The following is a 72,089-nucleotide window of genomic DNA, read 5'->3' on the forward strand; positions in this document are numbered from 1 at the left end:
TACTCCCATAAGAGCGAACCAAGTAACGACGAAAGCAGAAGGCAGGAGCTCGACGAAGTCGAAGAACAACAAGACATGGCCTATATAAGGATGATCGCCCAAAAACAACAAGCAGAACGTTATTATAACTAGAAGGAAAAGGTCAGGCCGCTCAAAGTCGGGGACTACGTGCTTCAAGCCAAAACACAAGCAAGTAAAAACCCACGAGAAGGCAAACTGGAAACAAATTGGGATGGCCCGTACAAAATCACGGAAACAACGAACAAAGGATCATTCCAAATAGAAATAATGGAAAGAAAGCTACTACCAAACAACTGGAATATTACCCACCTCAAGTACTTCAACTTTTATGAGGTAAGGCATCCCCCAAGTCGTATTTGTTTCCCTCACTTGAGTTTTGTCCTAATTGAGTTTTCTCAAGGAGGTTTTTAACGAGGCGACGAAGGGGACACTTCAAGTCAAAGTACACAAAAATGGAGGCCCAGGATGGCTAGTTCATTGCCCGACCTCTCAAGCCTTCTCCAAGACGACCAATGAAGGGACTTGATAGACTGGGACTGGAATGCTAACCAACACCTGAAAATTTGTAAATTTATCCAAGTGTATGAACAAAACAACAATGCATGAAGTTTATTTCTAATTTCTCTAAATGTACAACCAATGCAACAATGCTTAAAGTTTACGATGTCGACAAACTCCGCACCCAGAAACATATCTTTCTAAACATAGGTTGTGTTCGACCTCGTTCGAACCAACATATAATGGCCCTCGGCCATGATCAAACATAGGTCATGTTCGACCTTGTTCGAACTAACACCTAATGGCCCTCGGCTATAATCAAACATAGGTCATGTTCGACCTTGTTCTAACTAACACCTAATGGTTCTCGGCCATAGTTAAACATATGTTGTGTTCGACCTCGTTCGAACCAACATATAACGGCCCTCGGTCATAGTCAAACATAGGTCATGTTCGACCTTGTTCGAACTAACACCTGATGGCCCTCGGCCATAGTCAAACATATGTCATGTTCGACCTTATTTGAACTAACACCTAATGGCCCTCGACCATAGTCAAACATATGACATGTTCGACCTTGTTCGAACTAACATCCAATGGCCCTCGGCCATAATCAAACATAGGTCATGTTCGACCTTATTCGAACTAACACCTGATGGCCCTCGGCCATAGTCAAACATATATCATGTTCGACCTTGATCGAACTAACACCTAATGGCCCTCAGCCATAGTCAAACATAGGTCATGTTCGACCTTGTTCGAACTAATACCTACTGGCCCTCGGTCATAGTCAAACATAAGTTATGTTCGACCTTGTTCGAACTAACACCTACTGGCCCTCGGCCATAAGTAAACATATGATATGTTCGACCTAGTTCGAATTAATACCTACTTATCCTCAATCTTAATTAAACTTAGGGTATGTTCGACCTTATTCAAACTAAGTGATTACGGGTAAGAAAATCAAGGCAACCAAGCGACAAAATCAAAAAAGAAAAACATACAAGTACGAACCACAGGAAGAGAATAAGGTACAAATAACAAAGTTGATATTTCATGCTTAGAATATTTCTACAAAGGCTCGTAAAGACGCCTACAAAATACGCACAAGTTCACAGCAAATATAAGAAGGAAAAAGAAAAAATACTGGTCACCGCCAGGCCCATCAGTACCATCGGCTTGACCATCTGGGCCATCTCCATCTGCGCCCTCACCATCACCACCGCCCTCAGGGTACGCGTCTTTGTACCAGGCATCCTCTTCGATCTGGTCCACACCCATGTCCCTCTCATCTTCATCGGCAAATTAAGGATCGTACCTTCAAGCGATTTGAGCTTCATGGGCCTTGACACGAGCATCTTCAAGGGCGGCCGCAGGAACAGATCTTGCTGCATGCAAATCTCGGAACACATCCAACTGATCCTCAGCATGAATCCATTCCTCATACAGGCCCCGGGGAACGTTTGGGAAATCTGAAGTGTGAGAAGATGATGGTTGCGCAAGCATTGAGACTTCTCATCTTCTAAGGCGGCCACCTGGTCCTGAATGAGGGAGTTGTCTTTCTCCAACTCCCCAATCCTCTCATCGATCCACTCCTCTTTAAGTCTCGTCGTCTCCAAATCATTCTCTCGCTCAGAACGGAGAGTTCGGATCACCACCTCGAGGGCCTCCGCTTTCCTCAAAGTCGTCGAACGAGGAAACTCCGCCCTCTCCAACTCGTTTTGCATCTCAGTAATCTTGCCGTGAAGAACCTCTATCTACAGGCGACACTCCTCCAACTGCTTGTGCAGCTCGACCACCTGTGCATGGAGATCGCCACATTAAGCCTCCACGACCCTGCTAACCTCAAGCTATTCCTGTTTATTTCTTAGCGCCCCCTCAATGACGGTGCACTTTTCGATGACCCTCACCAGCTCGTCATCCTTCTACCTTTAGTTCATCTCGAAGGGCCTGCAAATTGTTGCTCTCGCCAAACCGCGTACAAATTTCTCGGTGCTTGCCATGGTACTCGCGGTATTTTCACTACAACTTCATAAAAATAGCCTTACGCCTCTCGTCTCTTCGGGCTCTTTCAATTTCCAAGATCACGGTCTGAAAAAGAAAGAAAAAGAAAACAGACAGAGTAAGAACGAAGCCTAAACATTGAACATAACGAACAGAAACAAAAAGCGTCGAAAAAACTTACCCTGAGAGCGAGTCCGGCTATGCTCCCCGATAAGGTAACATCCTTCAGCTCGTGGAGAGTTCGACCCTCAACGTTCGACCCCTCAATTTTGGAACCAGACTTTGATTTGTTTAGGTTCAATATTGGAGAGAATAAGACATTCACGGATAAGTTGCTGACGGCGCATGGAAGTAGGTTTAGGGCAATCATGATAAAGCCTATCAACTTCTTCAACCTGCTCAGGTGTATACCCAACATATTTTTCGTTATCCAATACTAACGACGTCTTACCATCTTTGCAGGAAGCCATTGCTTGATTTACAAACATTGCTCGATAACCCTCACCATCTCGTCATCCTTCTCCTTCTGTTCATCTCGAAGGGCCTACAAATTGCTGCTCTCACCAAACCGCGTATAAATTTCTCGGTGCTTGCCACGGTACTCACGGTATTTTCACTGCAACTTCATAAAAATAGCCTTACACCTCTCCTCTCTTCTGGCACTTTCAATTTCCAAGATCACGGTCTGAAAAAGAAAGAAAAAGAAAACAGACAGAGTAAGAACAAAGCCTAAACGTTGAACATAACGAATAGAAACGAGAAGCGTCGAAACATATACCCTGAGAGCGAGGTCGGATATGCTTCTCGATAAGGTAACATCCTTCAGTTCGTGGAGGATTCGACCCTCCACATCGGAGCAAAGGGGACCGAGGGCAGGAACCACGTTATCTGTATCTTTTAATTAATCCCGATCCATGGAGATCGCAATAGTCCGCGTTGACCCCTCCAGTCTCACCTCCAGTTAGGTAAATCCCTTCTCTATCATCCTCATCTCATTAGCACCGAGATCAGAACCTTTCTCGTAGCCATCCTCAGCAACGCCTTTGCCTTTCCCATCCGCCGATGAAGAAGAATTGTTAGGCGGCTGCCAAGTCGACGCCCCCTCCCCTCCCCCCCCCCACAAATTATCATAAGCCACAGCAGCCGCCCTTTCTGCTTCTACCGACGCAAAGGGAAGAGGTACGCCCTCAACGGCCTCCACCGATATCGGAACATCAGATGACAGCTCGACGTCGTCTTCAAGTATTATGGTCTTCGTCTCACGGATGACAAAATCATCCATTACTGAATCTACCGCCGGGGCGACCCCATCACCAACGTCCACCGATCTTCTCTTACGGGGAACCAAATTCCTACCGCTCGGCGACTCCTCCTCCTTCTCATCTACAACACGGTTCAAGGGGGAAGCCGAAAGCTTCGTTGTCAAAATACCTGCAGGCGGAGAAGAAACCGATTCTAAGGTAGCAGTAGATAGGGCCGACGATCGAGCAAACCTAGCCACATTGAAGGAAGGAATAGAAGAAGATGATCAAAGAGGCCTAGCCGCAGTCACAGTGGGATTAGACGCCGAAGAGGAGGCAGCCTTCCTCTTATGAAATTCAGGAGCAGGGGTCCTCGGCCTCCTCGAAGATCCTTGGGCTGGAAAAGAAAAATCAAAGTAAGGTTATCACCACCACCAAGAGAAGACGATAATAATTAGACGACCATGAGGCCAAAACAACAAAAAATAATATATATAAACTCACCGGCCAAGGAAGGAGCAGGCCCGAACTTCTTTAAAAAGCCCGGCCACTCACGAATTCTCACGATGTGAGGCAGAACCCGGCCAGCCCAGTCAGAAATGTCTCCGTCCAGAGGAGGGGCGTAGTCTTGGCTACACGAAGAGGGGACAAAAGTTCAGAGCCTACGACTAAAGTAGACAGATCAAATGTTTTAACAAGAGAAGAATAGACGCTTACGAGTGTAATTCTAGGTCTCGGCGAAGCCGTCCGCATTGCCTACCACATCTTCGGTTCTGACAAAGAAGAAATTGTGCTAGAACTGACGATTTGCCTTGTCGTCCATCTTCACCACCAGGCATTTGCCTCCTCGATGGCGAAGGTTCAACATTGTCCTCCTATAGAAATTAGGGGCAAAGAGATGCATCAGATGCCGGAGTGTGATCTCAACCCCGGCCAACTCCGCAAATTTAGTAAGCATCCTGATGAGTTTGTAGATATATGGGGCGAGTTGAGCTGGGCACACGCCATAGTGGCGACAAAATTCCTCCGCCAATGGGAAAAGAGGAAGAACGTAACCAACCTGGAAGGGATATGCATAGAACGCGCAATATCCTGGGCAGTGGATTTGTACCACATCTCACCCTGCTGGGACTAAATCGATGCGGGCAAGAATGTTGAATTTTGCCCTAGGCTCTACTAGATCATCCTCTTTCATCACCGACTCAGAGACCTCGGGCTCGTCTTTAGGCTCCTTCAAGAAGTCAAACCTAACTTTCTCGCCACAAGGAATTATTTCCTCCACCGTAGAAAAGTTCTCATCTTCGATGGCGACATAGATGCCATCAGTGTGAGGAGGCATAAGCATCGCCAAATAGATAGGGTCAGTTCCCACACCGGAACCAGAGGATACATTAGCCATAATTTTGATGGGAGAAAGGATATTCAGGAAAAGAAGGATTAGAAGCAACATGAATCACTAAAACCGGGAAAGAAGAACACTACAATGGAGGAAGGAGAAGAAGGCACGAGGTTTTGATGAGAAAAATACGTAAAGAACAAATGAATGTCATCACATCTCTATTTATAAGAATTCGGGCATCAAAATCAAGAGATTATGCCATCATTACCCGGCACTGGAATCGAAACAGCAGCCCTAACTGACAGTCGCACGGGAAATAATGCAAAGCATCGGAAAAATATGCCATAATGACGCATGATGTCATAACATCCTTCAAGTGCAGAAACGACGTAACCCCAAAAATTGTGGCTCACGAAAGGCCACGTTGCCAGCTCGTCCCAAACTTAACTGCCGACCCACTCGTCCACTCTTCTCGACCATAACCAACAAAATCCTCTCATCAAGGTCATATGAGAATGGCCTCAATAAGCGGAGGGACTAACTATATAGGTCAAAATCCACCGCCGAGCATTTAGGGCGAAGTAGCATCGAGGGAATAGTCAATTGAAGTCGATCAGGAAACGACGAAGCTCGTGGTCGGGATGTCAACAATGACCGAGCTCGAGCACTATGGAAAGGGCTGTAATTGCTAGTTTTTAGAATAGTATAATAGAGAGAATATTCTAATATTCTGGGTACATGTGCTATGTACTATTAGGACTTTTTAGGGAGATATCCCATATAAAGAGGAAAAAAGATAAGGAAAAGGGAGGAGATTCACTCATAAGAACAAACTTCTGATAATGATTCTCTCTCTTGTAAAAGATACAAAGATTACTTTTTCATCAAGATTCTTGTTCATATTATTCCACACTTTTTCATCAGATCCGAGAATAGTTCGAACATTCTAATATTTATCTGCCATCATCTAGTTCATTCATTATTGGGTGAACTATTTTTTCTATTTACTTAAATGTCATTTATTGTTATTTATTGCTAGCTACTCCTCCATTATTGCTCATACCCTTTGGAATATTTAATGCATATTATTATTAGTCTCCCACCAGATCTGTTCCACATTATCCACATGTTCAGAATTCGCATTTAGAGATATTATCATTAACTAAGTTTAACCCATCATTACAAAAATACAATAGTTTTAACCGAAAGTTATACAGTCTGGCCCTTCCTCGAACCCCGCGCATAGCGAGAACTTAGTGCATCGGATTGTCTTTTTTTTTTTTTTTATATCGAAACATGACCTATATCTCAACACTTGTCTAAAATTGTCCAATCAATTGTTAAATGTAAAATGAATTAAATTTCGTATATGCTTATAATATGTATAAATAGTTTTCACATTACCTTGTAGTTAAATTAATTGTGACATACTACTATTTTTCTTTCAGATTACTAGCTCGATTTTATTTCAAATTGTGAAGTCTAAATTCTTTTAAAGTAATACTTTACTACACTGTTTAAATAAATAAATAAACTTAACCTAAAACCTTTTTAACGTGAAATCATCCGTACATTCGATCGATACAGATATACTATTAAAGCCTTGTTGCTGTTTAAGCAAACAGCCGCTCTATTCCTATATAGAGTATATATTCCGTATCATGTTTAAAATACTAGGACAAAAGGTAGTTCATCTGATTTTTTGAAACACAAAAAGAAGCCACAAATAAATGGAGTATAATATATGGTTAAACTTGTCTTTTCCCAGTGTCGTCTAGCTTCCAAAACCCTAAATTATTATAAGTGATCACAACTTTTAGCCGTTAGGAGAACGATTTCTTAGCAAGGGAGGTTTCCCCAAACACGTGGTCCTTTCCATCAAAGAAAGGAAAGAACTTCTGTGTTATTTACCTAACCCATGAAACACTTGCTTTTGAAGAATGCTCCACCTTGTGGGTGTACCAAAGAGAGGAAATAATGATGAATTCTTACTTCTTCAAAACTCATTCATCGACTAATTCGAATTTATCCGACATAATACCAATTTAAAAAAAGTGCTCCTTATTTAAAATTTTAATTTGCGACAATTGGGACATTAAAAAAAAGTGCTCCATACCCGGTACAGTCCCATACGTAAAAATTGAAAAGGATAATATATACGCAGATCTTACCCCTATCTTGTGAGGTAGAAAGACTATTTTTGATGCTCAAGAAAGGCATGTAAAAAAAAGAATCCATGTAAAAAAAAAAATAGTTACCACATCCAAAAAAAAAAAAAATACTTGCTAACTTATATATTACTTTAATCCTCGACCTATATTCCTTCTAAAGATCATATCCTCGGCAAACTGAAGAAAGAAGATTATATACATGTAGAGGCAAATATTTATTCGTACCGATATTTTGCAATCATATATAAATATTAAGTGCAGTTAAATTCTTAATTTATATGTGCTTGAATATATTTAGCTTGACGGAATTAAAGTGCATTTTGACTACTATTTTTCTTGGTTCTATAATGTACTTGAAAGCTTTTGAAATACGATCAAACTCGAGAACGTTTAAACAATCAACATTTTTATGACTTTGAATATCCCTACTTTTTCCCAGTTCAACCGGGGTTTCTTAATTCCTCTCTCTTAAACACAGCTGTTTACAACTAAATAAATATTAAAACAAAAAGGTAAAATAATAAAAAAGATCATTCCAGCTCCAAAAGCTGTGCATGCGTTTAATATTTGCTTATTTTTAACTTAAGGAGTTTCCCTTCTCATGCTTTTGTTTGCGCTTTTTGAAGCTCACAACGCATTTTGAAGCTTTTAAAAGTGATTAACTAAATATGGTAGCAATATTTAGGCCGTATTAGTGAAAAAGCAAAAAATTTGCAATTTGCTGTTGTCTCCGATCGATTAAGTTACCTAATTCAATGTACATACTTTGCAATTGGACTGTACTTGTTATCTAACTATGTACCAAATTAAAGGACTCCCTTTTCTGCTACAGAAAGGAAAAGAAACCCACTACTTAAGATAGTTCTTGCAAAATTTCACGTGTTCTCTGCTTGAATAGCTGTTTAGCACAAATCTTATTCTTACTCCATTTTTAATATATTTATTAAAGAATGAAAAAAGGTAAAAGCGAGGAAGACATATATATTTGACAAGTTGTAGCACCATAATTTACATTGTCAGATTTTTTATACTAAACTAGATTATCCCCTTTTCAGATTCTTGTACATGATCGAGTTGTACTATTCAGCAAATAAAAAAGTTATCTTAATACAATTTATATTTTCTCTTTTTTTGCTCCGCAATGGAATGGATCAATATCTACTAATATGGGCATTAAGATAAAGGCCCAAATCCGTGTTCATATAGCTATGTTAATGGGCTACTGAACATCTTTTATACCTTTGGGCCTCCTCTATCTCTCGTTCAGGAAAGATAGGCGAAATATCTGATTTGATTGCCTCATTTTCCAGAACCAGAAAATCCCAATAGTCCTTAAGAAAAGCATGTCAATAACTAGACTGAGCTACATTCTCTCGACTGCTTGTAAGTGAAAGTTTCCACTTTTCACTCCCCTCTACTAAGAGATGCACCATATTATAGGAATTGGCAAAAACCTTCTTGTACACGTCATCGGAGGAAGTATTTGGTCTTGTTTAATAGATGTTGAGTGCCGCTTCACAATATGATATCCAACTTAACCTCATAAATGTTTGACTTTGTAAAATGCCAAATTAATTTCTGTCATATATGCTGGTAACACACATGTACAAACCAATGTCAATTTTCCTTCATATCATTCTGTGAAAAGCCATTTTCCTTCCAATAAAAATAAACCCTGTTTAAGTACTTTCGAAGAATACTAATATTTCGTTAACTTCGTGTCGAATAACCGACATGCTCAATTACAGTCGATAATAATGCCTACAAAGAGGGTTTAATTAGATGCTATCAATAGATAATCATGTCTAAAATCCAAGCTATTTTCTTTTATTCACCTCCACATGAAGAGAAGGGAAACGATCGATCATATAAAAGTCAGATATTTCTCAACTTCCGACATCAGCCAAGAGAAACTTTAAGTGTATACTTAGTTTCAGCCGCACAAAGAAAGTAGAGCTATGTTATATACAAGCTTCATTTTCACATGTATTCATTGCAACTAATGGTTCTGATCATTTACGATGCAGCAATAATTTTATTTTTTATATACATATCAAGAAACCTGTGATTTGATGGAGACGTTGTTACATCCTTTTAGTTACTTCCATAAACAACACGAATGATAAGTTATATGTATGTTATAACCAATGTCGGAGCCATGATTTAAAGTTTATGAATTCAAGATTGTAGTTCGTTTATGTTATTGAGTTCTAAATTAATCATAATTACATTATTTAATTAATTTCATAAGACAAATACATGATTTGGACCAAAACTACGTGATTCGGTCGAACCCGTTTCCCGCTAGCTCCGCCGGGTTATAACATGATAACTACAGTTTCACGGGAATAGGGGGAGACTGATGGTCTAATATTTGCATACGTATACTTTCTAATGTATGACTTTGGTCTTTTTTGGTAAGAAAAAAAAAGTAACAAAAGTTGGTTAAAACTTATAACTAAGTTGAATGGTCGATTGAGGCCAACTTGTGAAGTAAAGCAAGTTGATCTCTTTTTTGTAGTGGCTACTGATCATAGACGTACCTCAACCAAGGAAGTAGTTATACATACTTGCATTTTTTAAAACGAAAAGAAAAAGGAAATGAAGGTAGTAAACATGCATATTTAGTTTTAGAATCTACATAAAATCAGGGCATATTAGATCTATTTCCTAATGCTATATTCAATTAAAAGAAAATTCCTACACCGAACGTTGCAAAATAGTATTTTCATTTCATATTTAATAACAAGAAATATAATACGATGAACTATCCAATTTTCAACTAATTTTAGATAGAGTTTAAGTTTTAAGCACTAGCCGGTGTAAATACATTTTATACCCCAAGGTATCACTTATAAAATAATTAAAGATAACTTTATTTAATAAACCTAAATGGATAACCTATACAACTTGATATTATAGGTTAGAATTGCACTGATGGTGTATTACATTGTTGGTTATATATAATTTGAACTCTTTTAAATAAATCTTTGTTTATTTTCTGAATATAAAATTTACTAAAACTTACAAGTTACAAAGCACATAAAAAGTATTTCAGCTTCATAAGGTTTTAGTTAGTGTAGTCGCCGAAATGGTTTTACCTACGTCGCACTAAACAAGATACATAATAATCAATTTAGTAAACTTGGTAATATTTATGCATTGATAACTTTTAATGCGCATCTGAAGGAGGATAAGTATTTGTTATTCGTCATTTCTTTCTTAAAAATCTGTAATATACATTTGAGCTTAGTAAAATAGGTACTTCTACTTGATTCAAGAAAACGTACGAAACAACATACTACGGAAGTTAATGTATTGTTTGATTTCCCGAAGCAAAAGCCAATAGAGCAAAGAGTGGCATAAGATCATGCACGTACCTTTCTTATGTTGATGTCCCGATGTGCAACAATATTGATTGATTTCTTAAAATTTTATTAAACTATCCGTGTAATTTAATTAACATCATATATTAGGTTGTTTGACTTATTTTTCATGTTACGAATTTACTTATTTACCCTTCTAATGTATACTATAGAGAAGTTATACAATGAAAAATCTAGTAAATTCAAGACAATTCATGCAAAGTAGAAATGAAAAGTGACATGTAAGTTCCCATGGTCCACAACTTAGTAACTTTCCAGCTTCCAACTTGAAAAAACAAACAGCAGCCAACAACTATAAATAGCAACCTACAATCTTCATATTTTCCCATCCTTAGTTACATGATCTCAACTCCATACACCCATTTATATAATTAGCAATATTCTTTCCAAATTAAAGTACATTTTACTTCTCAAATGGCACCACATGGAGAGACTATTCCCAGTTCCAACAATATTCGAACAAAAAACCTAAGCAAACCCCCACGCCTCTCAAACGATAGCCTAAAAAGGACAATGTCCGATATCTCCTTCGATTGGATGAACAAAGAAGATACTATTGATGAGTCAAATCTACCTCCAATCTCAGAAGTAGAAAATGCAAAATGCGAGTGCTGTGGAATGAGTGAAGAATACACTTCCGAATACATTAATCGAGTTCGAAAAATGTATTCGGGTAAGTGGATATGTGGACTTTGTGCTGATGCAGTGAAAGAAGAAGCAGAAAAAAATGGAGGAAAGAATGAAGAAGCATTAAGTGTTCATATGAATGCTTGTAGTAAGTTTAATAAATTTGGTAGGGCTTATCCAGTTCTTTATCAAGCTGAGGCAATGAGAGAGATGTATAAGAAGAGCACTAAGGGAATAATGAGGGCCAAATCTATTAGTCCAAGGGATAGAATTATTCCAAAGAAGGGTGGAATTACAAGAACAAATAGTTGCATTCCTGCAATTACTAAAGAGATGAATGATCTTAATATTGCAACCTAGCTAATTAATATTATGGATAAGCTTCGGAGTAAACACTTAATTATTACCCAAGTGAGGTTTTTTTAGGTTTGTTTCCCAAGTTTTTAACCTTTTCCTGATCATGTTATTAGCTTTTTAACGTCATGTTTAAGGTCCAAGTTACTGATCTGACGTTTATTCACCCTCAACGGAGTTGTGCTATAATAAAGTTAAACTTGTACTGCTATTGATCTCAAGCCTTAATTATTTTGTAGTATGTCTTATCTGATTGTTTGTTTTTGAAGTGCTTTCATTTAGCCAAGGGAAAAAAGGACTCACAGTAATACGTGTATGTATCGCCTTTCCGCTGACTTTAGTAAATCCATTCCGCAGTTTGCCTACTTTTTGTGCATGTGCAGTTCGAGAAAGTTTTGTGCAATTTCAAAACTAATCGTAAAAAGGCAATCGTCATAAATTTTTGTTGCATTACGAATATATTCAAGTATGACACTAGCAAAAGACCATACGCAAGATCGCAATGGTTAGAGTAACTAACAAATGGTTCCTGTTATGGTGAAGTGAAAGATAGTTCACACGAATCAAACACATGGTTCATACCTAAAAATTACAATCATAGTTCAACATAAAGCAGTCGGATGAGCAACGACGCCTCACAATTAAGAAGATGCGTAAAGCTCTGGTTTTGTCAGTTTTAACCGATAAACAGTACTTATCTTATAACGCAAAATCAGCTATCATGTACAACAGTACAAACTTTTACCCCTCAAAACCAGCCTTTAAATTGTTACCCCTAGTGATACTAGACTATTAGCCAGTTGTGATTATCTTCCTCTGCCCTTCTATGCAAAGAGTATTAAGTTCACATTCATAATAATCCCATATCCACTATCCCAATTAGATATATGTGACGATTTCAAGTAGCATAAGGCATCAAAGACATAGCATAAACTTCCTGAGTAGCAAGGAAAGCATAATAAACAAGTCTCACAAACCAAACTAGTCCAAAATGGTTCTTAGGGAGATATTTGAGGGTTCTTAGGTTGAGTTTACTGATCCCTCAAAAGCAGATCTAGGCAAAAGTATCTTAGACAAACGACCAGTTCACAAACATGAAACAGATGCAGTGAGGACTATCTTCTTCATTCATAACTTTCCACGCCACTGCTCTCTCATAAGAAATAGGTCTACTCATGCTTGACAAGCAAATGCCCCCTTGAAGACATGCAAAACCCTGTCAATGAATTATGGCAATATAGTTAGAACTGCTGCGATCGTGATATTCAATATCAAGAAAAGTTCAACATGACTAAGAAGCTACTGCTCACTTTTTCGTCTTAGAAAGATACGACTAATCAAGAGTCTTGATAAGAAGTCGTGACCTCACACGGCAGCAACTCTTACTGTTGCGCCAATGTTCCCCTTCACTAATTAATTTATTAGAGTGAGCATATTATATCTTGTGAATTTTTGCCGACCTTTTAAGAATTGGGTTTATTTCAGGTGTTACTGGATCAGTTTGACATGGTTACAATAAGCACACTGTAATCACATCTACAAGATCACCCAATCACTTCCTAGTTGCATGCATTTTTTTTTGAAGAATTAACCCAAATAGCCACCCACCCAACCGCTTAAACTAAAAAGAGCCGATGGAGGTATAATATATGCATAATTTATGTATTATATATGTATAATTGTGTATAATTAATGTATAAACTATATATACGGCTAAAAAAAGTAAATAACGAATATGGCCGGCTATTTGTGTAAAGATCCTCATAAAAGGAATAATTACCTGTTGCATTATCTGTGGGAACTCAGTGCAGAGGTTCTTCTTTCCGTGATCATCGAAAATTTTCTCCAAGGTAATATCTTGAAGTGCAACCAAGGTTGTCTCAAGCATGTCAAGACCAGCCTGATTTGCAAACGTGAAAACTGGCAAAGCCTGCATAATTATTGAACTTAAGAATTCAGTACTCAGAAGAACTAAACTTGCAACCAAAACGAATAATAAAAAGCTGTCAAAATCCCTAATTATGACAAATTGGAAAAAGTTTCTTCTAATTTGGCGGCAGAGGTCTGCACAGAGAGTCCCCAATAAGCAAAAGATTGATATGAGATTGACGTGAGAAAGTGCTGAAACCTTAGCAGAGCAGCAGATAATAGCATCCGAGTGATGCCATAGGCTTTTGAGGATTGAGTCACTTCCTTCAGCAATCGATTTCAGAAGCTCCACGCCCAAAAAGCACCTTATGAAGCAAAAAATATAATTAAAAAATAATCAAGGGACATCTATGTCAAACTCCATAACTCAATCAGAGGCAGACAAATCAAAGAAAGAAATCAAGCTAAAGAAGAGGATCACACCCTTTTGTTAGAGGCAGGTAACCAATTTTTTTATATGACATAAACCAACTAAGGTTGCCATAAAGTCATGTATATTATTTAGAATTTGATATAGGAAATCACATGCACAATAGCTGATATGTGACAATCATGACTTGAAGAGTGTTCCTGTTTTAGGCACACATGCAAGTATATACAACAAACCTGTAACTTTGGCAGATCCAACGAGCTAATGTATGTGCTTCAGGAGTACCCAATGGCAGACGAAGACCTCCATGGGAACCCAAGTGAGACGGTGAAAGTGCTAATGCAACCCTCTGAACAGATGAGATAATGCTTCGGACATACTGTCGAGCCATTGAAGCAACATTTTCTTGCATGTGGCTTTCAAATGCAAATTGAAAAGCAATTGTCATGACAGATCTTGATGTGCCACCATTAGTGTGAAGGTCATTGCCCACTTTGTTTTCGGCTGGGCCAGTCTCGAGAGCAGAAGTAAGATCAAGGGTGCGGTTCGGACTGGAGGATTCCTGCACAAAGTTCCATATTAGCAACATGGAGGGGATAAGAAACCTCTAAAAGAAAAAGTGCTAATGAGAGAATACAAATGCTAACCTTTCCAGATTCGAGAGAAATAATGCGAAACCCAGACGGGAGCAATGGTGCATCATCAGCAAACGAGGCATCAATAGGAGCAAATATGAGTTCGGCGGAGGTTCCAACAGCATTTTCATCCATTCCACTGCATAGCTGTCAAAAAGCATGTAAAGTGACTATTACCACAAGTATCAGAGACGCAAGAAAAAAGCAATACGAGAGCAGAAAAGATTGCAGCCTGCTCAGAAACAGTGAAACACCCAAGTCTCATTGGAAACAAATTCCACAGTATCTGTTTCCAGATTCCTATTTTAGCAGGTGAGCAGGGAAATCAAAAGAGTGGTTATAAACCATGTTAAGAGTCAACAGATGCCCACAATACTCAGTTTTCTATCTCAGAATTGACCAATATGAGTCCAGTTAAATAGTCATGGTATGCTAATATAAGTGCTAGGGAGTCATCGGACACAATGCAAGAAAGTGAAACATTAGATGACCATGCATAATGACTTTTGTCAAATAAGATGGGAGATCTATTATCCAAAACGGATTAATCATGGTTCTAGATAACTTTTCAAAGCCTGCGAAATAACTAAGACGCTCCAAAACAAATATGCTAAGCAGCACGCGCATTGATTAAAGTTGTGCTCTTTCCATACTACATAATATACTTAAAAATTCTATCTTTTCCATGCTAAAAGTTTCTTTTTTGCCTTTGCTTGTTGATGTAATGCCATGTTCCACACATCAGAAAAATCTTTCAATTCAAGGAATGACATTCTCATATTCTGCAATTAAAGTAGACACAAGATATAGAAACATTGTCTTCAAATAAATAATTTTTGATAAAATTAGATTTCATTTTATATGGCACCAGAAAGGTTGAAAATATGGACAGCACAAGGACTAGATTTACATGGGCAGAAATAAAACGTACTTGCAACAGAAACATATCTCTCGGCATTATAGTATCCTCAGGAGAATGGCCAACTCCTTCCAACTTAATGACCTCCAGCAACTACTAAGCAAAAAAGGAGCACATCATCAGAAACTAAGACAAGAAATCACAAGAAAATCTCCAAGTAAGAAAGATTGGAACAGTTTTAGGCATGCAAAACAATGTAAGATTAAATAAATCTACTAAGCTTGCCTCTTCATGCTCAACAGTATGCGCCAGTGGAAGTATCACTTGACCCCCAAAGTTACCAACTTGAGCCCCAGGAAGGCAGCAGGGACCAACTTTGATGGCTGCAGCAGAGTAAGCATCAATATTGTTGTCTGCCCATTCAGATCGATGCTCCCGCAGAAACCTCAGAAGTATAGCAGGAGGCACATTCTGGACAATAAAAACAAGAAACCTTTATTTATCCACTTACACAAACAGGAAACCTGCAATCAAATTTTACAGGCTTCAAAGTATTGAGTGAAGTGAACAGACCTGTAGAAGCATCGACGCTTTTGCACACATAACTGCATTGCTCAAAGATGAAAATCCATTCGCAAAAGAAAGGTTTAAGCCCATCAATTTGTCAGGAGAAGAGTTCACAAGGATGGTAATATCATCCATTCCATCACTACCGAGCATTGACCAACCCTCATCAGTCAAACCATTCAGAGCCTCATTGAAGCCTCTGCCAAAATAATTGATTTTAATTACTTAAAAAACTATAGAACACTGAAAGAGCATCCATCAAAAAGAGGATTTCCAAACCTGCTCAACCTCTGGCTTAATGCGCGTAGAGCTGCTGGTCGTCTTCCCCAGTTACTGACATTAGTCTGTGAAACCTCTTGTGCAATCTGTCTGAGGTATCGTAGAGCCTGCGAAGAGGATGCGATTGAGTGTCCAGAATGCAAATATTACTCTCCAATCCATCATGTGGTATTAACCAATTTGAAAAAAAATTCTTACTGCCACTGTCGTCTTCTGAGCTAGCACTGCTGATGACTCATAAAGTGGGCGCAACACTTCTGGCACACTCCATGCCTAACAGTAATAATATCGTCAACCATAACAGCGAAAGAGTAGGCAGAGTGAAACAGAGCAGGAAATAATGGACTACAACTTTACCTCTAAATTCATATGATCGACAATGTGGATAATTGAACCACCGCCCTCACAAGGTCTAATCAGGTATCCACTAGGTAGGATTTCTGCTCTCACAAAATTCTGAACTGGTGGCATACTAGGACCATTTTGAGTATTTCCAAGTGACCTTTCACACACCTAGGCATTTTATCAAATGAGACATGTTAGTTCACGCTGCATGTGAATAAATGTAAAGAAAGTGAAGGTGCAACTGGAGAAAATTCTCAAGCATTCTATGATATTCATCAGCCGCTAATTTATACCAACATGGATTGCTACTTCCTCCGACACATTTCAGTGACATTGGAGAAATTTACACATTGTCCAGAGACTTCGCAAGTTATAATTTTTGATATTAGAAGAGTACTAACTAGACAAAATAAATCCTTACCACGAGACTGCCATCATCCATAACAGTTGTATACCGCAACAGCCAGAAGTCACGGGCAGGTGCCAGCGTCGTTGGTGCATAAAGCTAAAAATAAAATATTTTATAAGTTCAAGAAGGTATAGAGAGAATGAATACACAAACACGAGAAGTAACATTACAGTAACCTACCTGCATATAAAGAAGTTCAATGGTTCCACCATTGGCAGTAGGCAGCACATTGAGAGCATCAACGGCCCGGCAGTCTCGAAACCAAGAGGGGCGATCCTTAAGGATTTCAGCAACCTGGGGAGATCTCACAGAATTAATTTCACGTTAGAGTGCCAGAAATATAAATTTAGAAATAGATGATTACCTGCATATAAAGAAGTTCAATGGTTCCACCATTGGCAGTAGGCAGCACATTGAGAGCATCAACGGCCCGGCAGTCTCGAAACCAAGAGGGGCGATCCTTAAGGATTTCAGCAACCTGGGGAGATCTCACAGAATTAATTTCACGTTAGAGTGCCAGAAATATAAATTTAGAAATAGATGATCAGCTTACCCTCGTTGGCTCTAGACCAACCAGGCCACAGGCTCGTGCTGCCACGCCAGTGCAACCATGAGAAATAGCAATGATTCCAATGGAATCCGGACCAGGCTGTTCATTTCAACAGAGAGATCATTAGATAGAGTTAAATCAGTACTGAGAATTTGGACCAGAAATAATATGGCTACAGAAAGAAGGAAAAAAAGGAGACATGAAAATGTGGCATGATACACTAATGTCCTCACGGTTTCTGAATGATTGGTATTGACCAATCAATAAGCCCAAGGGAGGACAACTTTTCTATAAATATGAGCCTGAGATCCGACACTAATGCACCAAAATGTAGTAGTGAGAATATCCATCCCCAGACTGTAAGATTATGGCATTTTATAACTCTTTATAAGTTAATTATGGTATGACTTATATTAATCTCCAGCATGAGAAGATATGTATGATAATTGAAAATATAAAAAACCTGATCATAATGATGGCTGTTAATAATACTCTTTATATTGTTTTAACATATTATGGGATCTGTAAGAGGTTCGCTGCTTAGTGCATAACTTTAAAAAATATGATTGGTTTTAATTACATAAAAAGTTGTAAGCTAATAATAACCTTGGCCTATTTCCATACCTAACTCCAATTTAACATTAAGTTTATTATCTATCTTATGTACTAAAACTAAAATAGACATAAATTTTTCACAATTAATTACTAATTTTATCAAATAAAACACATTTCTAAGAAAACCATAGGAAAAAAGAGGAGAACAAGCAAGAGATGGTTAGTTAAACAGATAATATTACAAAGGAGATTTTCCATTTTAAGCTCTTATGCCAGTATAGTTAATGCATGTATTGCTGCTATTCAATTTCACAAAGGGTTGGAGCTAGTAGCCCATGTATGGGTTCGGCTGAACCCGGTAACTTTTGTTCTAATAGTGTAATTGTATTAAGAAATTCATTAAATAAGAAAAAATATTAAGTTTAGAACCCAGTTATCGAAGTTATCGAAACTTAAAGTTGTCATTCTAAAATTCAGAACCCATAAAATTGAAATCATGGCTCCGCCTTTGATTTCACATTGGCTTATGTTAAAATAATCTAATCTCTCCGTTTCAATTTATGTGGACCAATGAGAGTTAAACTGGCTAATTTTTTGTGTGAATTATGCCACAGGATTTCAAAATTTTTGAATTAAAATTTACATATTCAAAAAACTATAAAGAAAGTATTATAAGTTACAATAGTTAACAATTCAAAATATTCAAAAATATTTTCAATAAACGTGGCCAAAGAAAGTCTTGTTTGACTCACCTAATAGTAATAGATTCACATAAATTGAAATAGATGGAGTACGACTTAAAGCACAATTAATCTACAATAACAAGAAAGTGACAACCAAACCATTGAATATTAATACAAAATTAGAAGAATTCAGCACTATCAAGCCGCCTAATAGATAATTAGAGGTAATCATCCATAAGATGAGATTAGTATGCTATATGCTAGAAAACAAACTGTTTTATATCATGTTAAAATAAAACGTTTTTACATGTTCTATGACACTAACTGTGTATCCAAGTTAAAACTCTAATTTATTTTAAAATACCTTCATTCCAGGCATTTGGACCCACTCAACAGCAGTTCCAGTAGCCTTTGAAAGAAACTCTGCTAAAGTTTCTTCTGCAATGGACAAAAGCCTGGAAAAGCACAACAACAAAAACAACAACAAAAATTGGCGTAAGGCACAAACACAAAAAACAAGGAAAATGGTCACAACTCAGAAACCACGATGTTTACAAGGGCTAGCATCCCTTGGCGGATGCTGAGATGTCAAGTGGTGTTGACTACTCGTCACCACTGATTCACAACTCGTATCTTTTGTTGCAAGCGTTGTCTGCATTTACAGAAAGAAAAGAAAAAACAAGCCTTATTATCTTGATGATAAGGAACAAAAATGGTTTTACATATATGGGGGGAAAATTCTTACACTGTGAGTTTGCCTGCGAAAGTAGCCATTTTCATACACGAGTTGAGAAACTTGCTTCTGTAATCTGTCATTCTCCTCCATTAATAGCTTGTTCATTGCCGTCAGCTTCCTATTCACAGCTTGTAGCCGTGACGCCTCTTTCCTCTGTTTCTCTCTGCATCTACATTTATCCAAAATTGAAAAAAGATCAAAAATTTACGTCATTCACACATAATTAGTAGGAATAGAAAAAGGAGACAATAGAATGGGATAATAAATGAAAATGGAAGTGCATATTGTTGAACAAAGAAAAAACATAGAGAAAATAGCTAGGAACTCGAAAAATGTAATTTGGGAAATAAAGGGGGTAAGATTTAACAAGAGAATATAGAGAAAATTGTACAAGTAGTACCTTCGATTCTGGAACCAGACTTTGATTTGTTTAGGTTCAATATTGGAGAGAATAGGACATTCACGGATAAGTTGCTGACGGCGCATGGAAGTAGGTTTAGGGCAATCATGATAAAGCCTCTCAAGTGCTTCAACCTGCTCAGGTGTATACCGGACATATTTTCCGTTATCCAATACTGACGACGTCTTACCATCCTTGCAGGAAGCCATTGCTTGATTTACAAATATGCCCTTTAAAATTTTACAAGTTCTCAATAAACAAGCACAGGACTTACTTACTCTGCTTCAAGCACTTGAGACTTTTAGCATTATTCTTGTCTTTTCTTTGTTTGGAGCTCTGAACAAAATGAGAATGTCTGTGATATGGAATTGGATATGACCTTTTCTTGGTAATACTAAAAGAGAGAATGATTCTCAAAATGCAAGAAAACCAATTACCAAAATGAAACGGCACTATATATCCTTGGCGTCAAGCACTAGACAACTTGTTGTATCTTTCGATTTCAGAGCTTCCAATAAACTAAAAATATACTACTCCACTTATCGTTCACCATTACCAAAAAAAAACCTTGTATTTTTCCTTAAAACTACTACTAATATTTCTCCATTATTCCTTTAGAAATTTCCGAGCTTCTTTTTCCTTTCCCTTAATACAACCAAAACAGCAACCTTTGGATCTTGAAACAAGATAACAAGAACTGGGATATTTACTAAAATATCCAAACTTTAGGCCTCAGAAGAAGAAACAAATAGACCAAGAAACAGATCTTCATGGCTATGAATTAGTTTCCAGCTGAGAACTTTAGTACCCAAACTTTGCAACAGCAGCATCTTTAATTAAAGGGTTTGAACAAAAAAGCAAACCAACCTCAGCAGCCCCCCTACCAAATTTTCAAAGTACGGACGCCATGAAAGACAGCAGCGGAAGATCTAGTAGGCATGATGATATTATCAGAGAGCGGATCTTGAATTGAATACAGTGAATGAAATTGAGGGTTGAAAAAGTAAAGGTATAAACCCCGGATTTGAGAGCGACTAAGAGAGAGAAATAAGGCTTTTATTTGGATTTGGGAAAGTGGTTTTAGAGGTATCTTCTAACTATATACTACGCAGTAGCAATGGGTATATCAGTGGTCCGTCTGTCAACTTCTTCCAGCTTTAGGACAGTGTGGGGAGAGGATATTCTTGGCTTCTTTTTACTCTCTCTTCTCAGGCCAATCACCCTACGCCTACTACTACACTAGTACTATTCTGCTGACCGCTGTTCCTCTCACCACATTTGGCATACTTCTGATAAAGACGTTGTTATGACTATTATGCCCTTTATTTACTTTCATATGAAATTTTTATAAATTAATTTTTTTCTATTCAAATTATAAATGATACTGAAAATCATTCTTTCTAAAGAAACTTGCATGGGACTGCATGAAAACAATAGAAAACGTGGTAAAATGATAAGTTATCAAAATTTAGCAAAAGATTATTAATCTAAAAAGAAAAGGGCTTCCCAAAGCTAAGAAAAGGTCAACAGAAAAAGAAATTTAAAAATCTAGTTATGAAAAGATAAAAGGGCAAAAGAGGGAAAGGAGAGTAAGATATGGAAAGGAGAGAAAAGGAGAGGCATGGGAAGTATGCGTGGGTCACAGAGGACAGCATGATGAGTGTTTTTGCATGCGCCTCTGATTCTCTGACTCTCTCTCTCTCTCCATTTATTAATTACTCTATTTCTTCTGTTTTTTTCTAAGCCGAGATACACTACTACTACTCTTTCGTATTTGTACATTATACTTCTACGTTTTACTAGGTACAATAACCAGCTTTTCTACTAAGTATATTGTATATACGAATTTAGTAGTGCTGGCCTGTAAGTCACTCTGCATACGACATAAAAGTGACAGAAGTTACGTGATATGACAAGAATCATGTCACAACAACACATATGACTCCCTATGACTTACACGACAAATAAGATGGCGACGAGTTGGTGGATCGGAGTCGTACGTCCTCATTTGCAAACCCTCTCTTCCTATGTCAAATTGCTTTAAATATAAATGTGTTATCTTTTCTTTCTTTCTTTTATTCATATTGGACGTTGGGTAAAGCACTCCCTAATAAAAGCGACTTCATATTCAAGAATTCGAATTTGAGAATGAAGGAGTATTAACCACTTCACCACGCCCTTGTTTGTTAATGTGTTATCATTTGTGCGGTTCAAATGGGATAAATGTTTAATTAGTTTGATCACTTGTGACAAGAGTGGATTGCTCTAGTGGTGAATACCCTCCACTTCCAACCAAGAGGTTGTGAGTTCGAGTCACCCCAAGGCCCAAGAGCAAGGTGCGAAATTTTTGGAGGGAGAGAGCTGAGGGTTTATCGGAAACAATCCAATCTCCTTGTAGTTTGATCAATTTTGATTTTTGGTTCGAATAAGACTAATATATTCTTACAAAATAAATGTTTAATTCATCTCATAATTAATTTCATTTAATTGACGAATACTCATAATCCATCTAACGGTTGTAAGAAAAGAAAAGAACATTTTCAAAAGAATAAGTTATCACTATATTCTATTTAACTGAAAATGAAACTGGACAAATGAAACAAATTTGGAATGATTTTCAACCATGGGTGGCTCCACTATAAGTCCAGTAAAGTAATAGAAGGGCCCCATTTTTTTCTAAAAGCTATATTTTATATGTATTATTAAAAAAAATGAGTGTATATTTAAATTTAAAAAGAATTTTTGGAGCGAAAGTACAATTACTTTCATGTGATGATCGTTGTATTAATTAAATAATGGAATAATTTTTAATGAATTATTTTCTTACATGGGTAGGGTATCTATTTTTTTGCCTCATTTATATCCTAATAACTAATACGGGCCCATATTATTATTTATATATTTACCTTTTTTATTTTCTCTTTTACTATTTTTATTCTCAACATTGAAAAGTCTCAACTTACCGTGGCTTACAATTGTCTTCGTCAAAGCAATACGACAAGCAATGATTATATTGAAACAATGAAACACTTTTCAATATTATTATAATAACTTATCATAAAAATGACTCATGACACTAAAAGAATGACTATGGAGCAACTCTAAGAGTTCAAAGAAAAGACCATAACAATTAATTTAATAAAGACCATAACAATTAATTTAACTCCTTGCCCACGTGAACAAATACGGGGCTCATCAAGAACTATCAACTTGTGCGCTCTAACTAACGAAATACTCGCTTGTGTCAACTGTTGTCTCTGTAAAAAAAATAGCGGGGAATGAGTCGCTAGCTCAATGAGTAATAACACTTAACCACAACTGTTTTATTGGGGACAAGTCAGAAAATATGCTAGTATATTAAATAGAAAATATTATAAGAATGCCCTTTCAGAAACAATAAACAATAATCAGTCTCATCATATTTTTCGTGTAATATAATTCAATTGACAATTCAGTAATAAGCTCGGTAAATACTGTGTAATATCAATATTCATATTTGGGAGATTTTCAAGGAAGGATCATGTAATCTATATCACTGTGTGGACCCGTTCGTGAAAGGAGTCAAATATAACTGTAGGTCCTTACTTGAGGGAAAATTGTAACTGTATGCTAGTTTTATCTTCCCACTAGCGAGGGCTATAACTGTAATCGGTAATCTGTAAATACAAGGTGCACTAGGTCTAACAAATGCGTCGTTAGCTACAAGATCCTTCAAAGTCTTCTCCCATTTATACTTTTCTTTGTAAACAGTAAATGTTCACATTAAAGCATTTTCAAAATAGCACAAGGCATTTCAATTCTTATCAAATCATGTAATCCAATTTTGGTAACGGTAATCATGTCTCAAATAACAGTAAAACATGTCTAGTAACAGTGAAAATATTTTAAATAATTGTAAACATCTCAAGTAAATTGTTCAGCACCATATCAAGTAAAGTACTTGTCTCACATGCAATTTCAAATATTCAGTAACATATTTTATTTTTAAAATAAGGTATAAACCATGCAGGTTATGAAAACACAAATTGCGGTAAGTGTAACTAGGGGTGTTCGTCGGTCGGTACGGTACGATATTTAGACATTTCGGTTCGGTATTTTCAATATTCGGTTTCTTAAAATGCAATACCAATACCGTACCTAATTAAATTCGGTATGGTTCGATTTTTCTCCTTTCGATTTCGGTTTATTTGGTTTGGTAACTTTGATTTGTTCGGTTTGAATACTAACTAGTGCATAGAGTCATAGACTGTAATATTCTAAATTAAAGAACTCAAAAGTAAAAAACTAAAAATATTTGTTGACAAAAGATTTGTCCAAAACTAACAAATATCAACCTAGAGAGAGAAAATTGTACATAAAAGAATAAATTTGATCATTAGAGATGTCTTGTTACTTGCGTAGAGTTAATTGATGAACTTAGAAAATAAAGAAAAGTAAAAATTTAGATTTTTATATTTATATTATAATTAATAATATGTGTATTATGTAATATAACATATATTTCGGTACGATATTAGTATTTCGATATTTCATTTTAAAATACCAAATACCATACCTAATACCAATATTTTTTAAAACTTAAATCAAATACCATACCAAATACCAAAATATCGAATACCAAATACCAAAATTTCCGGTTTTGGTACGGTAATTTGGTATTTATCAAATTATGCACAACCCTAAGTGTAACGACCCGACTTGTCGTTTTGAACATTTATGCTTATTCCAACTATTTGAAGTCTTGAATAGTTTCATATGATGTATTGTGACGGGTGTGAATTGTCGTTTTTGATTTTTAGGTGTTTCGGGATTAGTTCGGAAGAATGAATTTCATGTTAGAAGCTTAAATGAAAAGGGTTGGCCGGAGTTTGACTTTTGTGTAAACGACTCCGGAATGGAGTTTTGATAGTTTCAATAGCTCCGTATGATGATTTCAGACTTAGAAGTGTGTATGGATATTTATCTTGAAGTTTGTAGTTGAATTTGGCTTGAAATGACGAAAGTAAGAAATTGAAGGTTTGAAAGTTTGACCGGGAATTGACTTTATTGATATCGGGGTCGAAATCTGATTCCGTAAATTAGAACAACTTCATTATGTCATTTATGAATCGTGTAAAAAATTTGAAGTAATTTCGGGTTGATTTGACACGTTTCGGCACAAAGATATAGAATTTGGAAATTTGGAAAATTTATAAGTTCGATTCAAGGTGCAATTTGTAATTTCAATGTTGTTTGATGTAATTTGAGACCTCGAGTAAGTCTGTGTTATGTTACTGGACTTATTGGTATATTCAGACGAGGTCACGAGTGACTCGGGTGAGTTTCAAACGGGGTTCAAATTGATTGAAACCTTGTTGAAGCTGCTGGAATTTGGGGTTGCTAGTGCAACCGCTTCTGCGGAAGCTTGGTCGCAGAAGCGACTCCATAGAAGCGAGCAACCCATCGCATAAGCGGACTAGGCACTGTTGGGCAGGAGCCGCAGATGCGGAGGAACATGCGTAGAAGCACGACCGCAGATGCAGTCCTTGGCATCGCAAAAGCGATCACTGCTGGCCAAGGCTGTCTCGCAGAAGCGATGGTCGCAAATGCGACCTACTGTCCACAAATGCGGAAACGCTGGGCAGAATGCCTTATATTCGAGGGGTTCAACATATTGCCCATTTTTCGAATTTTGGAGCTCGGTTTAGGCGACCTTGAAGAGGAATTTCACCACAGAACTTGGGGTAAGTGTTCTTGACTCCCTTGTGATTATATTTCATAAATTAATCTTCATTTTCGGCGTTAGATTATTGATTTTTCAAGAGAAATCGGAGGAATTTTTTAAAATTCCATAAAATGAATTTTCGAGTTTTGAACATCGATTCGGAGTAAGATTTTAGTAAAATTAGTATGGTTGGACTCGTAATTGAATGGGTTGTTGGATTTTGTGAGTTCCGTCGGGTTTCGAGATGTGGGCCCCATTGTCGACTTTTCAAGTTGAGTTGGAAATTTTTATAAATTGTTAAATTGTAAGCATTATAGCGTATTTTGATTCATTTGCATGTTGTTTGACTAGTTTCAGATTGTTTGGCTTAGAATTGAGGAGATGGGAAGGTGTTCAGAGGTTGATACGCGCGGGATGGATTTTTTTGAAGTATTGTTTAGCTTGCTCGATTTTGATTCAGCTTGTTCGAGGTAAGTAATACTTCTAAACTTGGAGCTGAGGGTATGAACCATGATTATATGTGTTACATGATTTTTTTTGGAGGTGGCGCACATACTAGGTGACGGGCATGTGGGCGTGCACCGTAGAAACTGAGACTCAGTCAATTTCGTAGAGCTGTGTAGTCAATAACTTGTATTTTCCATGTGTTAGAGAAATTGAGCAGTGACTCATATTTGAAATCATGCTTAGGCAAATGTTGGTATTATTGGGACCCACTGAGGTCATTTTTGCTGTCGAATTATATGTTTAAATTATAATTTCGTACTTAGTCATGTTCATTTGCATATCATATCTCAATCTCTGTTGCTATTTATTAATATATCATATCATCATTTTGGGCTTGTTTCATGACATTGTGAGCCTGAGAGACTGGAGAGATTTATGACTGAGTGAGGCCGAGGGCCTGATAGTGAGTGATGTTTATAGGATCGGACTGCACGCCGCAGGATGTTTTATTGATTTATGCCTGGATTTGGCTCATTATAGCGTTTGGGCTGAAGGAGCCCCTCCGGTGTCTGCATACCCACAATGAGCGCAATTGATATTATATTGAGGGATGGATCTTCTCTAGCATGGACCTTGCCTAATTATTTATATTGAGGGATGGATCTTCCCTGGACTGGATTGGCCCTGTATAGTACTAAGTAACTAAATGTAAATTATTATATATATATTTGGGATGGATCTTCCTTGGTCTGGATTGGCCATATACAGTACTGAGTGACTTTGCGCGAGTTATTATTTTTATTTGGGCTGGATTTGCCATATACAGTGCCGAATGATTGAGTGTGCTGAGTATTGAGCATGATGAGTGAAAATACGAGACAATGAGATTTAGCACTCTAAGAGTGTGAGTACATGAGTTCATCATTTTGAGACGCATTGCATTTGATAGGCGTACTTGAGATAAAGGCATAGAGATGCACTTCCTCATGCTGCCCAATTTTGCTGACATTCATGATTTCACCTGTTTAATGACATGTAGTCATAGAGATGTATTTTCCTCATGCTATCTGAAAATGAAACATCTTGTTTATTGTTGAGAAGTTTTGGGGAAAATCACAATTTTCAAACTTATTCATATGCTTTTGGTGTTTTCGGCGAAAGATTTGGGATTTACTGTTATACTTGAAAAACATGCCTATTTTTCCGTAACTGTGAACGAGTTGAGCATCTTACCTCCGAGTTATTCTCATGTATCATTTTATTATTATTGTTATGATTGTTGCTGGTTATTGGAGTTGGACTCTGACCCTTGTCCCAGCTCGTTACTACTTTCAACATAAGGTTAGGTTTGTTACTTATTGAGTATATGGGGTCGGTTGTACTCATACTACACTTCTGCACCTTGCGTACAGATGTTGGATGCTAATGTAGCTGCGTACAACGGGAGCTGGATCTGAAGATGTATGCGTGTTCCGGTCATAACTGCCTCTTGATCTTGGTAGATTTAGAATTTTAATCTGTTCATGTATAGTTCAAACAGATGATGTACTTTATTTCATACCAGCTTTGTAATTTCTAAATCTTAGAAGCTGATGATTTGTACTACCAATCCTTAGAGAGTTGTATAAAAATTCAGTTATCTCATCTTTGATTTACGTCAGTGTTATTATATTATGTTATTTTGTTAATTGGCTTACCTAGCGGGTTGGGTTAGGTGCCATCACGACAGTGTGGATTTTGGATCGTGACAAGTTGGTATCAGAGCTCTGGGTTCATAGGTTCTACAAGTCATGAGCAAGTGCCTAGTAGAGTCTTGTGGATCGGTATGATGGCATCCATACCTATCTTCGAGAGGCTACAGGGCATTTAGGATAAATCTCCCATCTTTCTTTCCTTATCGTGCGACATTGATTTAACTTGAAGCGTAACTCTTTGAATTCCTTCCACACATTCGTATGCGCATGTGAGCGCTCAGTATCATTTGTGCATTACTGGATTGTTATTCCATGAACGAGGTTCGACATGTGTATTCTGTGTTTTGGTGATGGGCCAGTCTGGAGGACTTGAGGCAAGGTTTAGACTGCAGCTTAGGCTTAGTAGCTTCAGTTGTGGGAACTTGTTCATTTGGACTCATATGTCCGGTAGTGTCCCTGTGAGTGAAATTTATGGCTAGCGGTTGAATGGCTATATGATAAGTATGATGTGACTGCGGGATGTGTTAAGATGGTTAGAATGTGACAAGAAGTGTTTCCTTGAGATGTAAAAAGGGCCATTGGGTGCTTGACTTCCATTTTGATGTGACGTACGATCTCGAGTTGTGAGTGTGTTGAAGGATCTGTCATGCGGTTTAATTGTGGAGCGAAGTAGATTTACATGTCATGTTAATGAGTTCAAACTCAGAGAGATTTAGTGATTGCTTAGTAATTGTGGTTGCGAAAGGGTATAACAAGATGCCAATTTGAGGCTAAGCATATGGGTTATCTCCTGCGGAATAATCTACGTAAGTGTGTTCCTTATAATGTTGAGTGGAGAGTTTTGTTTCTACCAGCGGGGTGTATGTGTTGAGATTTGAATGTGAATCTGGTTGAGAAAGTTGACTTGACTGTCAAGAGAATGAATGCGAGCTTAGCGGATGATTAAGGTATTTTATGGTTGGTGTTGCATGAGCTTGAGAAGAATTTTCGTTGAGCTGACCGCGGTATTATGGCAGTAATAGAGGCTAAGCAGGTGGGTTATCTCCTGCGAAATAATCTACGTAGGTGTGTTTCTTATAATGTTAAGTGGAGAGTTTCTTTTCTACCAGCAAGGTGTATGTGTTGAGATTTGAATGTGAATCTGGTTGAGAAAGTTGACTTGACTGTCAAGAGAATGAATGCGAGCTTAGCAGATGATTGAGGTATTTTATGGTTGGTGTTGCATAAGCTTGAGAAGAATTTTTGTTGAACTGACCGCGGTATTATGGCAGTGTATAAAGGTTTTGGAACGAAGTTTATTTGATATGGGGTTCAATACTGGTACCGGGTTGGTTTGAGTTGTTACTGTGATTGGGAATGGTGCTGCGAGCATGCGAGTTGTGTGGTATGTTATGTTAGTTGTGTGGTATGTATACTCAAATATTCATAGCAAGAACTTCCTGATCACTGTAGCTGCTCAAAACAAACCCGATTCCGATAATAAACCTCATATCAAACAAAACATCGTTCATAACCTTCGCGCACTGTTGACGATGAAAGAAATACGCAGAAACTCATAACCGCTCATCAAATCAACAAGTCATGGAGCTTTCTCTCCTTCGACAAGAACTATAACCAATTTCTAAGCCGATCAGCGACATTATCCTTCCAAATTTACTGCAATCAAATCCGATAGCACCCATTCTAGGTCTGACGACCTCATCTTATCAAATATAGCTGCCCTACTGACATGCTACACCAATACAACCTTAAGTCACAAACCGTGCACCAATACTTAACAATTCAAGTGTACTCAAACATGAAAAATGACTCAAATGAGAGAACCATCCCGCAAGCTCAACAAGTACCACCACAACACAATGCTAAGAACATATCATACACCGTAGAACCCTAAATACACGTATCTAACACAAAGATTCATATCCCAACATAACTTCGCTGCAGTGCGCGACCCTATCCAAAACTGGTCCTTATGAAATACCTCAAGCCACAATGCTAAAAAACAACAACCACGCGTAATTCAACATCAAGTACACGAAGTGCATGACCATAGCCATGGAGAAGCAAATAACAAAATATACCACACCCCGAAAAGACAATAATCAAGGCGCAATCAAGCATTCCATACCCTAATCACCATCTCGCTCGAATTCCGCAACAAGGCCCAAACAGAATCGCACCATGTGTACATATAACCAACAAATCATAACTCATCGTAGCATAGAAGAGTAACACATAGAACATATTAGAACAAACAAGCTCAACTCTAATCGAATGGCACACCCCTTAACACTGACAGTTCCGAGTCAACAAATCCGACCCGGTGTGGAATACACAACCTCCTCGGGTCTACCAATGGGCCCCCAAATCAACTACGGTCATCCCCAAATGGATAAATAGCCCTCCAAAATCCATAATGATCTAACCATAACACGTACCACCATCTAGCTAACTTTGGCCACATCTTCACAGTCTGCAACCTCGAGACAATCTACTTCTCAGAACTGCCAGTCTCAAAATACATAGAACACATGAATCACCGTAGCCGATCCCAACTCCACCATTCGAATGACTAACACATGTCTCATACATAATCATCCCTACGAGAAATACTTCTATAATTCTTCCATACCACATAGAAAAATCTGAACATCAACAATCGATCAACCAGACGAGTACCGCAATACCAATGAAGCATCCGTAAGTCAAAACACAATGCGTCTTCTTAAATATGCACCCTTCTCGGGCATTATCAAGTAGTTATAACATTCATCGAAACATAAAAATCGTCCATGTTGTCTAAAAATTCATGACATTCCCTTCAAAATTGAACTGTGACCTTGCTCATGCAAATCTCAATCCCACACAACACACTGCATCTATCATGCCATCATATGAAAAGTACGAGAATCTGATAATCAACTCTGATCCACCAGCAGAATACATACCCGATCAGTCAGAAACCTTCCATTTGATCCCATTTAGGAGAAAATTACAATATGCAACATGCTCCTCACGCCGGTAGGAAATATCCACCTCAAATCATGGTAGAAGTCATCGAGAACACTTTGAAATCCATTTGCACATAACCAAGCCATCAGAACTGAATCTCTCTAACTCGACCAAGCCACACAGGTCGCCAAACCTAGGAGTATTGCCACAAAATACCCGTAAAAGCCTCATCTCATCATAAGAACCAAAAGAACCGAGCATATCATTACCATACTGATCCAACCTACTACCAAATTGTCCTATTTTCTCTGAATTTCTTCTGAATTGCATTCAAGTTGATACTTCTCTTCATCATAATACCACGATCCTCAACCAAAACTCATCACACGAGACCCTAACATAAAATCACACTGTCCTAAGACCCATAAGCCGTTGTATTTCCTCTTAAGCACCCCAAAAGTAACGCAACCAAGACACCCTCTCTGAAAAGACCTTCTGCGAATCTAAAGTCATTTCCCTCACCTTCCTGATACTGAAATGTATGATCTATAATGATAGAGGAATACATTAGAGCCATTCTCGAGAGTCATCCACTCTCCTCAAATCTCAATTGCACCTCCCAAACGGGCCGAACGACCTGTGCCCATTAGCACGACAACATCCAAAGAAGGAATCCACACCTCTAAGTAACCGAGTGAACCCTACTCTATGCGCACTACATCCTTAACGAATAACAACTCAATCATTTCATGATTCCCATATACCCGTAAAGTGTAATACATTATGTCCAGAAATTTTCTTGCTTAAGTCATCCTCAAAACCAACATCTGCAAGTCATAACTGATTCACAAATATGTCTTAGACTGAAATCAATACAACACACACTACAAGAAAGTGGACTTTTTGCGACAATATTTAACGGCGAGCTTAATTATTGCCACAAAAGTTAAACTATTGTGGCGACATTTGTTATCGCTACAGTAGGTACACTATTGGTGGAGACTCTATTTAGGTCGCCACTAATATGTGCTAAATTTTTCATTCTCACTAATAAAATTTTTTGACTCCAAAGTTTTAGTGGCAACCCATTTAAGTAGTTGCCTCTGAAGGGCTTCTATGGCGCCTAGGCCGCCTCTAAATCTCGGCTTTGAAAAAAAAAAAAACTAAACAAGCCCTAATTGAAAAGAAGGAATCACATCCATATGTTTCTTTGCTCCGTCTCTCTCTCTCGAAAGTTCTCCATTTTCTCTCATCTCAAATTTGTCAAATTCCGCTCCCAAAATGTGAATCATATATTAGACACCAAAATCCTTAATCACTAATTGTGACTCCATCAGGTATTTTCTCAAATCCCAAAATCTTTTTCGGTGATATATGCAGTTAGCCTTGAAAATCTAATTCTGCCTTTAAGTTAAGTGACACGTTTGAAAATCTACAGGAATAGAAAGAAATTCATTACAAGAAAAGTCATGTAAAGCCCTTATCTGTGAGGAATCGGCGGATTGCCTATTTTGTGATTCTATCTTAATAGTTGTTTCTCAGCTCTCTCTTTCTCCGGATACGGTGAAAGTTTCTTTTAGAGATTCGAGACATTTTTGTGCGATTATTGTGATTGCATGTTTGGTATACTATTATTTTTATTGAAATTAATGTGAGGAAAATGTTGAACTCACAAAAGTATCTGATTCAGTATTGAGAAGTACACAATTGGAAAAGAGATATCGAAGGCTAGGGTTTAGACAATTTATTTTGTATTAATTATTAAAAGTAATTAAACAAGAATATGCTCTTCTGTACAGGAGTGTTACAAAAATATGGTGTAAGAAGAAAGTGCCTATGTCCATTTTGATTACTGAAATTATGATAAAGGTGAAGCAGAAGTACAGTTTCCACGCTTCTAAATGATTTATACTTGCTTAGATATAAAGACTTTGTTACGAGGATATTGCAGATTAAAAGTTACTCAGATGCTAAGGTTAATATGGTATATGTGCTTGGCTTAAAAATTAAATTCATCGGTCATAGATTTGAGAAAGAATGTTAGGGTGCTTTTCTATCCTGCAAGAAAATATTGAATTAAAATAGTCTAGAAAGTTGATACTTAGAGTTGTTGAGGAAATAAGTCTAGCAAGCTGATACATAGGTGTTCCTTCATCTAGGGAGTTTTGGATCTTCTTCCTTAATTTCAAGGTAAAATGATATTTTCACTTTGCCTTGCCCTTGTTACCTTAATACCCTGTTGCAGTATTTAATTATTTAGAAGGGATTGCGGTGGGATGTATTCGAAGCTATTCTTTACAGCTACTACATACTATGGGTTTGGTAATCTTAAAGGAAACAATTCCTCCTCTTTCACAGGTATCTGACAATAATACCTTTTGCTTAATGCTCTTGGCTCCAGTTAAACAAAATAAGGTTATGTAAGACAAAAAAGGTCGCAACAGAGGTTAGCATACTTAATACTTCTTAAAGTTGAAGTTCCACATATATGGATCATCATGGTTTTATTCTTGGTTACTTGTGAAAAAAAAAATTATGTGCTACTTTTAAATTTCTTAGCTTAATAATAAGCTTATTTTATTGGCATTTAATTATTTTTTTAACCTTATTGTTGACAACTTGTTCATGAAGGAGCTTTACTGTGGTCATTATGAGAGGAAATTGACAGAAAGGGCATTTAGTTTTCAGTGATAGATATATGTGGTGATAGCTATTCAATTTGGTATCTATTAGATATGTGGATTTTAGATGGGCATATACATGACTTTAACGACCCTTAGATTTTCAATGGGCATATATCAGACTAGAATGGAGCATTTTTTTTTCCCTTAGCTGAAATTTTTGGTAAAGTAATTATGCATTGTGGCACCCAAGGGTGTGACCTAGTGGTCAATAAAGTGGGTGAGAATCATGAGGTCTCAGGTTCAAATCCCAGCGGAGGCAAATATTAGGTGATTTTTTCCCATTTATTCAAGCCTTGGTGGATAGAGTTACCTGGTAGTTGTTGCTGGTGGGAGGTGGCAGGTATCCCGTGGAATTAGTCGAGGTGCGCGCAAGCTGGCCCGGACACCACGATTATCAAAAAATAAAAATAAAAAAAAATTATACATTGTGCTTGCAAAAATTAAGTGATTGCAGAGATATTTTCGAGGCACGGGATTCTGAGTTCACGGCTTGAGCTTGTGCAGAGTCTCAAGACTTCAAGGGAAAATGATACTAGCCAAGGCGAAGGCGGAACTTGAAGAAATCTTATTTTGCTTTTATTTTTTTGTTTCATGAGTACAATTAGTTATGTTATGAATTATTAATAGAATTTTTCTATATTATTTTGTTTGAGAAATGCGTTTAATGTTGTCTCATCTAATGCTATTGGGTTGCTCGGCTAAAACATTTGTGCAATATTGTTGCTGCTATTTTTAAAAAAAATGGAAAATACGATTTGTGGCGACTATGGTCGTCACTAAACATAGGCAATTGTGGCGATGAGAGTTGTCACTGAAGGTGTAAGTTCTAGTGGCGACTAATGTCGCCACTAATTGTACTTGTCAGTAGCGACCTACCAACTTTTTAGCAAAAAATTGCTTTCTTCTTGGGGCGAGTTAGTAGCCACAAATGTGTATTTATTGTGGCTACCTTGTGGAGTCATCATAAATAACATTCAGTTACGGGTTTACTTGCAACAACCTTAACGTCGCCGCTGAAAATTTAGTGGCTACTTTCAGATGTTTAGTGGCAACTTTGGTCGCTGCTACATGGCTACTTTCTTGTAGTGACATAACTCAAGTTGCTACACATATAACCCACTGGTAAAAGAAAACTCTCCACAGAAACAATATAGGGATCACACAACCTCAGGACACCCCGCAGGCGATCACCTCTCTAATTGCAGCCACAACTACTATATAGTCACTTAATCTTCCTGATTCTAAACTCGTCAACAAGGCATGGGAATTTAATTCGTTCCACAATTAAACAACATGAAAGATCTTTCAACACACTCATAATTCGAGACTATACGTTGCATCAAGACAGAATCAAGGACCCAATAGCCCTTTTTACATCTCAAGCAAACTCTTTTCGTCACATTCAAACCATCTGAACACAGCCCGCAGTCACATCATACCTATTATATAGACATCCAACCACTCATCGAGCCACATGCTCCACTCATAGGGACACTACCAGGCATATAAGTCCAAAAGCACACGCTCACAGACTGGCCCATCATCAGCACACAGAAAACACATCTCGCACCTCATCCACGAAATCACAAGCCATCGATGCACAACTGATACCAAGCGCTCACATACACATGCGAGTGAGTGGAAGGAATTCAAGGAGTTACGCTTCAAGCTGAATCGATGCCACACAATAAGGAAAGAAAGATGGGAAGTTTATCCTAAATGCCATGTAGTCTCTCAAGATAGGTATGGACATCATCATACCGATCCGCAAGACTCTACTAAACATTTGCTCATGACTCGTAAAACCTATGAACCTAGCTCTAATACCAATTTGTCACGATCCAAAATTCAACTAGTCGTGATGGCACCTAACCCAACCCGCTAGGTAAGCCAATTAGCAGCAATCTAATTCAAATGAGATTTACTGAGAGAAATAACGAAAATATAACTAAATTTTTATATAAAGAATTCCCAAGGACTAGTAGTACAAGTCATGAGCCACTAAGACTTATTTTATTTTTTTTTACAAAACTGAATTGAAATAATTACCACATATGTTTGAAATGTAAATGAACAAAATCTAAATCTAATGCTACCGAGGATAAATGATAGCCATAACTGGAACGCAGGTACATCTTTAATATCAGCCCTCGCCGTACATAGCAGCAATCAACACAAAGATCTGCATGTAAGGTGCAGAAGTGTAGTATGAGTACAATCGACCCCATGTACTCAATAAGTATCCTAACTAACCTCGGCAAGATAAATTAGGCAAGAACTATAGATGATACTCACTAACGCTAATGCAGTTCAATATTCCAACAAGTATAGAACATGTATATGATCAAATCAGGAACAATCTCAGGTAAAACCCCTCTTTTCTTTTTATGCTCACAATTCTTGGGTTTTAAAGTGTTCTGCTCAGTCAACAATCCAGCATATAAGGAAGATGTGCGAGTAAATCAGGTAATCAGTCAAGGGATTTGCATGTAAAGATGAAATGCAATAACCAAATATCAGCACGTTGCGGCGCGCAACCCGACCCAATAACAGTAACCAGCTCTCCCAGAGCTCACATCAACATCAACTGCATGGACAAGTCACGTGCTGCACGGATAACTCACGTGCTATTGTATTAATATCTGGATCCGCATGGACAACTCACGTGCTGTACAGACAACTCACGTACTGCACAGACAACTCACATGCTATAGTATTAATATGTGGATTCGCACGGACAACTCACGTGCTGCACGGACAACTCACGTGCTGCACGGACAACTCACGTGCTGCATGAAGGTATCAATATCTAAATTCGTACGGACAACTCATGTGCTGCACAGACAACTCATGTGCTATAGTATCACAACCCGCCCGACGTGGTCATAGGCATATCAACACAATCCTCCCGGCGTGGTCACATGCATCCAGTCCAATCATATCACACAGAAGCAAGTACGCAAGAACACATGTATATGATAGATAAAATATCAGATTTCATGCTCCTGGCCTGGTATAATTACATACTGTGTAGGCATGTGCAATGTGCGCTATCATAACTCAAATAGGTAATTTATCATAGAAATAGCAATTACCAAGTTTTATTAAGGGATTTAACCACTTCGTGACCTCAAACATGGCTCAAATAGTTCACAACAATGATACAAATATGAGACACATTGTAGCTTAAAGCTTAACAGTCAACTCTAGGCGTATCATAGCCTAAGCACTACCCCGAGCATGGATAAGTACCCCGGTGCTCACACATGGGTTCAAACCCCATATATATGCGCACCTATAGCACGTAGTTGTCACAAATAATTTAGGCAACTAGTGCCTCAACCAAGTTTAGATAGAATTCTTACCTTAAACAAGCCAAGTCCAATACCGAGAAAGCAACACAATACTCTAGAAATTCCATCCAGTGTGTACCAACCTCTGAACGGCTCAAAACTAGCCAAAAGTAACTCAAATACATCAAATAATGCCTAAGGTAACAATTCCAAATGATAAAGGTCGAATCTTTAATCAAAACCCCAAAATCAACCTAAAAGTCAAACTAGGGTCCACACCTCGAAACCCAACAAAACTCATAAAAATTCGATAATCCATTCAATTACGAGTCCAACCATACTAGTTTCACTCAAATCCGACTCCGAATCAATATTCAAAACTCAAAAATTCACTCTATGAAACTTTAGACAACCCCCCCCCCTCCCCCCAATTTCTCTCATGAAACCCTCAATCAAATTCCAAAAATGAAGATAGATTCATGATATAAAATAAAAAACGAGTAGAGAATATTTACCCCAATTCGCATGGTAAAAATTGCCTAAAGAATCACTTTAATCCCAACTCCATAGCTCCAAATATGATAAAATGGTCGAAGCCCCCGAAATAGAGTACTTTATAATTACTGGAAAATCAATGAATCGCGATCGTGGAAATACCCTCATGATCGCGAAGAGGGAAAAGCACTGGCCCAAAAAATACTTTATGCGATTGCGAACAAAGCTTCGCTAACGCGAAGAACAAACAACACTGCCTCCAGTAATACACTACGTGATCGCAAATATACTCATGCGAACGCGAAGCACACAAGTGACCAAGCTTTGCGAATGCGTCCAATATTACGCGAACACGTTTAAGAAGCTTCAAACCCCAGCTCTCAGCTCAGCCCTTATGTGAACGCGATATCCTGTGATGACCCAAAAGGTCATCTTATGATTTAGTACTTGAATCTACGCTCTTAAGCCTTAAAAATCTCATTTTTACCCTCCTCGATTTGCATGCGCAGTCCGAGCAGATTTTCGGAAATCTTTTATGTTGAAAACTAATAAAAATAAGAATTTTTGCCTTAAAAGTTGATTTTAGTTGACTTCGGTCAATATTTTTGGTAAAAGGGACCGGATCCGTATTTTGAGGGTCCTGTGGGTCCGTATCGAATTATGGGACATGGGCATATGCCCGAAATCGAATTCGGAGGTCCCTAGCTCAAGTTATGAATTTTTGATGAAAATTAAAAGTTTGAAAATTAATTATTTTTAAGAATTGATTGATCTTTGGCATTGTTAGTACTGGGTCCGTATTTTGGTTCCGGAGTCCTGTACAGGTTCATTATGATATCTAAGACATGTCTGTGAAATTTGGTGAAAAACGAAGTTGATTTGACGTGATTCGGACGTCCAGTTGAGAAAATAGTAATTTTAAAGTGTTCTTGAGAGTTTCATTTGATTTGGTGCTAAATTCGTAGTTCTAGGTATTATTTTGGCGATTTGATCGCGCGAGCAAGTACGTTTTGGACTTTGGAAATCAGGTTTTTTGCAGACTCTGTGTTCTGGCATGTCCTTCTTCGCGTTCGAGAAGGTACTCTCGCGAACGCGAAGAGTAAACTGGGCAGCTGAAATTTTCTTCTTCGCGAACGCGAAGCGATGGGGGGAGTTATCCTTCGCGAACGCGACAAGCCCATCACAAACGCGTAATGTTAGGCACTGGAGAGGGGGAGTCAGCCTTTCTTCATCGCGAACGCGAGCAATGTCTCGCGAACACGAAGACCAGGGAAGGGTAGCCTACGCGAACGTGAGCACTGCCTCGCGAACGTGAAGGCTTGGCAGCCTATACTCTTCGCGAACGCGATAGTGCTCTCGCGAACGCGATGAACACTGTCGCCCAACCCTTAACAGAATCCAAAAACGGGATTTTAGCCAAAATTCATTTTTCTCTAAAACAAAACGGTGAGAGGCGATTTTTCAAGAGCCATTTCTTCCCCAAATTGTTGGTAAGTGATTCTAAACTATTTTCTTTCAATTACCCATTATATTTCTTGAATTTTTAACCTAAAATCTATAGTTTTCATGATAGAATTAGGGGTTAGGGTAGAAACTAGGGATTTCGGGAATTTGGGGATTTAGACCTCAATTTGAGGTCGGATTCCAAAACTAATTACATATTCGAGCTCGGGGGTGAATGGGTAAAAGGATTTTGGTCCGAACCTCGGGTTTTGACCAAGCGGGCCCGGGGTTGATTTTTTGACTTTTTGGAGAAAAATTTGAAAAATTTAATTTATGCAATATAATTGATTCCTTTAGCAATATTTGATATTATTGAGTCATTTTTGAATAGATACGAGTGGTTTGGAGGTGAAGTCCAAAGAAAAAGCTGTGATTGAGAATTAAGTGGCCTTCGGAGCGAGGTAAGTGTTGTGTCTAACCTAACTTGAGGGAATTAGGAACCTTAGATTACTTGCTAAGTGAAATTCATGTGAGCGGCGTATATGTGAGGTGACGAGTACTTATGCGCCGCCAATTTACCTGTTTTTCATGTATCTCTATTTTTCTTATATTGTCTCATTCCTATGCCAAATTACTACGTGTTATACTAGTATTGTTCAATTTATCGTTCTTATCATGTTTACGGATTTTCTGGTGATAATTGAGTTTTTATTTCAAAGTTGAGAATGATATTATTGAACCAAATATTGAAGTAAGGTTTGTACTTGTTATTCTATCTCCCTGTTATTATTTATGCATTGCATTATGGTAAGGGAGAGTGTTAATGCACGAAGGGTGATGCCGTGCCATATTGTGAGTGTTAATGCACAAAGGGTGATGCCGTGCCATATTGTGAGTGTTAATGCACGAAGGGTGATGCAGTTCCATATTGTGAGTGTTAATGCACAAAGGGTGATGCCGTTCCATATTGTGAGTGTTAATGCACGAAGGGTGATGCCGTGCCATGATATGAGAGTTAATGTACGAAGGGTGATGTCGTGCCGTTTCTATTAATTTTATGGTGAGATTGGGAGTAAAAGCACGAAGGGTGATGCCGTGCAGTTTTCCTTACTGTATTCACTATTCCTGTTGATTCATGGTATATTGACTGCTCTGGTGATCATTCTGTTGTAGTTCTTTATCTTGTTTTTCCCTCAGTATGTTCCCCTCCCGACATCTCCTGTTTAGTTCTTCATTTATATTATTTGCATATACACTGTTAGATTGTACATGTTGATTTGTAGGTGTCTTGCCTTAGCCTCGTCACTACTTCGTCGAGGATAGGTTGGACACTTACTAGTACATGGGGTCGGTAGTACTGATACTTCACTCTGCACTTTCTGTGCAGATTTTGATACCGGCTTGGGTTGATCGAGATTTTGCTATTGGTCCGCTGTTAGGAGACTCAAGGTAGATCTGTCGACGTTCACAGACTTTGAAGTCCCCATCTATCTTTTCTGTTATACTGTTTCTTTCATTCAGACAGTTGTATTTCTTTCTGACTATTATTTGTAGCAAATTCTAGAATGCTAGTGAATTGTGACTCCAAATCTAGGTGGTAGTAATTAATACAGTTTTATGATATTCCGCACTTATTATATTTCATTTGAGTTAATTATTGTTATTTACTGAATAGAAATAAGGATTTGGTTTAATGATTCTCTAACGTTGGCTTGCCTGGCAAGTGAATTGTTAGGCGCCATCACGGCCCCGTCGGTGGGAAATTTCGGGTCGTGACAATTGGTATCAGAGTACTAGGTTGCCTAGGTCTCACGATTTACGAGCAAGCTTAGTAGAGTCTGGAGGATCGGTACGGAGACGTCTGTGCTTATCTTTTAGAGGCTATGAAGTTTATGAACATGTTTCACTTCTATTCTTCTCTGTCGTGCGATTTTGCTTTCTCAATACTGATTGAACTCTTCTATTCTTATTCTTTTGCAGATGGCGAGAACACATACCGCTTCCTCAGCTGAGCAGCAGCTAGAGCCTCCAGTGGCAGCTCATACGCGGGGCAGAGGTCGAGGCCGTGCCAGAGGCCTAGGCAGGGGTAGGGCTCAACCTAGGGCCTGAGCAGTAGCCCCAATAGTGGAGCTTCAAATAGAGATTGACGAGGAGGTTCCAGCCCAGGCTGTTCCTGCCGGACCAGCTCAGGTTCCGGAGGGTTCATTGCTACCCCAGTACTTCAGGACGCTTTGGTCCGTTTGGTGGGCCTTATGGAGAATGTGGCCCATACTGACGTATTTCCCATAGCACCAGCAGTTTCTCAGGCTGGAGGAGGAGCCTAGACTCCTACCACTCCTGCTCCGGAGAAGATAGCTTCCAAGTATCAGGCTCCAACAGCTCAGCCAGTCGGATTTGTTCAACCGGTTATTGCGGCGCAGGTTAGAGATGGGCCAGCTATGTCTTCTGAGGCTTTATGGAGATTGGACAGGTTTACCAAGCTCTTTCCTGTTCACTTCAGTGGTGCTCTTTCAGAGGATCCCTAGGAGTATCTTGACAGCTCTCACGAGGTTCTACGGAACATGGGTATAGTGGAGACCAATGGGGTCGATTTTGCTGCATTTCAGATGACTGGTTCCGCCAAGAAATGGTGGAGAGATTACTTGTTGAGCAGACCAGCTGGGTCGCCTGCTCTTACTTGGGACTAGTTCTCTCAGCTCTTCATAGAGAAGTTTCTGCCTATCACATTGAGAGAGGAGCGTTGCCATCAGTTTGAGCATCTCCAGCAGAGCAGTATGACTGTTACTTTTGTGGATTTGGTCCGTCATTCTGCTTTTCACTGAGAGAGAGAGAGAGAGAGAGAGAGAGAGAGAGAGAGAGAGAGAGAGAGAGAGAGAGAGAGAGAGAGAGAGAGAGAGAGAGAGAGAGAGAGAGAGAGAGAGAGAGAGAGATGAGGTTTATTGATGGACTTGCTCAGCCTATCAGATTGCAGATGGCTAAGGAGACTGGGAGTGAGATTTCTTTTCAGGCGGCTGCTAATGTCGCCAGACGAGTCAAAATGGTTCTTACTCAGGGAGGTCAGGGGTTTGACAAGAGACCTCGTCATTCCGGTGAGTTCAGTGGTGCCTCATCTAGAGGCAGGAGTACTTTTGGTAGAGGCCATCCTCCCAGGCCGTTTCATTCAGTGCTCCAGGCATCCCATGGTGCCTCAGGTGGTCGTGGCCCTCAGATGCATTATTCCGACTAGCTAGCCTACAGTGCACTACCAGCTCCTATTAGTGCACCTCCACTTTCGAGTTATCAGGGTAGTCATTCAGGTCGACAGGGTCAGTTTCAGGGTCAGCAGTCATAGCAGCCGAGGTTATGTTATACTTGTGGTGATCCGAGGCACATTGCTAGATTTTGCCCTCGGGAAATAGGTAGCTCACAGCATCAAAGTTCTCGTGCCATGGTTCTGGCACCAGTTGATGCACCACCTACTCAGCCAGCCAGAGGTTGGGCCCAGATAGTTAGAGGTGGAGGTCAGGACATTAGAGGTGGAGACCAGCCAGTTAGAGGCCGTCCCAGGGACGTAGTTTAGGGTGGTGGGGCCCAGCCCCCGGTGTTATGCTTTCCCAGCCAGGCCTGAGGCTGAGTCATCTGACGCTGTTATCACATGTACTATTTCAGTTTGTAGTAGAGATGCTTCAGTTCTATTTGATCCGGGATCTACTTACTCCTATGTGTCATCTTATTTTGCTTCCTATTTGGTTGTGCCCCGTGATTCTTTGAGTGCTCCTGTGTATGTGTCCACACTAGTGAGAGATGCTATTGTTGTAGATCATGCTTATCATTCGTGTGTGGTCACCATTGGGAGTCTTGAGAAGTGTGTATATCTTCTACTTCTCGACATGGTTGATTTTGATATCATACTGGGTATGGATTGGCTGTCACCTTATCATGTTATATTAGATTGTCACGCCAAGATAGTGACCTTAGCCTTGCAGGGGTTGCTTCGATTAGAGTGGAGAGAGAATCTTGGCCATTCTGCTAGCAGGGTTATCTCTTATGTGAAGGCTCGACATATGGTCGAGAAGGGGTATCTAGCTTATTTGGCTTATGTTCGCGATTCTAGTGTGAAGGTTCCTTCCATAGATTCGGTGCCGGTTGTTCGTGAGTTTCCAGAGGTGTTTCGTGCAGACCTGCTGGGGATGCCATCCGATAGAGATATTGATTTTTGCATTGATTTGGCTCCGGGCACTCAGCTTATCTCCTTTCTGCCATATCACATGGCCCCGCCAGAGTTGAAAGAATTGAAGGAGCAGTTGCAAGATTTGCTTGATAAGTGCTTCATTAGACCTAGTGTCTCACCCTGGGGTGCACCTGTGTTGTTTGTGAAGAAGAAAGATGGATCGATGAGGATGTGTATAGATTATCGGCAGTTGAAAAAAGTCACCATCAAGAACAAATATCCATTGCCGAGGATTGATGATTTATTTGATCAGCTTCAGGGTGCCAAGGTGTTTTCAAAGATTGATGTGAGATCGGGCTACCATCAGTTGAGGATTAGGGCATCCGATGTTCCTAAGACAGCTTTTCGGACTCGGTATGGGCATTATGAGTTTCTAGTGATGTCATTTGGGTTGACAAATTCCCCAGCAACATCCATGGATTTGATGAACCGGGTGTTCAAACCCTACTTGGATTCTTTTGTGGTTGTGTTTATTGATGATATCTTGATCTACTCCCACAGTCGAGAGGAGCATGAGTAGCACCTTCAGATCATTCTACAGACTCTGAAAGACAGCCAGTTATATGCTAAGTTCTCTAAATACGAGTTTTGGTTGAGTTCAGTTGCTTTATTAGGTCACGTTGTATCGGCATAGGGTATTCAGGTGGATCCTAAGAAGATTGAAGCAGTCCAAAACTGGCCTAGACCCATATCAGCTATAGAGATCCGTAGTTTTCTGGGTTTGGCGGGATATTACCGTCAATTTGTGGAGGGGTTTTCATACATAGCAGCCCCGTTGACCAGATTGACCCAGAAGGGTGCCCCGTTCAGGTGGTCAGACGAGTGTGAAGCGAGCTTTCAGAAGCTCAAGACTGCTTTGACTACGACACCGGTATTGGTGTTATCCACAGGTTCAGGATCTTATACAGTATACTATGACGCATCCTGTATTGGTCTGGGTGCGGTATTGATGCAGGGTGGCAAGGTTATTGCATATGCTTCACGGCAGCTGAAGGTTCACGAGAAGAATTACCCTGTTCATGATCTAGAGCTGGCAGCCATTGTTCACGCGCTAAAGATTTGGAGGCACTATCTTTACGGCATGCCATGTGAGGTATTCACCGATCATCAGAGCTTGCAGTATTTGTTCAAGTAGAAGGAACTCAATTTGAGGCAGAGGAGGTGGCTGGAGCTATTGAAAGACTATGATATCACCATATTGTATCATCCCAGGAAGGACGACGTGGTGGCCGACGCTTTGAGTAGGAAGTCAGTAAGTATGGGTAGCCTTGCATATATTCCAGTTGGTGAGAGACCGCTTGCATTGGATATTCAGGCCTTGGCTAACTAGTTCGTGAGGTTAGATGTTTCTGAGACCAACCATATTCTAGCTTGTACAGTTGCTCGGTCTTCTTTGTTTGAGCGCATCAGAGATCGGCAGGATGACGATCCTCATTTACTTATCCTTAGAGACACAGTGCGGCATGAGGGTGCCAAGAAGGTTACTATTGGAGATGACAGAGTTTTGAGGATGCAGTTTCGTATTTGTGTGCCTAATGTGGATGGACTTCGTGAGTTGATCCTTGAGGAGTCCCACAGTTCCCGGTATTCTATTCATCCGGGCGCCGCCAAGATGTATCAGGACTTAAGGCAGCATTATTGGTGGAGGCGAATGAAGAAGGACATAGTTGCCTATGTAGCTCGATGCCTAAATTGCCAGCAGGTAAAGTGTGAGCATCAGATACCTGGTGGTTTACTTCAGAGGTTAGATATTCCTGAGTGGAAGTGGGAGCGTATCACTATGGACTTTGTTGTTGGACTCCCATGGACTCAGAGGAAGTTCGATGCAGTTTGGGTCATTGTGGACAGGCTGACTAAGTCAGCACATTTCATTCTTGTGGCAGTTACCTATTCCTCAGAGCGGTTGGCAGAGATTTACATTCGTGAGATCGTCCGTCTTCACGGGGTGCCCGCGTCTATCATTTCTGATCAAGGTACGTAGTTTACCTCGCACTTTTGGAGGGCAATTTAATGTGAGTTGGGTACGCGGGTTGAGTTGATCACATCATTTCATCCTCATATGGATGAGTAGTCCGAGCGTACTATTCAGATCTTGGAGGATATGCTCCGCGCCTATGTTATTGACTTTGGAGGTTCTTGGGATCAGTTTTTGCCGTTAGCGGAGTTTGCCTACAATAACAGCTACCAATCGAGCATTCAGATGGCTCCTTATGAGGCATTATATGGTAGACGGTGTAGGTCGCCAATTGGGTGGTTTGAGCCGAGGGCGGCTCGGTTATTGGGTACAGATTTAATTCAGGAGGCCTTGGGCAAGGTTAAGATTATACAGGATCGACTTTGTACAGCTCAACCCAGAAAAAAGAGTTATGCCGACCGTAAAGTTCGTGATATTGCATTCATGGTTGGAGAAAGAATATTGCTTCAGGTATCGCCCATGAAAGGTGTTATGAGATTTGGGAAGAAGGGCAAGTTGAGCCCTAGGTATATAGGGCCATTTGAGATCCTCGAGAGAGTGGGGGAGGTGGCTTATAGACTTGCGTTGCCTCCATCGTTATCCTCCGTTCATCCGGTATTCCATGTATGTATGCTCCGAAAATATCATGGTGACCCGTCCCACGTGTTACATTTTAGCTCTGTCCAGTTGGACATGGATGTGACTTACGAGGAGGAGCCGGTGGCCATTCTAGACCGGCAGGTTCATCAGTTGAGGTCAAAGAGTTACCCTTCAGTTCGAGTGTAGTGGAGAGGTCAGCCTATTGAGGTAGCTACTTGGGAGTTCGAGTCCTATATGGGGATTAGATATCCCCACCTTTTCACCAGCCCAGGTACTTTTCTATATCCGTTCGAGGACGAACGGTTGTTTTAAAGGTGTAGATTGTGATGACCCAAAAGTTCATCTTATGATTTAGAACTCGAATCTGCGCTCTTAAGCCTTCTAAATCTCATTTGCACCCTCCTCGATTTGCGTGCGCAGTCCGAACAAGTTTTCGGAAAGCTTTTATGTTAAAAACTAATGAAAATAAGAATTTTTGCCTTAAAAGTTAATTTTAGTTGACTTTGGTCAACATTTTTGGTAAACGGGACCAAATTCATATTTTGGCGGTCCCGGTGGGTCCGTATCGAATTATGGGACCTGGGCGTATGCCCGGAATCGAATTCGGAGGTCCCTAGCTCAAGTTATGAATTTTTGATAAAATTTAAAGGTCTAAAAATTAATTATTTTTTAGAATTGATTGATGTTTGGCATTGTTAGTACCAGGTCCATATTTTGGTTCCAGATCTCGGTACAGGTTCATTATGATATGTAAGACCTGTGTGTGAAATTTGGTGAGAAACGGAGTTGATTTGACGTGATTCAGACGTCCAGTTGAGAAAATAATAATTTTCAAGTGTTCTTGAGAGTCTCATTTGATTTGGTGCTAAATTCATAGTTCTGGGTGTTATGTTGACTATTTGATCATGAGATCAAGTTCGTATGATGTTTTTAGACTTGTGTGCATGTTTGGTTTGGAGCCCCGAGGGCTCGGGTGAGATTCAGATAGGCCACAGGATGTTTTGGACTTTGGAAATCTGGTTTTTTTGCAAAGTTTGTGTTCTGGCATATCCTTCTTCGTGTTCGCGAAGGTACTCTCGCGAACGTGAAGAGTAAACTGGGCAACTGAAGTTTTCTTCTTCGCGAAAACGAAGGCTTGGTCGTGAACGCGAGCAATATCTCGTGAACGCGAAGACCAGTGAAGGGTAGCCTACGCGAACGCGAGCACTGCCTCGCGAAAGCGAAAGCCTGGCAGCCTATACTCTTCTCGAACGCGACAGTGCTCTCGCGAACGCGATGAACATTGTCGCCCAACCCTTAACAGAATCCAAAAACGGAATTTTAGCCAAAATTCATTTTTCTCTAAAACAAAACGGTGAGAGGCGATTTTTCAAGAGCCATTTCTTCCCCAAATTGTTGGTAAGTGATTCTAAACTATTTCTTTTCAATTACCCATTACATTTCTTGAATTTTCAACCTAAAATCTAGAGTTTTCATGGTAGAATTAGGGGTTAGGGTAGAAACTAGGGATTTCGGGAATTTGGGGATATAGACCTCAATTTGAGGTCGGATTCCAAAACTAATTACATATTCGGGCTCGGGGGTGAATGGGTAAAAGGATTTTGGTCTGAACCTCGGGTTTTGACCAAGCGGGCCCGGGGTCGATTTTTTGACTTTTTGGAGAAAAATTTGAAAAATTTAATTTATGCAATATAATTGATTCCTTTAGCAATATTTGATATTATTGAGTCATTTTTGAATAGATACGAGTGGTTTTGAGGTAAATTCCAAAGGAAAATCTGTGATTGAGAATTAAGTGGCCTTCGGAGCGAGGTAAGTGTTGTGTCTAACCTTGACTTGAGGGGATTAGGAACTTTAGATTACTTGCTAAGTGAAATTCATGTGAGCGGCGTATATGTGAGGTGACGGGTACTTATGCGCCGCCAATTTACCTGTTTTCCATGTTTCTCTGTTTTTCTTATATTGTCTCATTCCTATGCCAAATTGCTACATGTTATACTAGTGTTGTTCAATTTATCATTCTTATCATTTTTATAAATTTTCTGGTGATAATTGAGTTTTTATTTCAAAGTTGAGAATGATATTATGGAACCAAATGTTGAAGTAAGGTTTGTACTTGTTATTCTATCTCCATGTTGTTATTTATGCATTGCATTATGGTAAGGGAGAGTGTTAATGCACGAAGGGTAATGTCGTGCCATATTGTGAGTGTTAATGCATGAAGGGTGATGCCGTGCCATATTGTGACTGTTAATGCACGAAGGGTGATGTCGTGCCATATTGTGAGTGTTAATGCACGAAGGGTGATGCCGTGCTATATTGTAAGTGTTAATGCACGAAGGGTGATGCCGTGCCATGATATGAGAGTTAATTCACGAAGGGTGATGCCGTGCCGTTTCTATTAATTTTATGATGAGATTGAGAGTAAAAGTACGAAGGGTGATGCCGTGCATTTTTCCTTACTGTATTCACTATTCCTGTTGATTCATGGTATATTGACTGCTCCGGTGATCATTCTGTTGTAGTTCTTTATCTTGTATTCCCCTTAGTATGTTCCTCTCCCGACATTTCCTGTTTAGTTCTTCATTTTTGTTATTTGCATATACACTGTTAGATTGTACATGTTGATTTGTAGGTGCTTTGCCTTAGCCTCGTCACTACTTCGTCGAGGTTAGGCTCGACACTTACCAGTACATGAGGTCGGTTGTACTGATACTGCACTCTGCACTTTTTGTGTAGATTTTGATACCGGCTCGGGTTGATCGAGATTTTGCTATTGGTCCGCTGTTCGGAGACTCAAGGTAGATCTGTCGGCGTTCACAGACCTTGAAGTCCCCGTCTATCTTTTCTGTTCTACTGTTTCTTTCATTCAGACAGTTGTATTTCTTTCTCACTATTACTTGTAGCAAATTCTAGAATGCTAGTGAATTGTGACTCCAGATCCGGGTGGAAGTAATTAATATAGTTTTATGATATTCCGCACTTATTATATTTTATTTGAGTTAATTATTGTTATTTACTGAATGAAAATAAGGAATTGGTTTAATGATTCTCTAACGTTGGCTTGCCTGGCAAGTGAAATGTTAGGCGCCATCACGGTCCCGTCGGTGGGAAATTTTGGGTCGTGACATATCCACTACGCGAACACGTACAATCTTCAACACCAAATTACGCGATCGTATCTGTCCAATCGCGATCGCGAATAAGAAATAACCCAACTCCATATTTCCCTCTGCGCGATCGCATCTCCTAATAACAACCCAACTCCATATTTCCCTCTGTGCGATCGCATCTCCTTATCCGCGATCGGGAAGAACAATCGAGGCACCAAAAACCAGAACACACCAGCAATGGAAACATGAAGAAAAATGATCTGAATCATGTCTGTGACTCACTAACAAGTTTCATAACATAATACCGACCTACTTGAGGCCTCAAATCACACATAACAATACTGAAATGACGAATCACACCTCAATTCGAACTTAAATAAACTTTGAACTTTTAACTTCCAAAACTCGCGCCGAAACATATTAAATCAACCTGGAATGAACTCAAATTTTGCACACAAGTCCCAAATGACATAACGAAGTTATTCCAATTTACGGAACCACAATCTAAATCCGATATCCTCAAAGTTAACTCTCGGTCAAACTTATGAATATTCCAAACCTTTAAATTTTTAACTTTCGTCAGTTAGTGCCGAAATATTCTAGAAATATCAAGATGCAAATCCAGGCATACTCCTAAGTCCAAAATCATCATCCATACCTAACAGAACCATCAAACCTCTGTTCCGAGGTCAAATACTAAAAAGTCAAACTTGGTCAACTCTTCCAGCTTAAAGCTTCAAACATGAAATTCATTCTTCCAAACTAATTCTGAAGCACCTGAAAACCAAAATCGACGATACACAAAAGTTATAATACATCATACGAAGCTAATCAAGACTCCAAATAACTGAACGCAATGCTAGTGCTCAAAACGGCCGGTCGGTCGTTACATTGAGCTTCATATATATGACATATTGGAGTATGCATAGCATGTTTATGAGTTTTATTTGAAGTTCTAATGGGATATTGTATGAACTCTAAGGGAGGGTCTTGAAAATGATATTTTGGGCAAAGAAGAAGATGAATAGTGATGAATTGATATAAATGGATATGTTTTGAGCTTTTAATAATTCTAATAGACTTGATAACTTAATTTATGAACGAATTGAATCGAGAATCACCATTTGGATAAGATACAATACTAGTTATTGAAATGAGTGTTCTTGAACCTAGGGTTTTCTTGGAGAAGATAAAGAATAGTGACTTGATGATGTTGGTTAATTAATATAGTATCATTAATGACTCCAAATGAGTATTAAATAATAAGGATGGAATTCAGTAGACTAATGGGTGGACCTATTGAATAATTTTGGATGGTTGAAGACTTGTTGCCGAATTTGTGAAGCATAAATGGATATTTATGAATCTTTTCATATTTGTTTTGATGTAGTTGGGATATCTAATGGTAGATATTGAATTATGGGCGATATTTGGGTATTTTAATCAATTGGAGCATTGCAGCATTTTTGGAGCTTGAAGGTTGAGGTAAGTTGATTATGACTTACACTTCTTGAGGGATTCTCTCTAAAAGAATGTTTGAGTTAATACATGATATTATCTATAAATGTGCATCCGTACTCGTGGGGACAAGTGGGAAGGATGTCACCATGTATTTCTAAGTTTGTTGCTTTGAAGTGCCATGTAATCTTATATAAAAATCTTATTTTCAAAACTTGTTTGCAATATGACACTTAATAAAATGTTATAAGTTTTATTAAAACTTATGTGTTGATAAGAATATAAACTATTTGAGTGCTAAAGATATGTTTTCATGAAAAAGTATGTATTTTGAAATTTGAACAATGGAGTAGCACGTATCTTTAAAAGATTTATGTTACATTACTAAAAGCATTAACATGAACAAGGTTATTCATTTGATTTTCTTCAAATGGTTTGGATTGGCTATGAAAATCATGATTTAATAAAAATATATCATTTGAGGCTATTAGGCTATGAATCTATTTTTGATATTCAAATATTGTGGGAGTTACTAGTGGAGACCATCGAGATTGGTTCGAATATTGAGTTCGTTACCATGAAACTACTCGTGCCGGTGTAGGGACGCATTCCAAGGCTAAACCGAGGTTTGTGGGATAAAGTCCCCCATTGAGAGGGCAAATGATTATTACTTAAAGTAATGAGGTTAAGTCGACTCATAAGTCACTAGGGGAAGCCGCCCAAACAAGTGGGGTCAAATACTTGTTGCTGGGATGAACACCTAGTAGTTGTTCAATATGCCGGTGTCGGTATAATACTCCCGGTGAAAATTAAAAGAGAGCTTTCTTATGTTTAGGCCTAAGGAGCCGAAAATAATTTCAATGATTTAATGAGATTGAAATGGTTTTATATGATTTCTATTTAGATCTTGGGTTGATAAAGACGTTCTAAAACTTTATAGTATGGCTTGCATTTCACTTGTCTTTTATTTAAAGTGATAAAGAGCATGATTTGTATAACCGTTATCACTTTATGTCCAATATTAGTTGCATAAATTTTGTAAAATCTTATCCTAGGAACTTAGGGGACCCCTCCAGGGCCCCACTTACTTTACATGTATCAGGATGAGGTATGATACGTGGCATGCATACTTGACTAGGATGACTCTCTTCCTGAGGTATATGGTGAGGTACCACTCCTATTTCGTGGTAGATATCATGTTATTTTTCTTAAATTATGTTATTCGAGCATTAGCCCAAGTGTTTAGTTATATTCTTTGGTATAAAGGCTCCATAGATGTGAAAAGTTGTAGTAATGGGGTTGTACACGACATAGATGAAAATATATTTATTTTACTTTGTCTCATTGTTATTATAATGAAAGATTTCATGTACTGTCACGACCCAAAACCCATTAAAGGTCGTGATGGCACCGGACACCGCTGTCAGGCAAGCCAGAAATAAATACTTAATTTGGTTCTTATTTTAATATTTTTAAAATCATATTTCCTTCAATTAAATGGTAAAACATGAAATTTACAAAATAAATAATAATATTTTTAGCAATTCCAATACCGTGCAACCCATAATCACCCCAAACCCGATGTCATAAGTGCATGAGCCTCAACTAAGAATGTAAAATAAAATACAACATCTGTCCGAAATACAAATTGGATAGGAAAATATAAATACTCTGAAGGAGACTCTGCTGGCTGCTCACTCGTAACGTGGAATGCAGCTCGCCTAAGTCCCCGCAATAACCGCGCCTCTACGCCCACAAGGCCACTAGGCATACATGCACCTGCACAAAAATGTGCAGCAAGTGTAGTATGAGTACGTAAATCAACGCTTACCCAGTAAGTATCCCGCTTAACCTCGAAGAAGTAGTGACGAGGGGTCGGCTCCTACATTTACTATGGGTTATAAATAAAACGTCAATGATAAAAATAAGCATGGATTACGTAGATCGGTTGTAAGCTCAATGTCGTGAAACAAGTAAACAATTCTTTTGTTCATAAGAAATTTTCAAATTTATTTTCCATTATTTAATAATTTATCTCAGGTCGAGGAGGCAATATTATTTATCGTATATTCCAAAGCAATCAAGTTCAATCATGCGCAAATCATGCCGAGGTTGTACGTCCCTATCCAACAAAATATTTAAACTGTGCACTGCCAGAGGGTCGAACGACGCGAGCTATAGATGCATCTATTTAATCTGCCGAGGCGTTCGGCCCGTTCCACAAAAGTAAACACAATCAAACAATCAATTAAGAATTTATTAAGGAGCAATTACCCAAGGAAAATGTCACTCTTCTTTTAACGGTCAAGAAAACAAGGTTAATGTTTTTTTTTTAGAAATTTATTTACCAAGTTCGATATAATTTAAGCAATTTAAATTGACAATGAGGTTACAATTATCACAAGTATGACATGCTTTTGGGGTCCTAAACTACCCGAACTTAAGCATAATAGTTGCTACGCACGGACTCTCGTCACCTAGAGCGTACGTAACCCCCAACAATAGAAGCACATATTGATTCAGTTCACCTATGGGGTAAATTCCCTCTTACAAGGTTAGGAAGGAGACTTACCTCGCTCCGAAGTTCCATAACCGTCTCCAACACCACTCTAGCACCTCAAACCGATGCCCAACGCTCCGAACTAGCCAAACAATGTGCAAACCAATGAAAATATACTCTTATACTCATAGTAATTCAAATTATAACAATTTCCAACTCCGCTCAAAAAGTCGATAAAGCAACCCTCGGGCCCACGTGCCCGAATTCCAAAAACTTTCAAAGACAAACACTACCCATAGCACTACGAACTCAAATATATAACTTATTCTCAATTTCATACCCAAATTCGTGATCAAAGTCCAAGAATACCAATTTCTAAGTGTTTCTTCAAAATCCCAAATTTCTACTAATTTCGATATTTAAATCCATATATAAATCATGTATTTAACTCACAATATGTGGGAATTACTTACCTCATGAAGGATGACAAAATAACACTTCAAAATGTGCACCCAAGACTGGCTCCAACTAGAGAAAGGAGGTGAAATGAGCCAAAACCCGATTTGTCTAACTTATACATTCTGCCCAGGCGACTTTCGCACCTGCGAAGCCAAAGGCCGCTTCTACGACGTCGCTTCTGGGGCACCAAGATCGCTTCTGCGAAAAATACTGGAGGCCGCCCCTTCGCACCTGCAGACAAATGTCCCGCTCCTGCGATATCGCAGGTGCGCAAATGAACGTCGCTCCTGTGCTCCACTCCGCTTCTGCGCTCCAAGAGGCCGCATCCACACCATCGCAAATGCGAAAGAAGTCACGCACCTGCGGGCACTGCCTAGCTCGCCCACAACTGCTTCTGCGACCCTCCTGGCTGCTTCTGCGGCTCCGCACCTGCGGCCAAAACCTCGCAGGTGCGGTTACACCAGATACCAGCTGCCTTAGCATTTTCCTTAGTCCAAAAATAGATCCGTTAAGCATACGAAACTGTCATGACCCAAATTATCCCTCCGTAAGGGGTCGTGATGGTACCTAGTCTTTACGACTAGGTAAGCCTAATATTTCGAAAAATATAAAGAAAGCACAACATTTTAGAGATAAACAGCATATTATAAATAGCCAAGAGTAGCACCACTCGGCATATACAAAATAGTTTTCCCAAGACCCGGAATATCACTAAGTCACAAGCTGCTATAATCTATGTATCTCTATACAAAAGTCTGAAGATAATAAGGAAAGTCTCTAGACGGGGGAGTAGAAGGGGACTCCGAAAATCTGCGGATGCAAGCAGAAGTACCTTGAAGTCTCCTAAAATCAGCAGCACGTGCTAACCCCAAGGCTGATAGCTCGTACCTGGATTTGCACATGAAAACATGTGCAGGGAAGGGCATGAGTACACCACAATGGTACCTAGTAAGTGCCAAGCCTAACCTCGGTCGAGTAGTGACGAGGTCCGGTCAAGGCCCTATCAGAGTAAATATAATAAATTAAACAGTAAAAGATATATGTAGAATTTACGGTAACACAGTTAAATAAATTCTCAAAAATTTAACAGTTAAGGGAGCCCTCAGCTTAAAACAAGGTAAACACAGTGAAAAATCTCTCGGGATACCGTCCCGTAATTTCAAATAAATATGAAGTACATGGGGATCTCCCGGAATACGTCTGTAGTCCCAAAGTAAATATGTAGTGCTGGAGGATCTCCCAGAATACGTCCGTAGTCCCAAAGTAAATATGCAATACAGGGGGGTCTCCCGGAATACGTCCGTAGTCCCAAAGTAAATATGCAGTACAGGGGGGATCTCCCGGAATACGTCCGTAGTCCCAAAGTAAATATGCAGTGCTGGGGGATCTCTCGGAATACGTCCGTAGTCCCATAGTAAATATGCAACGCAAGATGAAATGACAAGTATGACATCGAGTTATACAGTTTATACTGGACACAGATAAGGCAAATAAGGACTTAGCTAAACATGACGCACAGAATGCCAATTAGGCAGTTAAAATACGTAAGCATGCTTTTCTAGTCTAAACTACACAATTAAACATATTAGTACAACTTAATAAGAGAAGATATTAATGATTTAAAAAGGTTAAACATGATTTTTGCAATAATATCCCGTGTACGTGCTCGTCACCTCACGTACACGGCGCCCACACACCAAATAATATCAAGATATCCTAAGGGGGAAGTCCCCAACACAAGGTTAGGCAAGCCACTTACCTTGAACCGCTCAAATCACCTTGATATCACGTTCTTGCCACGAGTATCCGACTCCAAATGGCCCGAATCTATTCAAAACAGTACAATACCATCAATACGCGCTAATGGAATGAATCCCACAAGAAAAACTACAAAATTAGGCCAAAACCCAAAATTGGCTCAAACCCGACCCTCGGGCCCACGTCTCAAAACCCGACAAAATTAATGAAACTAGAAAGCTCATTCACTCACGAGTCTAACCATATCAAATTTACTAAAATCTGACACCAAATGGTCCTCCAATCCACAATTCAAACTTCCAAATCTCTAGCCTCCAACTTCCAATTTCCACCTTAAATACACATTAACTAGGTGGGAAAACACATGGCAAGGCAATATTATTGACCAAAAATAAGCACAAGGAACTTACCTCAAGAAATGTCTCGAAAATTCTCTAAATAATCGCCCTAACCCGAGTTTGCAAAGCCAAAAATGATAAAAATCGCGAAGTCACTGCCCAGGTATTTCCGCACTTGCGGAACCTGGGCTCGCACCTGCGGGTGTGCTTGTGCGGAAAACGTGCGCATCTGCGCAACTCACTTGGCCCCTCTGCCTTAGCACCTACGACGAAAGGGCCGCACCTGCGCGCGCGCGCCTGCGGACATCCCTTCCGCTTCTGCGCATCTTGCGCATTTGCGAACTGCCTTGCGCATTTGCGGGCATCGTAGATGTGGAACTTCCTCACACCTACGACCCCAGGCCAACTCTCGACTTTCTCTCATCTGCGCCTACAAGTCTCGCTTCTGCGAGGCCGCACCTGCGGACTCCCCACCGCAGGTGCGAAAACACCAGAACCAGCAAAAATCAGAAATTCCTCTAAGTCCAAGCTTTCACCTGTTAAGCTTCCAAAACACACCCGAGGCCCCCGGGACCTCGACCAAACATACCAACCAATCCTAAAACACCATACGAACTTAGTCGAGCTCTCAAATCCCATCAAACAATGCTAAAATCACGAATCACCCTCCAATTCAAACTTAAAGAACTTGAAACTTCAAAATTCTACAACCGATGTCGAAACCAATCAAATCACGTCCGATTGACCTCAAATTTTGCGCACAAGTCATAATCAACATTACGGACCTACTCCAACTTTCGGAATCAGAAAACGACCCCGATATCAAAAATTTCACTACCAGCCCAAAACTCCAAAAATTCGACTTTCGCCATTTCAAGCCTAAATGAGCTACGAACCTCCAAAACACAATCCGGACACGCTCCTAAACCCAAAATCACCGAACCGAGCTAACAGAACCGACGGAATTCCATTCCGGAGTCGTCTTCACACAGTTACGACTACGGTCCAAATCATAAGGCTTAAGTTCTCATTTAGGGACTAAGTGTCCCAAAACACTCCGAAACTCAAAACCAATCATCCCGACAAGTCACAATAGCAAAAAACGATATGGGGAAAGTAGTTAATAGGAGATCGGGGCTATTACACTCAAAACGACCGGCCGGGTCGTTACAGAAACTCACCCGAGGCCCCCGGGACCCCATCCAATCACACCAACCAGTCCAATAACATAACACGAACATGCTCGAGGCCTCAAGTCACATAAAACAACATCGAAATCATGAATCGTACCCCAATTCAAGCTTAATGAGCTTTAGAACTTCAAACTTATACCTTCGATGCTGAAACTTATCAAATCACGTCCGATTGACCTCAAATTTTGCACACAAGCCATAATTGACATTACGGGCCTACTCCAACTTCCGGAATTGGAATCCGACCCCATTATCAAAAAGTCCACTCCCGGTCAAACTCTCCAAAAACCTTCAAATTTCTATTTTTCGCCAAATGACCCCGAAATGATCTCCAAATCCACTTCCGGACATGCTCCAATACCAGAATCACCATACAGAGCTATTCCTAGACTCAGAATTCCAAACGGACATCGTTAGCATTGAAATGCACTCCAACCCAAATTTTCAAAATCCTTCCAAAATGCCAACTTCCACAATAGGCGCTGAAATGCTCCCGAGTCATCCAAAACCCGATCTGGATATACGCCCAAGTCCAAAATCATCATACGAACCTGTTGAAACCTTCCAATCCCGATTCTGAGGTCGTTTACTCAAAAATCAAACCTTAGTCAATTCTTCCAATTTAAGGCTTCCGAAATTAGAATTTTCTTTCCAAATCAACTCCGAAGTTCCCGAAATTCAATTCCGACCACATGCACAAGTCATAATACCTGAAGTGTAGCTACTCAAGGCCTCAAACCGCCGAACGACGCACTGGAGCTCAAAACAACCAGTCGGGTCGTTACATTCTTTCCCACTTAAACATACGTTCGTCCTCGAACATGCTAAGAACTGCTCTGAAGTTGTTCGAAATCACTGTTTAACCCTCGTGCACCTACCCGTGCTACCACAACCCAGCTGAGCACATTAGCTCGAGCAAATGTGAAGGTCCTCCCCTTTATTTAGGAAAATAAGTCTTAGAGCCAAATTCCAACGTCAGAAATTCTCTACTAGGCCTGCTTCCAACATACGAACACCGTTTCGGTCACTACACGATGCACCAATACATGATTGCATACCTCTACTGAATTCATACAATGCACCGGGTAACTCACATGACCATAATAACATTCTATGACAACGATAGTCGAAATACCACGAATCTGATGCCCACAACGCACCTCACGAAGCATATAAGTCCCGTTTCAACTCTCGCAATACTGCCACCACCGGAAGGACGTGTAGAAACTCATAACAACCTGCCAAATCATAATTCCTGGAGTCTCGCCCCCCGATAAGAACCATTACCTCATTCTGGACTGAATAACAATATTCACTCTTCAATATGCCTTATATAAATCTGAACGCACTGATCCCAGGTTCAAAAATCGTGTCTCCCCCAGTACAAGCTGCTCGGGGCAATAAGCCACTTCGGACACTGCCAAAAGTCTCATGTGATGCCACAATGTGCCAACAAGCTACAAACTCGAAAGTGATACATAAGGAAAACGAACTCCAAAGAGGACTACTCAACCCACATAACTAATTAGACAACCGAAAAGGTGTTATGAACCTTCCTCAGAAAATGGAAAAAACAAAACACATGAAAATAGATATAGGGGACTATACTCAATATCACACTGTTGCGGCGCGCAACCCGATCCAAACAACATACTTTGGCGGCGTGCCACCCGATCCATACATAAAATCTATATAAGGAGATACTTACCGAGTTAGAATGCTCATTATTACAAAATACCCGAATATCGGCCACAAGCACACTAAGTGCATAATACCATCCCTGGGGAGACAGATAGTGCCATACGCTACAAAAGTCAAGCAAAACTAAGGTGTGATATATGATCTGAATCTCGAGAGCCATCCTGCTCACATAAAATCATCACTACGCGGAACCTCGGCCAATGTGAAATTTATCAAGCCGTTTCACAACTCACACGGCACAATATAGTATTACATGAAATAGCCGATGACGAAACGACATCCAACGTTCGAATACTCCTCCATAAGTAGCGCTATGCTGATATGAACACATCCGGCCTGATACAAAGCCCATATTCATATTTAAATCCTTTCACGGACCTCAAGCCGATTCTGATCGCACCGTACTAGGCTAATAACCTTTCAAGGGTCCATAATAACCCCTTTTTCCCATAACAAATAAGAACAACCATCATAACTGGAATAATTTTTCACAGTCCACCACCAAATGAAATCGAGCGCCCTCCAGGCACAAATTCCCAAATTAGCGATATTACCACAATCTTCATACTTGGTTTCAATTCTTCAATCAATCAAGTGACTACACGTAACACTTATACAATCTTCCCGTGGGATACGCCCCCATGACCTTCCGCACCAGGTAACAAGTCTGTACATTCATACCATCGGCCACACAAATGATGTAAAGCGAATCAAGGATCCGCAAATTAATACACAAAGCCTCTTACACAAGACACCGATCTTAGGTGATGCTGAAGACAATACCAGCCTACTCTAAATATCTAAGTTCTTTTCCTGCTCATCCGAGCTTGTGACATCCTTGTCAACACTAAACCACAACCTTGATCCTCAACTTCCAATTCCCATGCTACTCACTGCACCTAATCATGCCAATTCGCAAGAGTACAAGAATTTCATCATAACTCCTGAACCCCAAATAGATTAAACACTTCATCATATAGGAACCTTTCACTTAACTCATTTCAGGAGAACCATAGCAGCACGCGACTGAATCCTCATAACCGAAGAAAATATGATCCTCATACAGTGGTCTAAACCACCATGATCCTTCCGGGATCCATCAACACATAACATGCCATAACACTTGAATACCTCCAGATAAAGTCAATTACGACGGCCGTTAAGCCTCGCACGTACCGCCACAAATCACATCCATAACTCAATGCGCTGAAGGAACTAATCATTGCCACCATAATACCAATTCGACCATTGCTAGTTGGCCCGTCTTCTCCCAATTTATTCTTAACTTTCCTAAGAAATAATAACAACTCCTTTCAGTATATCATGAATCTAAATCCGTACTCATTCCGAGTGACCTTAGGCACTGTACTCAAATTCTTGAACCCACCAGGACCACTGTTGAGAGTCACCCACTCTGACTTGGCCCGAATATAAGCCAAACTCTAGTGCTCTGCTAGTACGTGAACACCCTATTCGAGAAGCACCCGACTGAATTCTTTTCTCTGGTACATTACTCCCACCATAAGCAGAAACCCTGAATCTTCCCAAAACTGAACATGAATCGATAAGGCTCAAATATAGCACACATTCCTCAAGTCCCTTGCTCAGATTACCTCTGATATTCTCTTCCCTTAGTTATAATATCCCACCAATATGCCGATAACTAGAAATCTCACCAATGGACGACCATGCAATCCAACTGCAGGCGGTGGGACTTTCCCACTTAGCTTGGATCCACCTATTACATAACTCTGGAACCCACCAAGATTTGTTTTTTCATCGTTGACCTGATCTTGCACAATCAACCCGCCATATTCCTCGGAATCCTTCTGTCAACCTTTCATGAACACTCTGAATTACCAGCCACATTTACATATCCGACCTCTCACTGGATAGCCAGTAGAATTCTTCGTAGAAGCTTCGTCAACACCACGCGACCGCTAACCTGCTCACTGGAGATAGCCCACCTGTGGAAATTCCATGCCGACATCTTCCAACGTCGCCGCACCGGGTACAATTACTACCAAATTAGCAACCCCTCCTGAGCCTGTGCTCATTCGCCAGCCGTACAAGTCCGTTCACTCCTCATGGACATCAACTAAAAGGTGTGACAGTACAATTCCAATCCGAAGTCATGTTGTACCCTTTTTTAGATCAAGCAACTCTTTCCTGTCGTATCCAATCTCCCCCGTATAATAGCCAATATTCCAAATAAATTTTGTAGACCTAGCCACTGCCCACCATGAATCCCAAATCACTCTAAACTTTCCTCAAGCGTGTAGTCATCCTACCACAGAATCCATATGCTACTCTGCCACTCTCCCACTTTGGTCAAACCCTCTTCTTTAAGCAACTACTCCACTTTTGCTTCTTACACCTAGCCTTCTAAAAATGTAACCACAGCAAGACACCTCCCACATGTCCTTCCTCATACTTCGCCACCTAGTTGTTGCCTTAAATCATTATCTACCTCTGTAGCGTTTGAACCATTAGATCACTAACAACTTTAAACCTCTTCAAAGATCATATTTATCGAGCCATCCACACCAAGAACACTGATTCAAATCCTAAACCACCGCACACCGCAATCTCTGATAGCTATTTCTCCGACACTATTTCATGCTAATCTACCTTATAGGCGAATTGAAGAAAACCATAACACCGACAAACTTAACGTACTCAACAAGTACAATGACACCACATCAGAGATGAAAATTCCACCACGCTCGAAAATACCAAGTCTCATTACTCCATCAACACAAACTTGCACATTCGCATTCCGATTTCCTTTCCTCTGTCAGAAATAAAATACCGAATCTCTGAATCATACACTGAGTAAACCTCTTTCCACGTCATTCACTGCTTCGACGCCTAGACAAGCATCCCACCATTTCATCAACACTGGGCGATAGCAACGCGCGAATCGTCATGACAATCAATGCTAACTCTCCAAAATCTTAGGATGTATTAATACTCAGCTGAAACGACAGAACGACTTTCCACAAGGCGACGACAATAGCCCAATTAATTACGCATGGAGAAACATCCTGCACCACATCTGTAGTACCATTACAATTCCCCAGTTCCCAATTGATAGCAAGCGCTTCACGTTGCATAAGATTAAATAGGAAAGAAATAAATGAATAAGCCTCAGAGGGATCGAATCGCACGATGAGGAATCAAGAAGAGAAGTGCTCTTAACAGCCCTGTAGCCTCTCGAAGATAAGTACAGACGTCTCCGTACCGATCCGCAAGACTCTACTAGACTCGCTCATGACTCGTGAGACCTAAGTGAACCTAGTGCTCTAATACCATGTTATCACGACCCAAAACCCATTAAAGGTCGTGATGGCGCCGGACACCGCTATCAGGCATGCCAAAAATAAATACTTAATTTGGTTCTCATTTTAATATTTTTTAAATCATATTTCCTTCAATTAAATGGTAAAAGATGAAATTTACAAAATAAATAATAATATTTTTAGCAATTCCAATACCGTGCAACCCATAATCGCTCCAAAATCCTGTGTCACAAGTGCATGAGCCTCAACTAAGAATGTAAAATAAAATACAACATCTGTCCGAAATACAAATTGGACAGGGAAATATAAATACTCTGAAGGAGACTCTGCTGGCTGCGGACTCATAACGTGGAATGCAGCTCGCCTAAGTCCCCGCAATAACAGCGCCTCTGCACCCACAAGGCCACTAGGCATGTATGCACTTGCACAAATGAGGGGTCGACTCCGACATTTACTATGGGCTATAAATAAAACGTCAATGATAAAAATAAGCATGGATTACGTAGAACGGCTGTAAGCTCAATGTCGTGAAATAAGTAAACAATTCTTTTGTTCATAAGAATTTTCCAAATTTATTTTCCATTATTTAACAATTTATCTCAGGCCGAGGAGGCAATATCATTTATCGTAAATTCCAAAGCAATTAAAATATATCATGCGCAAATCATGCTGAGGTCGTACGGCCCGATCCAACATAATATTTAAACTGTGCACTGCCAAGGGTCGAATGACGCGAACCATAGATGCATCTATTTAATCTGCCGAGCGTTCGGCCTGTTCCACAAAAGTAAACACAATCAAACAATCAATTAAGAATTCATTAAGGAGCAATTACCCAACAAAAATGACACTCTTCTTTTAACGGTCAAGAATACAAGGTTAATCATTTTTTTTAGAAATTTATTTACCAAGTTCGATATAATTTAAGCAATTTAAATTGACAATGAGGTTACAATTATTACAAGTATGTCACGCTTTTGGGGTCCTAAACTACCCGCACTTAAGTATAATAGTTGCTACGTACGGACTCTCATCATCTAGTGCGTACGTAGCCCCCACAAATAGAAGCACATATTGATTTAGTTCACCTATGTGGTAAATTCCCTCTTACAAGGTTAGGAAGGAGACTTACCTCGCTCTGAAGTTTCATAACCGTCTCCAATGCCACTCTAGCACCTCAAACCGATGCCCAACACTCCGAACTAGCCAAACAATGTGCAAACCAATGAAAATATACTCTAATACTCATAGTAATTCAATTTATAATAATTCCCAACTCCGCTCGAATAATCGATAAAGCAACCCTCGGGCCCACGTGCCCGGATTTCGAACATTTTTGAAGACAAACACTACCCATAGAACTATGAATTCAAATATATAACTTATTCTCAATTTCATGCCCAAATTCGCGATCAAAATCCAAGAATACCAATTTCTAGGTTTTTCTTCAAAATCCCAAATTTCTACTAATTTCCATGTTTAAATCCGTATATAAACCATGTATTTAAATCACAATATGTGGGAATTACTTACCTCATGAAGGATGACAAAATGGCACTTCAAAATGTTCACCCAAGACCGGCTCCAACGAGAGAAAGGAGGTTAAATGAGCCAAAACCCGATTTGGCTAACTTATACATTCTGTCCAGGCGACTTTTGCACCTGCAAAGCCAAAGGCCGCTTCTGCGGCACCAAGACCGCTTCTGCGAAAAACACTGGAGGCCACTCCTTCGCACCTGCAGACAAATGTCCCGCTCCTGCGACATCGCAGGTGCGCAAATGAACCTCGCTCCTGCGCTCCACTCTGCTTCTGCGCTCCAAGAGACCGCATCTGTGCCATCGCAGATGCGGAAGAAGTCTCGCACCTACAGGCACTGCCTAGCTCACCCAAAACTGCTTCTGCGACCCTCTTGGCCGCTTCTGCGGCTCCGAACCTGCGGCCAAAACCTCGCAGGTGCGGTTACACCACATACCAGCTGCCTTAGCATTTTCCTTAGTCCAAAAATCGATCCGATAAGCATCCGAAACTCACCCGAGGCCTCCGAGACCCCGTCCAATCACATCAACCAGTCCAATAACATAACACGGACCTGCCGAGGCCTCAAATCACATCAAACAACATCGAAATCATGAATCACATCCCAATTCAAGCTTAGTGAGCGTTAGAACTTCAAACATCTACATTTGATGCCGAAACCTACCAAATCACGTCCGATTGCCCTCAAATTTTGCAAAAATGTCATAATTGACATTACGGACCTACTCCAACTTCCGAAATCAGAATCCGACCCCGATATCAGAAAGTTCACTCTCGGTCAAACTCTCCAAAAACCTTCAAATTTCTAATTTTCGCCAAATGACCCCGAAATGACCTACGGACCTCCAATCTACTTCCGAGCGTGTTCCCAATATCAAAATCACCATACGTAGCTATTTCCAGACTCAAAACAACAATAGGAGCCGAAACGCTCTCGGGTCATTCAAAACCCGATCCGGACATATGCCCAAGTCCAAAATCATCATACAAATCTATTGGAACCTTCCAATCCCGATTTCGAGGCCGGTTACTCAAAAATTAAACCTTAGTCAATTCTTCCAACTTAAGGCTTCCGAAATTAGAATTTTCTTTCCAAATCAACTCCGAACTTCCCGAAATTCAATTTCGACCACGTGCACAAGTCATAATATCTTAAGTGAAGCTACTCAAGGCCTCAAACTGCCGAACGACACGCTGAAGCTCAAAACGACCGGTCGAGTCGTTACATGTATGATTATGAATTGGAAAATTATTCCATCGTTTAACTTGAAAATATTTATGTTTTTCAAAGAGCTTTCGCAGTTATACCTTTGTTTTCATACATATGGTTTGGGTGCATCATATGGGTTGGTTCGCTCGGATCAGATAGTATGTTGGGTGTTAGCCACTTGGATTTGGGTCGTGACAAATTTGGTATCAGAGCACTAGGTTCTAAGTCGAGTCCTAGGAAGTCTTGGGAGCAGTGACAAGTAGAGTCCTTTTTATCGGTGTGTTGCCGGCCACACTTATATCGGGGGAGGCTACAAGCACATTTAGGGAGTTTCACTTTCTACTTACTCTAGATCGCGCGTTGTGCTTAAAATGAGAGACACGAGTCTCTGTTGTATTAACTACCTAACATGGTAGATATAGAAGTGACGAGCACAAAGCTCTATGTTCAAGATATTACACATGTTGGTTGATAAATAATTGGAAAGTATCAGACTATTCATGAATGAAATGATGGGTTAAGGTTTAGAATATTAATAAAGAAATTGATACAGTCACGATGTACAACTGTGGTGAACATGAACCATAAGTCGAATTTTGATAACTCATGGAAAAGAAAATAAGGAGATGATGTTAGTTGGTACTGCTAGAATAGTATCAAAGCTCACGAAGGATTGTACTGAAGGTTGAAAAAGGGGGTTAAGGGCTAAATAGGAATGTAAACTGTAGATTAAGGTATTGGGACGATCATTTTCTATGACAATCACTATTTACTAGTACAATAAAGGAATAAATAAAAAAAGGAAATACAATGGTTACAAGATAAATGGGAAGGTAATACCTCAAATTACCATGATGTGATGTCGAAGGATGACAAGAATCGAATTGGTAAGAGAATGTGAATTAATCAAGTTCATGCCGAGCACTTTGCAACTCATAAGGATGAGGAACTATTTGGGATAACGCCAAGAATGACCACAAGTATCTTTTAGAAAAGATTATGTAAGGAAATCTTCATGATTTTCAGAAAAGTGAACAAGGAAAAATGCAAGATATGACCCTTAGCATAAAAGATTAGGAGACTCTCGACTTGGCAAGGTCTTCTCATAGTAGTGTCTCATGTGATGATGTAACTTGTAAGAAATAAATTACCATGTGGGGACACAAGTTGGGGGCATTTGAAGCATGCCATATGTAAAAAAGAGGTAGGTGAACTTTGAATACCTCCCAGATGTAATACAAATGAAAGTCAACCTTCAATGATGCATATTGAGGTATGTGAACGTAAATGAGTTAGTGAATAAGTGTTAATGCTTGATATGCACAAAAGGTGTAACCTTAGAAGATTTCAAGAAGCAAATAGATTTCCAAAGAAAGTAAAGTGATGTGGAATAACAACCTTAAGTTCGTCTAACTGGGATAGGCCTTATTTTGTCCTTTTCAACTTGTGGGAATTGAGAATTTCTAAAGGTAACTTCCAAAGCACCTTTACATGTGTCAAGTGGAGCTAATAGGAACCTTAAAATTGAACATCACTAGGCCTCGGGATATCTGGGATGAGCGCTGGTAGGACTGCCAGATGCACCTGCTTTAGATCCTGCACGGTTAGTGTAGAAGTGTAGCGTGAGTACATAAACAATATGTACCCAGTAAGTATTTAGTCTAACCTAGAATAAGTAGTGACGAGGGGTCGACATCGACATTGACACTTACTATGGGCTAACAATAATTATACAGAAATTCTAAATGAGCATGAGTTATGTAAATAATAATAACAACTCAATGGCAAGCAGGAATGAATAGTTCTTTCACTTTTAGTAATATCCAAGTCAATTTACTGTCATTAATAATCAAACCTCACAAGTCATAAAATAATATCAAGTATAATTAGGCCCTGAGTGTTATTAAGCACGATTTATACCGAGGTCGTACGACCCGATCTAGAATAACGTGTACACTACCAAGGGTCGTGCAACACAAATCATAGATGCATATATTCTACTGCTGAGGCATTCGGCCTGCTCCACAAGAAGAGGGGATACTTTATGAACATCCGATTTAAAAGTTATTACGAGGCTAATACACAAAGGAGCACAATTTCTATTAACGGTCAAGTAACCCACCCAAACTCAAGTAAGTGAAATTCGGTCTTTTGCAATCCTTTTATCAATTTCCAATATCATTTAGGCAATTTAATTAACAAGTAGAGTGCAAACTTGAGAAGTATTCCATGGTTTGGGTCCTAAACTACCCAGACACAAGCATAATTAGTAGCTACGCATGGACTCTCGTCACCTCGTGTGTACGTAACCCCTACAATTAGAATCAAATATTAATTTAAATCACATATGGGGTAAATTCCCTGTTATAAGGTTATGATAGAGGCTTGCCTTATGTCAAAGCTCACTTTCTGGCCTCAAATTTACTCTAAAGACTCAACTCGGTGCTGAACAATCCGAAACTATTCAAAGGTTGTATAAATTAATCAATACATGTTCAAAAGTTTGCATTCTAACTATTAGACTTATTACCCAACCCCAATTGAAGGATTCCTAAAATTCACCCCGGGCCCACATGCCCGGATTCCAGAAATGTTTGAAGAAAGTTGTTACCCATAGCCTCACGAAATCAAATATATAATTTTCACTCAATTCCATAGCCATTTTCATGGTTAAATCCCATTTTTATCAAAACCTAGGTCTTTTCATCTAAACTCACGATTTTCACAATTTTACATGTTAAAATCTACCCATAACCTATGTTTTACACTCACATTGTATAGAAATTACTTACCTCAAAGTGCTAGGTGAAAACCCCCTTCCAAGAGATCCAAAATCACCCAAGAGATGCAAGAAAATGAGCCAAAATAACTTAAGCCCCGCATTAAATGGACCATTTTGCCTTCAGCGATTTTCGCTTATACGGAAAGGCAGCCGCATCTACGAAAAAATCATCGTAGATGCGGCCCTTCCCTAGTTTCCCTACTTCCACATCTGTGGACCACTAGCCTGCCTCTCCGGGACTGCTTTTGTGACGCGAGTGTCGCACTTGCGGCTATGGCCGCTTCTGCGGTTGCTTCCATCACACCTGCGCGGTTGCAGGTGTGCGCCAAGTCTGCCATCTGCGGTGTCCAGGCTGCCTATGCTGGGCCACTTCTACGGCTGCTGACTCGCTTCTGCAAGCTCGCACCTGCGGCTGGCCCTCCGCATGTGCGATTGCACAAGAAGTTGGGTGCTTCAGCTATGCACCCAAGGCACGCATCGGAACATGGGGCCCCGTCCAAACATACCAACAAGTTTGAAATCATAAAATGGACTCACTCGCACCCTCGGAACATGGAAAACAACATTAAAACTAAGAATTGCAACCCAAAACCAATAGAATCAACTTATGAACTTCAAATTCTTCCAACTTACTCCGAACGCGCCGAAACATACTTAAACTACTCGGAATGACTTCAAATTTTGAGTGCGAGTCTTAAATCACCATACAGACTATTATCAGTCTCAGAATCCCAATTGGACCTCGATAACACCAAATCCTACTTCAAACCAAATTTAAAGGACTTTAAAACCTTGAGTGTGCCAACTTCCAATATTAAGCGCCGAAACGCTTCCGGGTCATCCTAAACCTGATCCGAACTTATGCCCAAGTCCAAATTTATCATACAAACCTATTGGACCATCTAATCCCTGTTCCGAGTTCATTCACTCAAAACGTTGATTCAAGTTAAACTTAGCCCTCTTTAGCCAACCTTAAGGAATCAAGTGTTCCGATTTCAACCCGAACCCTTCCAAATCCCGAACTAACCATCACCGCAAGTCATAAAATAGTAAAAGCACATACGAGAAGTCTTGTTTAGGGGAACATGGATCTATAAAGCAAAACGACCAGTCGGATCATTACAGAAGATGAATAAATATTTGAAATGATGTATCGGGCCAAATTGGAGTTTCGGGGCAGAATATTGCATATGTAGTTTAAGGCTCAAGAGCTTGCATACGATAATGGTATATGTGTGAAGTTTATGAGTTACAAGTGATCCAAGGCTTCGTAGTGATGCCACACAAATCCTAACATGTTATCTACAACAACGAGATTGAAGACGCCTCGAGGTTTGAAGGTAATTATGATACTAATTATTGATTACCCACAAGTAGAATCCATTGAATAATGGAGAAAAATGAGGTAATATTAATTGAACAAGGCATAATTATATGAAGGTATGATATTTACTATCGTCAGAAAAATTTATGTTATGATGAGGACATGAAGATAGATTGCACGTTTCTTACATTTAGCATTGTGAAAATAGTGTATGTTATGGAATGTTATATGAAAGTTATACGGGTTTAGCCTGAGGTAGTTGTATTTACCATATATTTGAGCATGGACTGAAGGGAAAGTTGTTAGAAAAAGATTTTTAAAAGTAAAATGGGTACGAAAAGTGATATGCTAACATTATTATTGATGTAAGGGCAGGAAGAGATGATACGTGGCAACATGAGTTGTGAAAAGAAGTGCCATGATACTTGGGTACGAGAAGGGACAGAGAAATCCTTGATGAGAATAACCATTTTTCTTCTATTGTCAGGATAGTAGGTACTATTAAGTGTAATTGGTAAAAATAGAAGTCAAGGCTTCATAGAAATTTGAAATGGTGAAACAAGATTTCGAGTTGGGGAATAAATAACTTGTAGTAGTATGTGTTGGGATATATACTATTAACCATGAGTTTGGTTTGGATATAGTATTTATTATGGAACAATTATTTATTCAATTTTAATAAAGTTTTAAATAGATCATATATTAGTCGGTGTCCTTTTCTTATAAAGTAGATAATTTATTGTATAGAGTTTAGCTTATACACAGAAGATTAAATCATCGGTTCGTATAAGTATAAAGTTCGAGTTCACAATATAATGATGGAATTGGACAAACCATCAAGAATGATTATAGCAAACAATTAAATATAATTTATCTTGATTATGAGAATGGTTTAATTCCAACTTCTTGTGCTAGTACATTTTGTATGTATTGAACAAACCAAGTAGAGATAAGTATTTTATGCTGACTTAATAAAATAAACTCTCTAGCCATTAAATGTATGTATACTCTTAATCTTGATATAATTATTATTAGTTGTGTATACTATTATTGTTTTAATTTATTAAAAAACAAGATCCTTTCGTGGGTCAATATGCCTGGTAATTGGATAATAATAATGTACATTGGCGAAATAATAGTTAGTTGATAGAATCCATGTCTCGATTTAGAAATTGATTATACACCTTTATGAAATCTTATAAGTTTTCATGTGTAAACTCGGCCGGTGAATTTTGTATCCGACACATGAAATAAGTTAAGCGAAAGTCTAAAAAAAATAATCAATAAATTAAATTGTCAGTAATTTAATTTAATTGATTAGTATCTGAATCTTAACATGGGGAGTTAAATAAGATTTAATGGATGAATTTCGAAATTGAATAAGGAGTGAAATTATAAATTTTTAGTGGAATAACTCGTAATTAATTATGGTGGATATTAATTTCTGGTGGAGATTCTATTGAGACGCTGTGTAATTGGAGGCTCATGTGATATATGAGCTTTATTCACGCTTCAAGAGGTAACCCGTGAAATCTCATTTATACTAATTGTCTAGATTACATGTGATTTTGATACTGAAATTGCTTCTACTGCTTATAATAATCCATCAGTATGTGGGCGTGTGCATAATCAGATGGAACTGAGTACAAATTTAATAAAATCTTTGAGTGTCAGGTTCGAGCTTTAGATTTGGGTTTTGGAATGGCCTCTTCTATTGGCTTGAGGTTCGAGAGGAACCTCGTCCACTTGGTCATCCTCAATGTCCTCATCCCCTAAAGCAATATTTCCGAGCTCATTGTTTGCCATGGTTGTACCTACGATTTCTTAAACAAGTTAGTTACACTGAAGGAAAAGAAGATACTCCAAAAACACACCCAAATATATAGCTAACACCGTTTTTAACTCCCTGACAATGGCGCCAATAATTGATCGCGTCCAAAGCACACCTCAAAAGAGGTATGAAATGGTCGTTTGCAATAATAGAAACCCAACTAAGAGTCAGGGTCGAATCCACAGGGAGCTAAGATGGGAGTTAGGGGTATATATTTTAATTTGTGTGATTGGATTATCTATATTTCACTTCCACAATAAGATTTGTGTTATGTTTCTAATTTTACTCTATTGATTGCAAAAATAAAGGAAGAATACTAGAGAAAATTGTTTTAAGGTTTTTTTCAAATGGATAAAAAGCCTAGGGCCATGACAATTACCTAGGTGTTTGCCTAATGGGATAAAGACTTTAATGCTTATTTTGTTGATTGGGGTGTATTATAGCTATCAACTCTAAATTACCCACTCAATACCTCTCAGTCAGAGAGAGGTTTTGCCTAATTTAGTTTTCTTAAGACCAAATGGGTATAACTAAAAACAATTGATAAGAGCTCAAGTCGGGTTATTACTATTTCTAGGTTGAACCCTTTAATTGGGTTAATCAATCTCTCAATTGACACAATTTCTTGTTAGCTAAGTTATCCTAGACTAAGTCTCTCTTTCTCAAGTAGAGACGAAGTCAAATAGGCATGAGTTAATGTTTACAACCATTAATTCCACAATGTTTGAACTAAGCTAAATAATAAACACTCCATCATAAAGAAGCACTAAATTATATACCCATAAGGTTTACAAACTAGGGTTCGGTCACAACCCTAGTAGAAATCTAGCTACTCATAATTAGATTTGAAGAAAATAAAGAACAAAGACTAATTAAACTAATAATAAAAGCTTAAAATGATTAAATCTATTGTAAATACACCAAAACAAAGTAAAACTTCCTAAAATGGCAAAGAAAAACGGCTACAGTAATTTTAGAGGTTCCAACTTGACCTAATTTTGTGAAACTTGTCTATTTATACAAGGCTAAAAATCTCGGACAAATATACCCCTCGGGAGGTTCTGCGGTCGCACAATTCTATGTGCGCTCCGCAGATTTCTTCATCTAGCAGGAGCTGGAGTTTTGCGGCCGCAAGGCAACTTTTCTGTGATCCATAGATTAAGAACTGCGGTCGCAAGGCACTCTTCTGCGGTCCAAAATATTAGGATTGCAGCCGCAAGGCAATCCTCTGCGGCCGCAAAAATCTTGTGTGGTCCGCAATTCACTGAGGCTCTGAACTTGGTCTTTTTGCATACTCTCTGATCTTGACCCTTAGCTCAGCTTTTGCGGTCGCACAATTCATGTGCGGTCCGCAATTTGCACAATTGCCTGCTAATATTTCCTTCTTTGTTTGCGTCTGCAGATGGAATTCTACGGTCCACAATTTCTTCTATGGACCGCACATTGTGTGCTTCTGTGCCCTTTATTGCCTTGTGCTTAGATTGTTCCTTTTTGAGTCAGATTTTATCTCGGGAGCTCAACTTCTAGCATTCTTGCAATTTTGCACAATCTCATTAGTCTCGGGAACATAATTCAATGATTTTAGACTAAAGCAAAAGCTAAAACGCGCTAATAAGTAGTCAATATCCCCACTTATCAACTTCCCCAAACTTAAGTATTTGTTTGTACTCAAGCAAATAAATTAGTTCCCACCTCCAAAGGTTAAGGGTCATTTCAGCGAGTCGAAGGTGAGCCATCCACATATCAGTTGGGACCAACAATTACCCACACTACCTATGTATTATCAACAAGGCGACAAGTTAAACATTTATGCACATATAGTTCTAAAGTGACATTTGAGCATCAAAAGTTGACTTTACTCATCAAGGACTCTTGCTCTATCATGTAGGTCATGGTGGACTCCAAACTCTTCCTCTTCTTCTTTCCGGTTACTTGGCTCACTTAAGAATTTTAGCACTCAATCCTAAGATTTATGAAAGTTTCACTAATCTCTCTCAAGAGAATTTCGCAAGCACGACTTCAAGTACCATAGGCTTGCCCCTTATGTAGATCGCCACTAATGTAAGGTAACTCAGCTTTAAATCAAATAGGACTTCTTTCTGGATATAATGAAGGCTTTTGGATTAGGGTTGGATGCAATATGGGTGAG

General features: G+C 39.3%; 2 protein-coding genes and 1 long non-coding RNA gene across 3 annotated transcripts; 2 read left to right on the forward strand and 1 right to left on the reverse strand.

The window, feature by feature from the left end:
• Positions 1–11,003: 11,003 nt before the first annotated feature.
• Positions 11,004–11,882, forward strand: LOC107760554 (uncharacterized). Its single transcript, XM_016578620.2, has one exon. The coding sequence runs from the start codon at positions 11,075–11,077 to the stop codon at positions 11,645–11,647; it is 573 nt and encodes a 190-aa protein (XP_016434106.1). The 5' UTR covers positions 11,004–11,074; the 3' UTR covers positions 11,648–11,882.
• A 662-nt stretch (positions 11,883–12,544) lies between these two features.
• On the reverse strand, positions 12,545–21,220 carry LOC107760551 (homeobox-leucine zipper protein ATHB-15). Its single transcript, XM_075251336.1, has 19 exons — positions 19,959–21,220; positions 19,568–19,727; positions 19,380–19,474; positions 19,187–19,283; positions 17,588–17,683; positions 17,399–17,512; positions 17,215–17,328; positions 17,047–17,130; positions 16,638–16,793; positions 16,479–16,553; positions 16,281–16,387; positions 16,008–16,200; positions 15,720–15,905; positions 15,507–15,587; positions 14,588–14,722; positions 14,177–14,502; positions 13,770–13,875; positions 13,422–13,571; positions 12,545–12,857 (listed from the first exon to the last, which is right to left on the reverse strand). Exons 1-19 carry the CDS (start codon positions 20,165–20,167, stop codon positions 12,711–12,713), a joined length of 2,631 nt encoding a protein of 876 aa, XP_075107437.1. The 5' UTR covers positions 20,168–21,220; the 3' UTR covers positions 12,545–12,710.
• A 10,506-nt stretch (positions 21,221–31,726) lies between these two features.
• LOC107760553 (uncharacterized) lies at positions 31,727–34,119 on the forward strand. The gene is made up of 2 exons (XR_001642427.2): positions 31,727–32,092; positions 33,114–34,119. It is a non-coding gene; the product is annotated as an uncharacterized LOC107760553 (long non-coding RNA).
• The last annotated feature ends 37,970 nt before the right edge of the window (positions 34,120–72,089 follow it).

This window comes from Nicotiana tabacum, chromosome 4 (assembly GCF_000715075.1).
Source record: "Nicotiana tabacum cultivar K326 chromosome 4, ASM71507v2, whole genome shotgun sequence".
Lineage (NCBI taxonomy): Eukaryota > Viridiplantae > Streptophyta > Magnoliopsida > Solanales > Solanaceae > Nicotiana > Nicotiana tabacum.

Excerpts from the sequence above, each read along its gene's own strand:
- LOC107760554 (XM_016578620.2), top strand. The coding sequence starts at position 11,075 with ATGGCACCACATGGAGAGACTATTCCCAGTTCCAACAATATTCGAACA.
- LOC107760551 (XM_075251336.1), bottom strand. The coding sequence starts at position 20,167 with ATGGCTTCCTGCAAGGATGGTAAGACGTCGTCAGTATTGGATAACGGA. Across the intron at positions 16,554-16,637 it reads TCGATCATATGAATTTAGAG|GCATGGAGTGTGCCAGAAGT; the intron begins GTAAAGTTGTAG and ends TATTACTGTTAG. Across the intron at positions 14,723-15,506 it reads GAGATATGTTTCTGTTGCAA|CTATGCAGTGGAATGGATGA; the intron begins GTACGTTTTATT and ends GCTTTTTGACAG.